Here is a 72,089-nt window from a genome sequence, read left to right as displayed (position 1 = left end):
CTCTAAACCAAAACCTGTAGGTTGTGGCTTAGTGTTTTTTTCAATTTAGAAAATTTAGTTTAGAAGGATATTTTGTAATATAATTTACTTTTTTTCTCTCACTATCCTATAGATGAGGGGGGCGTCTTTTAGACAGTGGTTGTATTCTACTGTCATTCAAACCTACTATTTCAGGTCATTCTCCTGCTTTGCTTCTTGTGTTGTGAAAAGGAGGAAGTTCTGACACAGAAATTTCTTCTTCATATAGTTGAGTAACTGTAAGATCCTGGGATGAGGTTTTCCAGTGCTTCAGTTACAGGCTTGTTAAAAATTTGGAGGTCAGAGTTTTCCAATCTTTTATAACTATTACTGTGCATGCACACACACCTGTAGATGCCTATGTTTACAGACACATAACACTTATGTATGAAATCCATTAACTTTGTAAAATAACGTTTTTCTGTGTGTAAACAGGGTTGTTAGCAATCGACCTTGATATATATACAAGCAGGGAAGCAAAGAGCATGAAGACACTGGTCCATATGTAAGTGTTTAATACTATATGCAATGTGGTAAGGCTTTTGAGAAGTCTAAAAGAAGCTGTGACACAGGATCAAAATTAGAGTAACAACTGCAGATGAGACAGGATACTGCAAGGTGTTACAAATGGCATTAATCAACTTTGTAGGGAAAGTTGAATTCAGTCCGCATTTTATGAAAGAAAAACAATCAATAAAAATGTTGGTTCACTTTGCCCTGGTTATTTAATTTAAAATATGTTATATTTAGCAAGCTGTTAAGAACTCCTAGACAAGATTGCAAAGCAATGTTTGGAATCACAGATGAGCTTCCTGACTGAAGCATCTGCTCCTGTGGTGAGAATGATCATGCAACTTTAGATATCTAAGACAATTCAGTTTTTCAGATAGTCTTCTACTGTCATTTGAAATATCCTAAGGTATCCAGCACAGGACTGGCTCAAAATAAGGTAGTTCTATATGGTTCCAGGCTTTTCTGGAGTAGCATGTGGAGGTCAAGAGAAATATCCTTGGGCGTCTTTGATGACACTGCACACCTATGTTTAAGGAAGCTCAACTTTGTCCTTAGAAGGCATTTATAACAGGTAGGGTACCTGTAGAGAACAATTCAATTCACCTAAAGATGTTTTTTTCAGTCTTTGAAAGAAATAAGATGAATGCCATCATGCATGCATTTTCCATTGAAATCCTTATGATCTCAGGATGAGTAGACTATGGTTTTCTATGGTATTGTTTGCTTTAAGTTTGAAAGTATATGGAGAAACAAAGATATCTATTATGGACTCTTTCATAAAAATATGTGTGAGTAACGTACATAAATTCTGTCAATTATGATGATAAACTAGGTTTTTCATTTTCCCTTTTATTTTTTACCCTTCTTTGAAAAATGAGACATTTCATCTCCAGTTTTGGCCTTATTTTCAATGACAGTCATCACAGAAGATACTGTGTTTGCTAAGATTTGGAAAGCACGTTGATTCTCAAATATTCCAGTAGACATTTGGTTGAATCAAATTTTCAATGTCCACAGAGGAGACGTTCAGATCTGAGCTTCCCATCTGAACTCTTTCATAATTAGTTATAGAAATAGTCATTCCTGTAGTGCAATTTGATGTTGTATTAAGACAGACATATGTAAAAGGACTGTAGAAGCCTCATTCAGATGTGAATGTGTGCATTAAGCACATCTAAACAAAGTTAGATTATATACTTGTTATGCCTTTAAAAATATCAGTATTTTTTCCAGTCTCTGAGCTACACTCAGGTTTGTTGTTTTCTGTGTTGTTCAGTTTTGTTAAAGAATTTCACAGCTGTTCAAACTTATACGATGTGGAATGTTTGTAAGATATCACAGTGCCAGTATTGGTGCTGCTATTATGACTATTTAATAGAAAACATGATTGTGACGATTTCCTTGTACATATATGAGTTAAGTTTGGCCTGTTAGGACACATATATCCTTTTGTTTTCCTTTTTTTTTTTTTTTTTTTTTTTTCTGGGGGAGGGGGACACTGGTCTCCTCATAAGAGCTTGTACTCACTGGATTTCTCTTTTTTGTCTGTGCGGTTTGCTTGAGGCAAATGGCTTGCTTTGTGACATTTCCTACATTATTCTCTCAATGTTCTTTTGCACAATATAATATAAACCTATTGTGAAGCTGTAGTTGTAGCTTTTCCTCATAATTTCCTTTTTAGTGCTTTATCTGAATGAATGCTTTTCATCCTTATCCCTGCTTGTGAACATCAAATTGTTGACAACAACACTATTCTTCCCTGGAAATGAAGGTAATTTGGTGTACTGGGTATTTCTATCTTCCTTTTAAATGTTTTCTGTCCTCTAACTATACTAAATCTTCTGTTCTCAAGTTCACTTGCTCTAGTCAATCCCTGAACTTCAATATGTAATGCCCTTTGGAAAACAAAACATAGTTTGATCAACATCTGTATCACTCATTCACTTGTTGCCTCAGCAGTTCTTTCTTTTCACAATATTTTTAATAGAGTCTATTTGATTTTGAAAAAAGTACTTTAGTAGTGCTCTCATTCTATATTCCCCTCTCATTTGTTTAATTGAACTTGTCATTAAAGATCCATGATCTAGCCATGACCCTTGCCTTTTTACCTGACATTTATATTAGAAAATGAACATTCTTCTATTTCTTCATTAAACTTGTGAAACTCAAGAACCCTTCCAAACTAGGATGCAAGTACATATGCCAGTAAGTCATCCCTGTATTTTGAAGCAAGATCTAGATGTATAGTACCCGGTTTTACACTCTGGCTTCTACAGAAAAGAAACTCAGGTATGCTGGCTGGGAAAGCCCCATGACATCTCCTAACAGGCCTCTCCTCTAGAGTGAAAGTCAGTAGAGTACACTTCAGAGGAGCCACTTGAACATTTTACATAGTCATGTAGTTGTGCCATTGTCCTAGTTTTAGCTGGGACAGAGGGTTTTTTTTAACAGCTAGAAAAGCTCTGTGTTTTGGTTTTACTCAGAGGCTCACTCTGAGAAGAACGCTGATAACAAGCTGCCAAGGACTTTTCAGTGTGCCGGAGTGCAGAAGCACGGCGGGATAAGGGGGGAGCATAGCTGGGACAAGGGGGACACGATTCCCCTTGTGATTTGTGTGGAACTTAAGACTGAGGGCCAAACTGGCCAATTAGTATTCCATATCATGCAGCGTCATGCCCAGTATAAAAGCGAGGATCAGACGGGAAGAAGGGCTTTTGTGCTTTGGCTTTTGCGCTTGCTATGTTTTTCGCTCTATTGCTTTTCTTTTTTTTTTCTTTCCTCTCTCTCTCCCAGTACTCCCACTCTCGGAGTACTATCTCTCCCTCTCTGCCCCTCTCTATTTCAGGGCCTCGCGTTCGTCCGGGATTGCAGTTTTGGGACGAGACGGGCTTCGCATACAAGGGGGTGGTGAGCACCTACATTGTATTAAATCATCTGTATTAAATCACTCTTATCTCAACCCACGGGTTTCACGTTTATCCTTTAATTCTCTCCCTCATTCCTGGGGGTGGGGGAGGGGGAGTGACCGGCTGTGTGTGGGGGGGGCGGTTCAACCTAACCCACGACAGCCATCTTCTAGATAGTACACGTAAGCACAGGAAAGCTTCTTGGTTCCAAATCTATGCAAAGAATATATTTATATTATTCTGTGCTAAAGTTGTACATAGGTTCATGTTTTCTGCTTGAAGATCCCCAGAAGATAAACGCTTTCTCAAGAAGTTTTCAAACACCATTTTCTCCAGAAAGTTTGAGCTTAGTAAGAATATCCAAAGTAAGTGAGATTTATTTTCACACTCAATTTCTCTTCTTGCCTGAAATGACTGCAGAGAGATGTGTATGCCTACGTATTTGGCTTGTAAACCTGTAAGACAAAAGATAATTGTAAAAGTCAAATTGCTTCTTTTTTTTTTTTTCAGTTAATAATATTTATTCAGTTACCTACATATAGGTACCAGATGCAATTGGATGCCCAGTGGTATCTGTGATGTTTGCAAAGAACTAATTTAACAGAGAATTTAAAAGGTAACAACACCCTACTACACACTCAGTTGGACTCAAAGACACTACACCATGCGTGATTTAGCACCCAGCATGTACTCCAAATGAGACTGAAATTCTAAATTAAGACATAGAAGTTCAGGTGTCTTCTTAAGTGTATATTCTCAATAAAGCCAGTAATTTAAAAGATCAACTGCTATAAGCCTTATTTACCAACCAAAACATTGATGTCTAGCAGTATTTGATTTTAAATGGAAACTTAGACAACCACGTTGTATGTAAAATTACCTTTATATAGGTATCCAGATGTATGAGATTGAACTGTCCACTGAATCTCACCTCACTTCATCAAAGAAGACAAAAACCCTAAATTTTTTCATATATCCATTTTTTTTTGTAAAAAAAAAATGTAGTATCACTGTAACTAAGAACTACTCTTACAGACTAGAGACATTTCCATGCCAAGTGCTTCTTTTTGAAGAATCAAGATGTATTGCCCTTTTTATAGGTGGGAAGGGGAAGCGTAGTGGTTTAACCCCTAAACACCATGCAGACACTCACTCACCCTAAATACAAAAACTAAATACAAAACTGCCAAAAAGTAAATAATCAATGTAATCTTTCATCTAATTCTTTTTTTTCCCCCTTGCTAGGCTTATATCTAAATTAAGAGACAAAATCACTGAGAAAACACTGCAGAATATAAGTAAATGGATAAATAAATATTAGCTCACCCAGTGTAAATGGCCATGTTTTTTAAACTTGGTGAGTTACTTTGGCAATCCTTCAGAAAATTGCAAAACTAAAGAACAGGAAGCTCCTGTTCCCCCCTGCTCCAGTGTGGGGTCCCTCCCATGGGACACAGTCCTTCACAAACTGCTCCAAAGCGGGTCCTTACCATGAGCTGCAGTTCTTGAAGAACTGCTGCAGCGTGGGTCCTTTCCAGGGGGTAGTTTCCTTTGGTAATTGACTGCTTCAGCATAAGTCCCCCACAGGGTCACAAGTCCTGCCAGAAAACCTGCTCCAGTGTGGGCTCTCCACAGGCTGCACCTGCCTACAGGGCATATGCAGGATTCCTTCATGGGCTGCAGTGTGGATATCTGCTCCACTGTGGTCCTCCATAGGCTACAGGCAGACAACCCATATCACCATGGCCTTCTCCATGAGCTGCAAGAGAACCTTTGCTTCAGCACCTAGAGTACGTCCTCCTCCTTCTTCACTGACTTTGGTGTCTGCATAGTTGTCTCTCTCACATTTTCTTACTCCTCTCTCTCTCAGCTGCCACACAGCCTTTTTTTCCCTTTAAAACGTATATTATCACAAGAGGTTCCATCAGCATCTCTCATGGGCGCAGATTGGGCCAGACACAGGTCCATCTTGGATATGGTTGAAACTGACTCTGTCCTACACGATGGCAGCTTCCGGTGTCTTCTCACAGAAGTCACCCTTGCAACAAAAATGCCAGATGAGAGAAAATTCTGCCTCTTTAGTCTGACAGTAAACATAGCCATCTGAAATGGGAACTCCTTAGTTCTGTTTCTAGAATTACAGGGTGTGGGGTTGAGGCTCTTTGGTTTGATATTCTTTGCTTATCCTGTAGTGTTTCTAACACAATGCAAAGATTTCAGAATTCAGGTTTCCATTAGATTTGATTCCTTCAGACTTGGGAACCAAATCCTTTATTAGAATTGGTATTTATTTTTTAAAGGTATCTTAGATATTTTTCAGTCTTCATTGCTATTTTCATTAGTGGTATTTATTCATATAATTAAGAAAAATAAATCAAATTACAGCATGTCTGTGTATAAAACAGGAAATCAATACAATCATAAAAGACACTAATTGTTTCATGGCTTATCGAGAAGATCAAATTTAACAAGATGAATAATTCAGAATTCAATTTACATATAAATTACACCTGCAAACAACCATAATAGCAATAACTATAATTAATTACATCAATCATGACAGACATAGATGTGTGTTTAAATAAAATAAAGACTACACCTTTAAAATACACCTGGATAATTTTACATGAAAGAACAAACAAGATAAATTACTTTAAAAAAAATGTAATGAAAAGAATGTTCATTTCTGTCTCACATATCGCTAAATATTGTTCAACCTGGTCTTATACAATTTGCTTGTGAAATATCAACAAAATAGATTGACTGTTTAAGATTTGATCTACTATTTGCTGTGACATCTAAGTATTTAACCTTCTGTATCTTTGTGCATACTTTAATTTGAAAATGCATATACCTGAGAATTCTTAGCAGTGTGCTATTTTTTTCTAAAAAATGCAGTATGGTTTCTCTTTGTGCCTTTGTGAATGTCTTTTTTTCCTTGAAATAATATAGTAATTATTCTAATAAATATATGTAAAATGTTATAGGTATATATAATCTGTATTATAATTGTGAATTATAAATAACTAAATTATTATAAAGTAGAATCACTAGCTGCTCTGATCATCTCACTCTAATATGCATTAGATATATAGTGGATTAGCTCTAATCACTTTTTGCAAGAAACTATGCATGCTACCTGTTCCGCAGGCCAGAGATTGTTCCCGAGCCTCCTCTTATTTAGCCATGGATACTTGCCAGGAGATGGCAAAGATCACTAAGCATGTATCTGTTTTTTTTCAAATTTCCGTAGCACCTCCAGGCTGCATCCTGACTGTCTGTTGGAATGAAACTTAGATGTGAAGTGTTTATCTCCTTGTTTCTGCTGTAATGACAGATTGGCGTACAGTCAGTAAGGGAAGTGTGATGCATTTGACGAAATCTCAGTGAACAATCGAAGAACTGGACTGTCAGGGCATCATGACTGCACTTACCTTGAGTTAAGATGCAACTTACAATTCCAAGCAGACTCTATATAGTCAGCCACACTGCATGCTACACAGGCATTACTGCAGAAACAAAACAAGGGCAACACAAAAGCACTGACAGTCTGATTAGACACAACTTCCATCTTAATATCAAACCTTGAAAATGTGAGCAGAACGTATGGTCAGTCACCTAAGAAGTTCATTTCAGTTAAGTTCACAACTATTGAAGAAACACAAACAGTAGTATTTTAATAGAAAAAGAGTAAAATGTGTTTCCTCTTTTCTATTCAAGGAGGGTCTGGATGACTCTCTTAGTCATATGATTTAGTTTTAGGCAGCCCTGAGAGGAGCAGGGAGTTGGACTCAATTATCCTTATAGTCCCTTCCAACTTGAGATATTCTATGATTCCGTGATTCTATTTCTTGATATTCTATAATGGCCTCAGAGCTGTTAGAACTGACGGTAAAAGTATTCTGAAGTGTTCTGTTCCAAAGTGATGGGATAATGTTCATTGACAGAATAAGTACATGTACTGTAATAGCGCATAATGACAGAGATACTTCCCACGAACTAGATGAAAATATTTACTTTTCTAGTGCATACCTTTGGGTTTCTTTGTTGTTTCAGAGGTGTTTTTTTTCATATTTGAATGACAGTGATTTCACATATTCCACTTTTCTGGATTTCAAATTGCGCTGCATAGGAATAGTTTTGGTTTAGAGCAGGCCCAGGTCCAGATTCACAAACAACTGTATTTAGTGTTTATAAAGTAGGTGTCAAAGTTCCAGTTATTGTCAGTGGAGATGGAGAACTTTTTATTGTTGACGTGAGCAGCCATAAAGGTGGCCTGGTTAGAGGGAAAAAATTACTGAACACAACAAAATGTCTGCTGAAAAATACTGACAGACAAATTGCCTGCCAGCCTGGGAGCTGTAAGCCTGGAAACTGGGGTTGGGAACCAGAAACATCCTTGAAAAGCACAGCTGGCATCTTTGAAGTACAGTTGGGTACCTAGAAAATGGAGACATCCTGAGATACTATCAATAACTGCAAAACCCAAGAAACTGTAATGGCAACTTGTCATCTGAAAAAGTGGAAACAAATTGGGAAAATAAAATTGGTCTGAAAGAATAGAAAATGTCATTATATGTCGGCTGTTACAGGTGAAAAAGAGAAATAAGCAGCATCTATTGGCTGTTCAAAGTGGTGATGCCCTAAGCCCTCTTATGTCTCTGTGGCACAAAAAGGACTTAATTCTTATCCAAAATGGAACCTCTCTCTCTGAGAATTTCCCATGCTACATATACTTTTTCCTTTCCTAAACAGGCTGAATTCTCTGCACAAACTCACCACCAGATCATGGGCTGTCACCAGGGACACCTGGATGACTTCAGATGATCCATGACATGGATCATCTTTGAAGTCAGACTGTGCCTGTTATTATGTTGGTCCCACTTCTGGAGTCAGTTTAGTTTGTCCTTCCAGATCAGCCCTGCAAGCAGAATTTCGGGAGTGGCAGGAAAGTATTGGGCTTCTCACAAAAATGCATACAACTGCATGCACTTTGCTGAGAGCTGTTCAGCAGGAAGATTAAGACACTTTACAGTGAGATAGACCAGTTCAAGTAGCTGCCCCTTTAGTCTCTTAGTCCTGATAAAAGCCAACTACTTCAGGATTTAGAAACCAGTCTTAGACATCTGGCTTTACAACAGCCAGAGCAAGAGCATACATGCTTAATCTCAGAGAGTGAGACCACTGAAAGATAAATATACTGAAAACTGATAATAAAGAAGGTGATTCTGAGCTCTCTGCCCCATCTCATGAGTCTGGTTCTGGCAACAGGCCTCCACTTTGTTACCCACTAGTCTACCATCCCTGCTTCATTACCTGAATCCGATCTAGATAGGACAACCTCCTTGCACTCTACCATTCAAACTTCCATGGCACAATTCCCAGCTCCTCCCAGAAACAAAGGCACTTCCCTGCCACCCCAGGTCATGATGACCACTATAAACAATACTGCACAACAACTAGTGCAGAGGTCCTTAAAATATGGCAAAAAAACATGTGTCTAGATTAGTGGCATGGTGCTATCCAACAGGAGCTGAAACCATTGTTCTTGATCCAAATGAGGCTAAACAAATATTTCTGAGAGGAGGAATAATTCTTCATAACCCTGATGCAGGACCTGGTCCCTAAACTTTCTCTCTATTATCTTTGGTGATATATGCGGTTAGACGAATTCCAGGATCATGAGGATATAACCCTCCCTCTACCTGAAATACTCCCAATAAGTTTTCTGAATGGACGATGAGACTGCTCATAGTGTCCTTAAGAGACAAGGTGCTATACTCCAGCATACAACAGTCTGTAAAATCATAGAATCATAGAATCATAGAATGGTTAGGGTTGGAAGGGACCTCAAAGATGAACTAGTTCCAACCCCCCTGCCATTGGCAGGGACACCCTCCACTGCACCAAGTTGCTCAAAGTCTCATCCAACCTGGCCTTGAACACCTCCAGGGATGGGGCATCTACAACTTCTCTGGGCAACCTGTTCCAGTGCCTCACCACCCTCTGAGTGAAAAATTTCTTCCTTATATCCAATCTAAATCTGCCCTCTTTCAGTTTAAAGCCATTGCCCCTTGTGCTATCACTACATGCCCTTGTAAAAAGTCCCTCTCTAGCTTTCCTGTAGGCCCCCCTTAAGTACTGGAAGGCTGCTAAAAGGTCTCCCAGTAGCCTTCTTTTCTCCAGACTGAACAATCTCAACTGTTTCAGCCCTCGGATCATCTTCATGGCCCTCCTCTGGACTCACTCCAGCAGCTCCATGTCCTTCTTGTGTTGGGGACTCCAGAGCTGAATGCAGTATTCCAGGTGGGGTCTCACAAGAGCAGAGTAGAGTGGCAGAATCACCTTCCTGGACCTGCTGGCCACGCTTCTTTTAATTGTAAAGGAAATCATAAGGGACATAATGTTCAAAACCTTGCCATTAAAATTAATCCATCTGATGCAAAAGAATCCTCTGACAAACAGAAGGAAGTTTTAGAATGGAGATATTCATGGGATCTCCTGCAAGGATTAGGGTTTACAATAGGTGAGTTACAGAAGATATGGAATTAGTTATGAGAGGTTGCACTGTCAGCCTGGACGTGGTGAGGGTGCCAAGAGGTATTGTCCTGTCTGCTTTTCCAATCCTATTACTAGAAAGCAAACAGAGGAACTTCCAGTAACCCCTTCCAAGTGGCCAAAATTTTTTAAATTAATATTAGTGAAAACCTTTGTATACTGCTACTAGTGAATCATAAATATTTCTGTCTCTTTTCTCACTACATGCTGCTGTCTCTTCCATTACAAATCGTATTTTGAATTACTCTCCCTACAACAAGGATCTAGTCTAATAGTTAGACTTTAAGGCATAACCTGGCAAGGTGGGAGACAGTGCATTCCCTCTGATACCTCACAGCAAATACTGGAGTTACACTAACCCTATAATAAGAAGAAGCTCCAACAAGCCTTAGGTACTTCAGGATTTTGGCAAGCACATATTCCAAGATTTGGTGTAATTGCTTGACCTTTAAGCGTGTTATCTGGGAATAGGAAATTGTTCATGAAGAAGCATTTTGTTTATTAATATGCAATGTTTCAGAATATCAGGCTATGGGTCCTGCAATACTGGGAGCCTCTTTTAGCTTATATATCAATGAGAACTGTGTCAAGCTTCTGATAAAGCCAAATTAACTCCTATACAATTTGTATTAAAGGAGTGGCAAGGTTCCCAAGCATGAGATTCACCTTGGGAAAAATCATTACTATCTACTTATTGTCATGGTTTAGCCCAGTCAGCTGCTAAGCTACCACGAGGCCACTCGCTCATTCCTTCCCCTCCATGGGGTGGAGAGGAGTAAAATTTAACAAAAGGTTTGACGGTCAAGACAAGAACAGGGAGCGATCACCCACCAACCATGGCCCCGGGCAAAACGGATTGGGCTTGGGGACAAAACAATTTAATTTCTTAACAGTTATTTGAGAAGATAACAAGAAATAAAGCCGGATTTTAAAAACACTTTTCTCCCCACTCCTCCCTTCTTCCTGGCTCTACCTCCTCCCCCCCGCAGTGCAGGAAGGTGGGGAAAGAGGGACGAGTTGCAGGTCAGTTCCTCACACATTGTTTCTGCCACTCATTTCTTAAAGGAGGAGGACTTCTCAAACTCTTTTCCCTTGCTCCAATGGATCTCCTCCTCACAGGAAACAGTCCACAGACTTCAACCTAAGTTCTTCCCGCATAATGCAAACCTTACCCATCAGATTGCTTCAGCATAGGCTTTTCCCACACAATCATGGCATCTGAGGGTGCAACCACCTGCTCAAGCAACACTGAATGCCTAGATTTAAGCAACTGAACTCCACTCTGTATTTTTCAAGAATTTGGATATTGCAAGGGTATATAGACTTCAGTAAATGATAAGTGTGTTTTAACACGCATTAAAATGTTTGCAGTCATGACGCCCACCTTGAACACTCTCTTAAAATTGAAAGTTCTTCAAGGTTTTGTATGCTGGGTTTTTTTTTTCTTCAGATCAAAAGAAAATAAATCAGAGCAAAATTAATAATTTAAAAATTGATTTATAAGTGTTTTCAACTGTCTCAGCCTGTCTTCATATGAGAAGTGCTCCAGCCCTCGAATCATCTTCATGGCCCTCCTCTGGACTCATTCCAGCAGCTCAATGTCCTTCTTGTGTTGGGGACTCCGGAGCTGAACACAGTATTCCATGTGGGGTTATTATTCCATGTTATTAAATCCAAAAAATGAATTTCACTTAATTGTTGTATTATTTTTTGTGGTTTTGGTTTCAAAACAAGTTAGTTAAATTTTAATCTTTTTGATCTTCTAAGAGCCTTTTTCAAAAATTTAAAAAAAATAGTTGTAACTGAATTCACTGCCTTTTTGCATAAATGCCATTATATTAATTTTCCACCCAAAAGTGATATCAGTTGTAGCAAAAATGTATTCTTAGTTCATGAAGATGCTGATTCAAACAGACCTCACGGTATCCTATTATGAATACACTTTTTTTATCTCTGTAAAATGCTATTTGGTTAGGAGTTGCTTGATTTCTTTGGTTTCCAATTAGCCTTTATTAATTATTTGTGTAAAGATAGATTTGGCATGTGCACTGTAAAACCTGGTGGCTTGCTTATGAAAGCATAGTTCAAGAGGAAAAAAAAAAAGTATTGATAATTTTAAAAGTATTGGAGGAGTTTGTTTGAACTGGCCAAACAGTATTGTTTGAAAAAATGACACGTGTGATAGCTATAATCACAGATTTAATGAAGAGTCCAGTGCTTAGAGCATGCACACACAATTTAAGAAAACCTGATTCAATTTATTCCGCTGCCTCAGGAGACTTAAGCCTGCAATTTGCTAGAGGATTTTCTTAAATACCAATCTGTGGAGTATCTGGGAAAGATAAAACAATTTTCAGTGCCTTTTCATTGCCTGTCTCGAGGCGTCCTTTGATATATAGAAGAATGGATTTGAACCTTAACCCTCTGTTTTCAGGTCTAAAACAGGTTTTTGCTACTAACTTTGTTATCTTCCCCAACACTCAGCACTTTATAAATTCTATGCAACGTTCAGCAACCAAAAAAGTAGACATTAAAACTTTCTAAATGGTTTCATTCAGAGTCAGAGGTTTTACTTGATTTTGCTCCCCATAAATATGGTTCTCACTTTGGGAGCGATGTGTAAACTTAGTCGTATATTTCTCTTAGCTTTGTTAATAATCTCCAACATGAAATATAAAATTCCGCTTGGTTTAAAATATTGTAACTTGGGTGTTACTGAAGCATGTAGGACAAGAAAAAGCAATATATATATTTTTGATTTAGATAAATTACTGGATTTTTAGTAAATGAATCTTAGTGTTATGTTAAAAATAATTTACTCACCTAAATCTCATTTGTTCATATGACAATTCTTGTTCTTTTATAAAGCTTCGTTTTGGTTTTGATAGCAGGGTTTAAAAGGATGGTGCAGCATTCCTAGCCCGCCACTCACTTCCCATCTGCTAGAGCCCTGAAGGGAGAGGTAAATTGGGGTATGTGTGGCCCATCGGACTGCAGAGAAATTAGCTGTGGGAAAGGGAAAAACATTTTAATGAGATGAACAGCTTGAAAATACAAACATTTTATTTCTTCTGTTTTCAGAACATTAATCCTCATCATAACTATGACAATAGTCTTATATAATCCTGATTTGAGTATTCTTTTGCTCAAGATACAAATACAATAATGGGCCTGTGAGACCCTCATGAAGTTCAACAAGGCCAAGTGCAAGGTCCTACATGGGTGGGTCGGGGTAATCCCAAGCACAAGTACAGGCTGGGCGGAGAATGGATTGAGAGCAGCCCTGCGGAAAAGGACTTGGGAGTGCTGGTGGATGAGAAGTTCAACATGAGCTGGCAACACGCGCTGGCAGCCCAGAAAGCCAACCGTATCCTGGGCTGCATCAAAAGAAGTGTGGCCAGCAGGTCGAGGGAGGTGATTCTGCCCCTCTACTCAGCTCTCATGAGACCCTGCCTGGAATATACTGCATTCAGCTCTGGAGTCCCCAACACAAGAACGACATGGAGCTGCTGGAGTGAGTCCAGAGGAGGGCCATGAAGATGATCTGAGGGCTGGAGCACCTCTCCTCTGAAGACTGAGAGAGTTGGGGCTGTGTAGCCTGGAGAAGAGAAGGCTCCGGGGTGATCTTATTGCAGCCTTCCGGTACTTCCAGGGGGCCTACAGGAAAGCTGGAGAGGTGTGGAGGAGTTCCTCTCCGAGACTGGTCATAACATTCTCTCGGGTATGGACAATCCCTGCTTGGGCCCCAGAGCACAAGGTTACCAACTAGATTACTTTTGTCCTTCAAGTTAACTCAATGGCCTTAAAAGGAAATGTAGACTGATAGCCTGCCAAGATGCACGCCTCCTGGATGCCTCTCCGATGACCGCAATGAGGAGACTGAAGGGATGAGCTTGTTACCTGTGTTCTGCTAGCGCTGCCCTATCACTATAGCCCACGAGAGTGTGTTTATGCTAAGCAAGCCAATTGTAGTATGTAGTCGTGTCACGCCACATTCCGCTATATAACCTGTGTGTTGTTTGTAATAAACGGAGCATGATCTTTTAACCATATTGGTGTATGTTCATGACTCTGGGCCGTCCACAGTAGGGCACTGCAACAAGTGGCGCCCGAACAGGGACCCTGAAATCGCTTAAATGCGGAAAAAGTCGCTTAAATGCGGAAAAATTGCTTAAATGCGGATAAACTCGCTTAAATGCGGAAGTCTCCATAGCTTCGTGAATACGGTATTGGGAGCCTGTGGACGTGCAGCAGGGAAGGGCACGGGACGAAAAGAATCGCCGGAGCCTGGAAAGTTTCGCAGCGGCCGAGCGAACCCCTGCAAGGTAAGACCGCGATGGAAACGGAGGCGGCAATCAAGCTGTTAACCAGTATACTCTCTAAGAGAGGAGAAACGGTTAACCCTAAGGAAATAGAAAGCCTCATTAAGTGGGCGAAAGCAAATGGACATTGTAAAACCTGTCCGCTACTCTTTAATGTTGACGAATGGCGTGAAGTGGGGGAACATCTCTGGGAGACCACCTTAGCGGGAGGAAAAGAGGAAAAAACAGCAAAAGAAGTGGGACAGACGTGGCGTGTCGTAATTAACACCTTACGGGAGATCAAAGCTGAGCGAAAAGTTGCTGCTGCGGCCATAGAAGCCCTGCAGCCGGATAACACCTCTGGCGAGCCGCACGAGCCGCCGCCGCCTCCCTCCCGTATTGCGCAGTTCTTTGGGGTCGGACATTTACACCCAACAAAAGGCATGCGAGCTCCCACCTGTTCTACTATCACTGAGGTGTGGAAACAAGCCGAGGGGCTGGGAGAAACTGTGTCAGAACAAAAAACTGAGTCTAAAGAGCCTACGGGGCCCCCAGCCTGCTCAGGGACAGCAGAGGAAGTGCCCGCCGCCCCTCCAGCGCCAACTGGGCACAAAGCGGAAGTGCCAGCCCAAGGGAACTCGGGGGGTGGTGACTGTACGGCTTCGTCATCGCTGTCGTCGGGCCAAGGAAGAGCCTCCTGCCACCCAAAACTTAACCCTGCTTTGCCCTCCTCTGGCGTGCCAGTTCTTTTGCAGCTGATGGTCCTCGGCGGGAGGGGTAGGCAGCAGTTACGGAGCGCAAGCGGCCGGAGCCGCGACAACGACAACAACGACAGCAACAGCAACAACAAGCGGGGCGGCCGGCACGGGGCGGCTGGGTCGTCGTCCCCACCCCGCTCCCCCGCTCCCCTGCCCGGCTGAGGCGAGGCAGGGCTGGACCCCGCCGCTGCCGCTTCCCCCCCCCCCCCCCCCCCCCCCCCGCTGCAGGCCGAGCCTGGAGAGCGGCCGCCTCGCCACTGCCCGTGGCCCAAGTTTACCACGAGACAGCACATTTTAACTTAGATCGTCTCGATCGATATCGCGGGAAATAACTAATCCTCCTTTGTTCCAGCAATTTGAACAGTTAATATCAGTATTGCAAAACCGTAAACATGCATATTCCATGGTACATCTGCGAGCGCACACCACGCTTCCAAGGCCTATAGCAGAAGGGAACAGGCGAGCTGAGCCTCTCACGAGTGCAGCTCTGGTACCAAACTCATTAATGCAGGCAAAATCTTGCATGACTGCTACCATCAGAATGCTAATGCTATTAGGTGACAATTTGGTTTAACACGACAACAAGCCTGCTCAATCGTACAATTGTGTACTAGCTGTTAAAATATGATCATGCCACCAATGAATGGTGTTAATCCTCGTGGTTTACGCTTGCAGGAACTTTGGCATACACTTCTTATCAGACGTATGTATTTTTGTCATCATGAGGTATTGAGCATGTTACTGGTATTCCGTACAATCCTACTGAGCAACCGATCATAGAACATGCACATGGTACTTTGAAGAATATGCCTTTAAAACAAAAAGGGGGAATGACAGGGAAATCTCCCAATGAAACAATAGCTAAAGTGTTACAGCTGTTAAATTTCTTAAATCGAGAGCTAAACATTTTGGGATGAATAAAATGTCACACATGTCAAAATCAGGCACAGGCAGGGTTACAGCAAGTGGCTTTCCAACAACTGACTGAATTGGCTATGAGAGCATTAAGACGTGTCCCTGATTTTTTGGGACAGGGGAGGCTTCCTTTGCTTCCATTCGGCAGGGAGCACAGGAACCTTATGAACATTTCCTTGATCGGCTGCAAGCAGCAGTTCAGAGACAAACAGAAAATCCAGCTGCTGCAGATGTCTTGCTATTCCAGTTAGTAATTGAAGATATCCTCTTAAGCACGTGCCAAGCCCATGTATACAGCAGTGTTGGTGACAATATTGGGGCAGCTGTAGCTATTGGCAGTGTTGTAACAGGATGTTTTGAATGGCTGAAAGGTCCTGAAGCGGAAGGTGACCATCTAAAGAGTGCTTTCCAGCATCTATGCTCTCCATCCTTTTCTACTTTTTTACAATTTCGTTTTATTTCGTTTTGCATCATGATGAACTGTCACCAGAGTTCTCTGCTCTGTAGTGACAGAGCATTCTGTGTATCACTGGTGGTTGGCAGCATCATGAGGCATTTCGCAGGTTTACGTTTTTGCATTTCACAGAGATCTTAAACTAAGACAATCACTTATCTTGAATAGCACACCCTACTCCTCGCAATCTATTTGCACATCCATTGTCCCATATTGACATGAATCAAATGAATACTTTTTGCACAGGCAAGCTCCTGATCCTATCAGAAATCGGGCAAAAACAATTGCAGATTTAATAAAGGGTGTCAGAATGTGGGCTCAAAAATTAGGCGATGAACAGCTCAAATTAGGACATATAATTCCCTCCACTACCCTATGGATTACTCCAATGTTTGCTAACCCAAAGAAATCAGGAAAATGGAGATTTACGTTAAAAGTTTTAAGAGTTATTAATGCAATCATTTCACCAATGGGTGCATTACAACCGGGTGTATCAAATCCTACTATGATTCCAGAATGTTAGCATTTGATGGTGATTGATTTAAAAGACTGGGTTTTTCTACCTTTTTACTCTTTTATTTATTTACACCCTAACGATTGTCCTAGATTTGCCTTTTCAGTTCCAGTACTTAACGATGAACAACCCACGCAACAATATCATTGGATTGTACTGCCTCAAGGAATGATGATTAGTCCTACAGTTTGTCAATTGCTGGTTGATGATACTTCCCATCAGGTCAGACAGTAGATCAAGCTCAGCAGATTGTACACGCCTGCCCTGACCGTCAGTGTATTGTGCCTTCAAATAATCCAGCAGGAGTAAATCCAAAAGGTTTATGTGTCAATGAATTATGGCAAACTGATATTACTTATATTCAATCGTTTCTTCGATCTAAATATGTACATATACCTGTTGATATATTTTCTGCCTTTGTTGTTGCTACTGCTCACACTGGAGAAAACCATGGGAGTACCAAAGAAAATTGGGACAGACAGTGATCCAGTATGGTGCCTTTTTACAGGATCAGGGAGTGACTCACACTACCAGTATCCCTCATTCACCTATGGGACAAGCTGTTATTGAACAAACTCATTTAACGTTAAAACAAATGCTTGATAAAAAAAAAAAAAGGGGGCAGTCTTCCGTATATTTCCCAGCAAGAATCCTTGGACAAAGCCACATATGTTTTAAATTTTCTTAATTTGTCTGCTTCTAGGCAACATACTACGGCTGTGGATCACAATTTTAAATCCAGTGCCATTTTTGCAGAAAAATCAACAGCATGTTATAAGAAACTGGACTCAACTCATGGGATGGCCCTGCGCCTCTGCTTACTTGGGGAAGAGGATATGTTTGTGTTCTTCCCACAGGTCCGTACTGGTTACCAGCAAGAAATGTAAAGCCAGCCAGGACTTTTGAAACTACAAATAGAGAAAGGAAGATCCAAGAATTAGCAGAGCAAGCAGAGATCACAGAAACACCGAATGAGGAGAATGGTTCAAATGGACAGACTCGTAATAGAAGATTTCATGTTAATATATCAACTGTTCTTATGTTTCTCATTGTTAGGTATAGTATGTGTGTGAAAGTTGCTTGTATATATGCTTTGTGTGTTTTCTCCGATTCGGAAGGTGTATGGATTCCACCCGTAGCTACTGGAAGGAAAAGAATTAACTGGTACCAAATTAATGACAAAGAATTACTGACTGGACCTAATTGTGAGCACGTAACTTTGAAAAGAGAAGCTAGGAGGATTGTTATTAAAAAACATGTTGTGATTTGCAAAAAACGCTGTTAGCCAGCAGAGCACATACTGGGCAGCCTTGTTGCACACACTGGCCACGCGTGCGGCAACGCCGTGTCAGTACCTTTGTCATAGACTCTGTTGAGGGTGAAAAGAGATGGCTCAGAGCGGAGCTGAGGGAGGCTGCAGAGCACACTGTGTGGATAAACAGGGGACGCCCTGAAGGTGCCGTGCCTGCCTCTCTTCTCTGCGATGACCCTGCTGATTGTTACCCTCCTGCTCAGCGGAATCTTGGGCATAGTCGAAATAGTAAGACTCCCAGAAAGGGAAACAATATGCTAGTAACTGCTTCTGCAAGGCTGTACCAAAACAAAACGCTAGTAACTGCTTCTGTAGGGCTATAGTAGAGCTTAGGGTATTCCTTCGCATATAAGGGGAGATCTATGTACTATAGGAACTTTAGGAATGTATTTACCTCATACCACCATGATCCTAAGTCATAGACACACCTGGAATAGGCAAAGCACGCACGCTTATGATAGCTAGTGCAATTCCAGAGCAGAATTTGGGAAACCAGCTAAAATCATTGCAGCTTCAATATTTGCACCAGGAGTTGAAGTGGCACAGACGTTAACTACACTGAATAAGTTGGGTCACTTGGGCTAACAAAACCAACGTCTCGCAATTCTGTTTATCTATGCAAAGTGCCTCTGACCCATTTCGCACGTGCCTTATTGGTGTGCCAATACTTTTGGCCAAATAATAGCACTAACATTACAGAGTTTCAAAGATTCGTCAATGCCTCTGCCCTCTCATACCAACAACCCAGTGGCATGAGACGGATCTGCAGTGGGTGGGATTGGCCTTTCGATGTGGGATCGGAAGTCCAAGCCGCCTTGATTAGATCACTCAATGTGACCATCCCTGCAGGACTGCAGGAACTTGATCTTTTAGGTAGCTTGTTACCAGGGACATGGAAAAATGTTTCTGGCTTATGGAACCAGTTGATGAGCCACGACGCGATATGTAAAATCATTCGCCCTCCTATGCAACTTCTAAATGGCTCTGGAGTGGTTTGGTTCCAAACGCTGAAGGAAGCCTATTAGACTAAATTAGGACGCAGTTTCTTCTTCCAAGATAAACCGCGTTTCAATGTGTCCGGCACATCAATGTGGGGAAATGTAAAAACTGGAGCGCTCATTGGGAAAGTATTTACACATGATACGCTCCTGCCCCCCGGAATTTTTCTGATCTGTGAAGATCGTGCCTGGCCCGGAATTCCACAAGGACCTATCGGTGGTCCTTGCTATTTGGGTCGCCTAACTCTCTTTGCCCCTAGCATTCATGATTTTTTAGTTGAACGAACAACCCGAACAAGTCGGGGTAAGAGGAGCCTAAAAGAATTTGACGGCACTTGTAATGACAACGTGCAGCTGCTGAATCCAGCTGAAATAGCAGCACTATCTGTCTTCCTTCTAGGAGCCTCTGACGGCAATGCTAATAGTCAGTTGGCTAAGCTTGCTTGTTGGGCATTGAAACAATTTAATCTTACCTCTGATATTCTCACCTCTCTATTGCTTGATGTAGATGATATCCAGCATGCTGTATTGCAAAATTGTACTGCTATTGATTTTTTATTGTTAGCTCAAGGCCATGGTTGTACTGACTTTGAAGGCATGTGCTGTATGGACCTACCTGACCACTCTCAAAGCATTCATAAGCAACTTGCAAACCTTCAAAGTAACATGCATCATATCACGACACGAGATGACCGGTTCTCAAACTGGTTTGGTAGTTGGAACATACCAGATTGGATAAAAGGATTAATCATACAAGGCATAACGATATTAGTTGCATTGCTGTTTATGATTCTCTTAGCAGGGTGTGTCCTGAAGTGCGCCTCTCGGGTCCTCCTTAAAGCAATGCCAGGACTATGGATTGTCCAAAAACAGAAAGGGGGAAGTGTGGAGGAGTTCCTCTCCGAGACTGGTCATAACATTCTCTCGGGTATGGACAATCCCTGCTTGGGCCCCAGAGCACAAGGTTACCAACTAGATTACTTTTGTCCTTCAAGTTAACTCAATGGCCTTAAAAGGAAATGTAGACTGATAGCCTGCCAAGATGCACGCCTCCTGGATGCCTCTCCGATGACCGCAATGAGGAGACTGAAGGGATGAGCTTGTTACCTGTGTTCTGCTAGCGCTGCCCTATCACTATAGCCCACGAGAGTGTGTTTATGCTAAGCAAGCCAATTGTAGTATGTAGTCGTGTCACGCCACATTCCGCTATATAACCTGTGTGTTGTTTGTAATAAACGGAGCATGATCTTTTAACCATATTGGTGTATGTTCATGACTCTGGGCCGTCCACAGTAGGGCACTGCAACAGAGAGGGACTTTTTGACAAGGGCATGTAGTGATAGCACAAGGGGCAATGGCTTTAAACTGAAAGAGGGCAGATTTAGATTGGATATAAGGAAGAAATTTTTCACTCAGAGGGTGGTGAGGCAGTAGAACAGGTTGCCCAGAGAAGTTGTAGATACCTCATCCCTGGAAGTATTTAAGGCCAGGCTGGATGAGCCTTTGGGCAACTTGGTGTAGTGGAGCCTGTCTCTGCCCATGGCAGGGGAGCTGGAACTAGATGTTCTTTGAGATCCCTTCCAACCCTAACCATTCTATGATTCTATGATTCTATGATAATTATTATTGCTATGATATGACACACTTTTTATCTCGAGCTCAGTGATAGCGTGAATGTGTAAAAATCCTGCCTACACATCAGCGTTCATTCATATTTTACAGATGAAAAGACTGAGGTGAAGCTGATTTAGTCCCTAAAATAGTGGCAAATATGTAGTAGGAATAAAATTTATGAATATATCTAGTCTTCCTTACTGGGATGTAGTACCATTCTTTGGAATTCAATAACTGGTATTCTAATCGTTCAGATTAGAGACCTGCTTGCTAGTAAGTAAGAACTTCATTATTTTGTTCAGGTATTTGTAAAACTGTTTTGACATACTTCTAGCACATCTGGTCAATAAAAATAGTTATGCATGCATAATTTTAAACAGTTAAACTTCTGGTACGGTTCTCCAGGAACAGTTTTGATTTTATTTTCTTGTTTTTTATTCACTAGAATTATCTGATTTTGATTATCCTTTCTTTATTGAAGAATAGAGTCATCATACTACAACTCGAGGTTATAGTTAGTGTGAGCTACACATCATTCCATTGTACAACCTCCCATTCTAACCAGAGAAGCTAGTATGATAAGGGCTCTTTTTTTTTTTTTTTTTAGATTTGATGTCATATAGTAGCTCCTCCAATTTTTCAGAAATTTTCATAAAACATAAACAATGTAGTTGAGATGCAATATGTTGTTTCTAACTACCTTAAAAGGCATATCAAGTATGAAGGTATATTTTTTAAGAACTTTTTATACTATAATACACTATACATACTAAATAAATAACAGTGGCACAGTACAAATGCTGACTTTTCCAATTCAAATTTAAAGAAATGCATTTCATTTACATAGTACATTAATACATAATAATTAATTCAGTAATATACCTTAACTCAGTACACTAATGTGCTCATATCTAGGAAAAAAATATTAAAATGCTTTTCTACCAATAAATAAACTACCATAAATAATCAGTTTGAGATTATAGTTGAAACGTAAGCCTGTAAACAGTTACCTTATCAGATTCTGCAATTCCTGTGTATCTATAGAAATCAGAGACTCTTGAAGAATTGCTCATTTGTCTTACAAAACTGTAACATCTCCAATGAATGCACATCCATTTTTACTCGGGTTTTGAGTGACTTATTTTTTATCTGAACTGACACAAGTGAATACATTTTCTAAAATCTCGTATATTCGTATTCAAATATTATCAGCCACTTTGGACTTCTCAGCATACCTGTAAAAGTTATTGCAGTTAATTGTACTTATATATTTTGTATCATTAAGTATTGCTTTGCTGTAATAGAAGAGCCAGGAGTAGACAAGACAGGTCAAGCGTGATAAGAGCCCAGCCCATTAGTTAAACAAAATAGATAAAAAAAGAATTCTCCTTTTATCAGCATTTGTTCAATAATATTTGAAATAATTTGATATGAAGAGAGCTATGAAAAAAGTTGTGCTACAAAAAAGTCTTGTATATGTATTTTTAAAAAATTCAATTAGATATCTCATGATCAGAGTCTGCCTTACTCTCTATGGATGTTCTGTATGCTTCTTCAAAACACAGGCTTGCTTGAGGTCATGTGTTCTTGTCAACACATGGTTGATAAAGCAGTAGAATGTTTTTTGAAAATACAAATGTAAACAGACCTTGCTCACAGCTGATTTATTGTATGCAGATACAAAGAAATAGTTTACTATAATCAGTCCTTACAGTTATTTTCTAGCTCCTTTCTCTTTCATACACTTCCTTTGCTTAACCCCTTTGCCTCAGTAATTATATTTTACAAAAATCCTTATGAACAAAATAAATTAAAAAAAAAAAAAATCAAACAAATAGACATACTTGTTGACAAAAAGGTTTTTGGGTTTCGTTGGAGTTTTTTCACTCTTCACTCACATGAAGAGAAGTTTGGTTGGCTGATATATTCTACCTATTGTACAAGATTGATTAAGTAAATACTCTATGGCTTTTGCCCATGAAGTAAAACTATTCACATTGCATGGAAAACCATATTTCACAATGAATTACAGAGGTTTGTTTCCAGCTATGTTCAGACATCACTGTTGCAAAATTTATGTCCTGATGTTGTAGAGTCTTTCAGACAGGTTAATGTAGAAACAGATTTTGCTTAAATTCCCATCTTTTAGAGTGAGGATTACGGGCAGAAGGAGGTGGACTGCTGAAAAACGTGTTTGGTTATTTAACAGTAAAAAGGCCTTTCTAAAGATTACTAAGAATATCCTAGAGTCCTATATTTCCTCCTTCAAAAAAAGAAACTGAAACTGCCCCCCACCCCCAGTTTGTCAGACCAAGTTTTTAGAATTCAGCAATACATTAATATAGAATTTTTAAAAAGCCCATCTTCATATAGAAGAAATCTAATAATCAAAGTATGCAGATACAATGATTAGAATAAAAAAATATTACATAGAAGAACAGTTAAAGGTGAATGCTTATCTGCTGTTCTTTTCATCTGCTGTGAAGCCCTTTAGATTATTGTGACGTAGTATCACAAAAATTTCTGAGTATTGTGACATAGTATCACAAAAATATCACAAACTGCTTCTTAGCATTTCTTTGTATACTAGTAGCTTCTTGCTGCACATAAGATTAGGGGTGTTTATGTACAATATTCACCTCATCCCTAAAGAAGGAACCTTTGGAGAGAGAGGTTATCTTTTTCTTTTCCCGTTCACTCCCTGTGATTCTCTCAAAAGCTTTTGAACTCTCAAGAAACTGCCATTCTCCTCCATAGCCTCTGAAAAGCATAATCTGGAAGAAGATTCTCAAACAATTTCTTACCTCCCATACAGGAATTTTGGTTCTAAAAGTGACAAAAATTGTATATATTTATCAGCCCTCTATATGTTGAGATGAGGGAGGTCATGAGGAGGAGGAAGAGTTTGAGTTATACCACATGCAAGAGTAAGGGTAAGGATAACAATTAATGTCATATTTTGTAATTATTGCCACTGTCTCTAACATTCACTGTGATGAGTGATATGAAAAGAGGCAGCTACATAACAGTAGCACAAGCAGACAACAGCAGTGTTCCTCCACCTCTTTTTTTGTCTCCCTTGTGGAAGTTAATGCAGCTGTGAATATTAACCTCACCTACATGTTGTGTACTTTATGGGATGACATCTTGTCTCACTCATGGCACTGCAAGTCTTGTCTAACCACAAAACCAAAACCCCAAAACACACTAATAGAGTTTTAAATATACGGAGGAGGAGGGAAAAAAGCAGTCTCTGTAGATCAAATGCCTGAGATTAAAAATACAGGTTTGTTTCATGAGTGAATACAATTTATTCCGCAAAGCAAAAAGAGAAGACAACATTTTTCAAAGATTTCACTATACTAAAAAAAACCCCAAAACATTAAAAAAAGTTACAAGATTAAATACTTTTGCATTATTTTTACTCTAAAAAGATGTCAGTTTGCTGCTCTGATTTGTGAAAAGTATAGCTCAGGAGAAAACAACAAGCAATTAGCAAGCAATCCTATTCACAGTTGTCAGCCAATGGGAGCCAATTAGGCTTATCACAAAAGTAGTGATTTCTGTAGACACCGTATTTAAACAATCTATTTTAGCATGCTATGCATCTGTAATACTAAGAGCTATTTTGAAAAATAACATCAAAGCACAAGACAAAATATTCACTGCTTTTCAAAGGAAATTTGGAAATGGTTGGTGTTTATGATCATTCTAACGTTACCTAAAAAAGATTTAAAAGAACATTTTGTAGGATAAGAGTTATGTAAAACTGAAATGGAGAAAGTTCTAAGCAGATGGTTTATATATTATGTATCTTCATTTGATTCTGTCCTTGATAAGAGTAGACCTAATTTAGTAGCTGTGCCATTTTCATAATAAAACTGAGATTGGCAATTAATTTAAAGGAAGCATTTCTAATTTTAAATGTTTATTGTTTTGAAAAATTTATATATTTTCACCAGTATCATGTAGCGTTTTATAGGGATTCTTTACCCATGCCTCAAAGAACTTACTGAGTCCATTAAAATGACACAGTTAAGGAGAAAAGGGAAACAAATGGAGGCCTGGAGAAATAAAGATGATGAAATGTTACACTACTCTATCAGAAGAATGTTCTGATACTTTTCTTTGGGGAATGACCTGTAAGAAAATGAGGAAGCAATAACAGAAGATCTGATTTTGAAGAAGGACACTACAGTTCAGACAAGTAATTCCATGTGAAGTAGAGAGGTAAAGAAACACATGAAGTTTGATAGAAACAATGGAAGGAGAAGACAAATAGACTAGAAGGATGGGGGAATATTCAAGTCACAAAGAGACATGTGGTGAAAGATCAGATACAAGGAGGGAATTAAGAATTACTTATTCCACTGAGAATAATGAAATTGTAATAGAATAGAAAAGACACTGAAAAAACTCAAAGAGAAGATGTAGAGAGAAGGGCCTGATAATAGAGGTAGGAAGAGAAGAATGCTGTGGTTGTAAATATCGCTGTCTTTCATATGGAGGGCAGACAAGAATTGTGAGGCTATAGGTGAAAAAGGTAGGCTTTGAAAAGCAGTGTTGGAATAGGAAATGTAGCAGAAAAGTGTGATGATGATCACTAAAAATCTGAGTACGAGAATATAAAAAATGTGACAAAGTTGTTTCTGCAGTTTTGATTTTTGGAAGCAAAATAAAATGTGTTCAACAAAACCAACAAAAATTCAGTGTGAAAACTGAGGGACATTTAATAAAAATATTCTATTACTTTGTTAACTTTGTGATCCTGGTTCTTTGGAGCACTCGTTCGTGTTCATTATCCTTTACCCATTCAGTTAGTTTCGGTAAAGTATACAGAAGAAATTTTCCTTTTTAGTGTTTAATATTACAGCCAAATTGAGCTAGAGAAAAAGTTCAGAATCTTTTTTTTTTCTTTTTTTTTCCTGAAAATTCCTTTTGCTTCCACAGTTATCAATCAGTTTGGCTTTCACATGTAGCAGCATCTGATAACGCAGACCAGCATAAGACACTGGTCGTATCTGAGCAGTGGACCGAAGACGTGGGGGATGTCTGTCAGCAGTTAGTGTGGTGCTGTTGGCTGTAGGTTGAACAGGGTCTATCATCTCACATTTGGCAACATCTTCATGGACTCAATCAAACTCAGTGTAAACAAGTGTAAAGGCCACCAGAGGAAGTTAGTAATCTGCATTTTAGGAAGAAAATTAAGCTCATTGGACCCCAAAAATCCTGTAAGAGAGAAATGTCTCTTTTAAAACTTGTGGTAAAAAGATACATAATTCTGAGCATCAGGGAAGAAAAAAGCCTGTTTGCCTTGTATGTTTGTCAGCTCCATGCTGAGACAATTAAAGCCTTCCAGAAGAAATGCTTCTCCTCAGTCAGCACCAAGCAGAGGCCAGGTGGGGAGGGCAGGGGAAAAGGAGAGTGGCACAAGACGGAATAAACATGAACAAAAAGAGAATGCTGAGGAAAGCAGGGTGCAAAGACAGCCAGGATTCATAAATGATAGAAAGCCTGAAAATAGCCCCCAGAAAAGCACCGATAGGCTGCTTGACTTAGAGCAACAAAGAGCACCTTTAACATATTATTCTTGAAAAAACTGAATGTCAGCCCTCTGAAGAAAAACAAACGCACAAATAATAAACTTCATTTTTATGTCACTTAAAATAAGATTTTTGTCTTGCTATTGTTACTTTTTTTAATTTTTTTTTTTTCCCCTAGAACATAAAGTCTGTAGTCTATAAACTTCAGTGCTTCCATTTTGGTGCTGTATTCAATTGATAACAGAACTATAGTGGTGGAAAAGAGCTCCAGGAAGACATATATTAGCTATGTATTACTTGAAAGTTTAATTGGTAGCCATAACTGATATTTAGAAGGGTATACAAAACAAGGATGTGTCAATATCTGCTTTTTACTTCACTGTCCACTAACAGTGAACACTAACAATTACATCATCTACCTGGACTTGTGCAAAACATTTGACACTGTCTCATATGACATCCTTGTCTCTAAATTAGACATATGGATTTGAAGGGTGGACCACTCGCTGGATAGGGAATTGACTGGATAGTCACACCCAAAGAGTTGAGGTCAACAGCTCGATGTCCGAGTGGAGACCAGTGATGAGCGGAATTCCTCAGGGGTTGGTATGGGGATAAGCACTGCTAACATCTTTTGTTGGTGACATGAACAGTAGGTCTGAGTGCACCCTCAGCAAATTTTCTGATGACACCAGACTATGCGGTATAGTTGTCAAGCTGGAGCAAAGGGATGCCATTATACAGAGGGACCTTGATAGCCTTGAGAGGTGGGCCTGTGCAAACCTCATGAAGCTCAACAAGGCCAAGTGCAAGTTCCTGTACATGGGTCGGGGCAATTACAAATACAAATACAGACTGGGTGGAGAATGGATTAAGAGCAGCCCTGCTGCTCCTAAGGACTTGAGAGTTTTGGTTGATGGGAAGCTCAACATGAGCCAGCAATGTGCGCTTGCAGCCCAGAAAGCCAACCATATCTTGGGCTGCATCCAAAGAAGCGTGGCTGAGGGAAGTGCTTCTGCCCATGTATTCTGCTCTTGCGAGACTTCACCTGGAGTGCTGCATTCAGCTCTGGCCCCCAACATAAGAAGGACATGGAGCTGTTGGAGCGAGTCCAGAGAAGGGCCACAAAAATGATCCGAGGGCTGGCGCACCTCTCCTATGAAGACAGGCTGAGAGAGTTGGGGTTGTTCACCCTGGAGAAGAGAAGGTGATGGGGTGATCTTACAGAAGTCTTCCAGTACTTAAAGGGAGCCTACAAGAAAGGTGGAGAGGGACTTTTTACAAGGGCATGTAGTGACAGGACAAGGTGTAATGGCTTGAAACTGAAAGAAGATAGACTTAGATGAGATCTAAGGAAGAAATTTTCCCCTCTGAGGGTGGTGAAACACTGGAACAGGTTGCCCAGAGAAGTTGTGGAGGCCCCATCCCTGGAAGTGTTCAAGGCCAGGTTGGATGAGACTTTGAGCAACCTGTTGTAGTGGAAGGTATCCCTGTCCATGGCAGGGGGGCTGGAAGTAGATGATCTTGAACGACCCTTCCAACTCAAACCATTCTATGATTCTATGATTCTATGAACAAGTCACTAGCAAAAACAGTTACCTGACTATATATATATGTCTGGTTTGACTAGTATATCTGTTGTTATGCTAAGGAACCCTTCAGTAAAATTCATACTGTTTTAAAGCAAGGAGTTTCTTCTTTTATTAGTGTTTACTGCAGCGATACAGTAGACATACCTTCCCCACTGATTAATAGTTCAGCTGATCAATCCAGGGAAAGTAAATAATTTTAAGAGACTAGTGATGAAAGCAGTAAAGAAAGGGAACTGTTTGTTTTTAGCGTTATCAGCTTGGTTCTCTTCCTATTGAAAAGCACAGAAATGTATTTAAATTATGTTAATCCAAACTTGCTTCCAAGAAGAAAAGAAAAAAATTAAAAAGAAATGCTTTCCTCTTTTGACTCATTGTCTTCTACTAGGCCAAGCCCATGTCTCATCTCGTTACCTGTTGAAAAGTTAAATTGCATGCAATTGGATTGCATGCCCAATTAGATAAGCAATTGTCAGTGGCAGCTGTGACAGTCTCAGCTTTTTGAAAATGAAGTGCTAAGAATCAATATAAGACTAAGATAAAATAGAACAAAAAATATTATTTACCTATATATTTCTCTTCCTTACAAGTTCATTCCTAGTTTATGCCCTTACAAAGTAGTAGTTTGAAATGGCATTAACAACATGGTGTGAGAAGATATTTTTAAAAATGACTCAAAACTACATCTAAGTTACAGACCATTTTCCTTGAGAACTCTCCTGATAAATGCATTTCAACCATGTGGAAAACAAATTCCTTTTCCTGCTGTGATTGCACATTTGTACTCTCGAGTGCAGGCACATGTATTTGCAATTTCTTCCTGACAGCTTGATTAACCTTGAAAAGTTACAAAATGAAAAAAAAAAAAAGAACTTTGATAGTTGACTTTCAAAATACACTTGGGAAAAAAACCAAAACCTAATAGTCTATAAATATCTGCTAATAGCTTTATTAGTTTTTGTATTCTTCCTGTTATTTAATGTACACAACTTCACTTTGTAAAAAGAATAATGCCAAAACAAGACAGTTAGATGTACATAGAGGTACATGAAATTTGTATATTTTTCATTTTACTGGGTGTAGGTGTCAAAGTGCTGGTGGGAGGGACTGCAGGGCTGGCTTCTGTCAGAAAAGGCCAGAGGGTCTCTGTGCCAGACACAGCCAGATTCAGCTGACTCCAACGGACCCACTGCAGGGCACAGCTGAGCCCCTCAGTCATCATGGTGGCACCTTAGGAAAAGCATTTTTAAGAAAGGGCAAAATACTGCCTGAGAGGCAAGAGCAAGAAAAGAAAACATGAGAAACAACCTTGCAGGCATCAAGGTGAAAGAAGAAGGATGGGGAGGAGGTACTCTAGGTGATGGAACAGAGATTCCCCTGCAGCCCATGGAGAAGAATATGGTGAAGCAGGCAGATATTGCTTGAAGGAACTGCTGCCCATGGAGAACCCATGTTGGAGCAGAGGCAAAGTGGGAGGAGGAAGGAGTACCAGAAAGGAACTGTTATGAACTGACCATAACTCTTCATTCCCCATTCTCTTGTATCTCAGCAGGGCAGGAAGGAAGTAGAGATGTCAGGAATGAAGGAGTGAAGTTGAGCCTAGGAAGAAGAGTTGAGGTAGGGGGAAAGAGTTTTAATTTGTCTTTGTTTCTCAGTACTAAAGTCTACTTTAAAATGAAATTAATTTTCTCCAAATTTTGGCCTGTGATGGTAATTGGTAAGTGATCTCTCACAAGTTTTTTTCATCTTACTGTCTCTTCCAGTCCTTTTGGGGAGGAGAATGAGAGATCATCTAGATTGGTGTCTGGCAGTTGGCCAAGGTCAACCTGCCACAGCTATGAACCAAGACATCTTTGGTATTGATGCATACTGTTCATCAGGAGAAAAATAGGTACGCTAAAAGTTTAAGTTATTTTTGATTCTTAACATTTATTCTTTCTGTGTTAAACTGAGATATAGTGATACAATGCATAGATAAACCAATAAAGTATGTCATTAACCACTTCAACCAGGAAGAGAAAAATGCGATATCTTAAATTGCTATATCTCTAGAAATTTTCACATTGATAATGTATAAATGGGCTGTATCATTATGCCAGGATTAAAAAGACCATATCAAAGCACAATGTAATGTAAATATAAAAGGAAGATGAGGAGGGAAAGATTAAACAACATCAAATAAACAAGATACTGTAGTGAAGAGTTCAAATCAATGTAAATAATAATAATATGTTCCTTCTGCAGTCAATTGGTGGATTAGCTTAACGAAATGCATGTGTATCAAATGGGAAAGACTATGTACACTGTTACGAAACTGGAGTTTAAATATATTTTTGAATGTAATCAGAATGAATGGGAGAAAGATGCAAAATCTCAATGTTCAGAGCAGAAGATGAAGACTTAATATATTCATTTTGACTTCCAGTAAAAAGTAAATAAATGCTTTACTGAAAAGTTACAGAATAATACTTGATAAAAATCCCTGGATAGGTGTCAGTTCTAGAATTTTCAGATTTTACCAGCTGCCGTCAAGTTTATTCCATGACCAAATTAATTTCTCTTCTCTGAACTGTAATGTTGTCCATGACTAGATTGTCCTATTTAAGATACCTAATAGAGAACTTTGATCTTTTTTTTTGCATATGAACAGCTTGAAAGTGTTGATATTTTTCTTACATTGGAAAAGTCACATGTAAAGTAGGATTTCGTTATAACCACTGGCATAAACCAAAGTAAATTAGGCCCTAATTAATGCAAATATCTCCCTTAGTTTCCTTTCCCACCCCAGTCTTCTATATATATATAAATTCTTTTCGTGTTTACACAGAAAATTAACTATACTATTGAATTACGCCTTTTCAGCTTTCTCCTTCGGAAAATGATGGCACTCCATCTAAACAAAAATCAGTCAGGCTTCTGTGTCCTATCTAGTCAAACTATTTTTAAGAGGAAACATTAAGAAAAGTGCTATATTACTACATTCAAGGATGTGGGATGAATTGTTACAGCAACAAGATCTACAGTTTTTGGTGTTGGCTTCAGCACAGTAGAAAGAATGACTTCAGCCCATCTGCTTCTTCACATGGTATGGCAGTTACATAGCTATTCACAGATACTGATGGTGTTATTACCCAACAAGCCCTTGTAACAGATGTTGACTACGTTTTCCTCAACTAAATAGTAGTCCAGGTATTTATGGACCAAATTTATTCTGTGAACCATTAACTCAGTGTTACCCAATGCACACTTGAGGAATGTAATTATGGTGCACTGTAATTATCTAAATAGAGATGCTTAAATGTATTTAAGCACTTTACTGTTGTTTATTTTCTAATCTCAATGAAATTAGCAATGGATAAAAGAATTAAGTGCCAAAAAGACAGCTTCTTTTGTAGTGCAATCTGTTTATTAGCATAGAAAAAGAATTATGAGAGAAAAATACCAATCATGCAATTGTTGTAACAAATGTATATGTGTCCATGGGGAAATCAAAAAAAACCAAACCACTAAACGAAACACAACTTCCCCTGTTTCAGTAGTTAGGACACAGATATACAAAAGAATATTACCTGAAATGCATGTGCATCAATAATTTTGTCATGCATGAAAATTTGTGAGTCTGAGGCTCTAGTGCAATTGACAAGAAATAGTTATCATCACCATATCAGTCATCTATTCCCTATGACATTGATTTCAAACTGAGGACAATAGGAAATAAAAGAGCTGAATGTTTCTTCTCATCACGAATTTTGAGTTGCAAATCTTTATGGGGGCACTTTGAAATCTGTGACATGAGCTAAGCAAGAATTTTATTCTAAGAACTTTAATATTAGTGAAGGATCAGGGCACTTTCTTTTAAAATAAAAAAATCAAAAACAAACAACAAACCACACTTTTTTTTTTCTCTATTAGCATTTAACTGATAAACATAATTGTCTATCATCCAATCTGATAGAAAATCCTTCTTCAAACCAAATATCTCTCAGTTTCTTTGGAACTCAGCTCTAATTTTAGAGTATGTTCTATCCCAAAATGGTATAGCTAGAAAGAACTCTTTGTTTATCTGACTATTTGCTACACCCTCCTTTATTTTTAAACTCTGTATGCATGTGTACTGATATTTTCTTATTTGTGAATTGCCTTCATTTTTGTCTAAATTGTTGGTGGGGGTGCGTTCTTTAGCCTTGATCCAGAAATACTGAAGTGTTTCTTGTACAACACATGCAATTACCCTCTTTTATAGTATATATGTAAAAGGCAAGGCACTGCTATGATGAAACTAGTGAGTTCTGTAGAGCATTAGATTTTTGTTTTGTTTTGGTTTAAAGTGAGCATAATGCCTATTGTTCTAATGTATTCGTGTGTACCATCTGAACTCTGTTGGAGATTAGAAAGAAATATGAGAGAGAAAAGTGCATGCTTACTTAGATTTGCCTTTGAAAGTTGTGTCTATTCACACTGTTCAGAACGGCTGCTAAGGAAAAAGTAAGAGGAATCAATAAAAATATTAATGAAGTAGACAGTGTGTCTTTGTGAAATCTGTGAAAATTATTTTTATTAACAGAAAGGTGTATCTTTGGTTTATGTACTATCAGGTTAGAATCAAACTATGGAAAAATACTTGGGAAAAAGGTTTTTCTAAGATTGTTTCTACAGACGCTCATTAAGTCAGTTTTAATAAAATCAATTTTATAGTCTAGAGTCAAGATTATAAACATATCCCTCTTAGTTTATCAATCTGTTTAGGAAAAGTTTGAGTTAGTTTTCTGAAGCGCTCCGTACAATAAAGATCCTACTAGTTTAAGATATTAGATGCATTTTTACAAAAAAAATCAAACAATGGAAATTGAATTATTGAAAATACAAGTTTCTGTTTAGTGAATATCTCAATTTCCAGAGCTTTATTGCAAGAAAAAAAAAAGTCATTTATTTAGTCAAGTCTGTTTACAGATTATGAATTATTTGATTCACATTTAGCTTGGTGTATAGCTAACAAATAGGCACATACAGATATGTAATTAATAATCTAACTTCTTCTCAGCTTTTGATTTCTGGCTTTTTTAGATTCCTAATTTTATCTTGATACATAGAGGAGATGAGGGTTTGACACTTCCTACAACTTCAGGCGGTTAATTGAGGCATCTAAAGGGAAAATCATAAAATCATATAATGGTTTGGGTTGGAAGGGACCTTTAAAGTTCATCTAGTTCCAACTCTCCTGCCATGGGCAAGGACATCTTCCACTAGATCAGGCTGCTCAAAGCCCCATCCAACCCAGCCTTGAACACCTCCAGCAATGCAACATCCGCAATTTCTCTGAGCAACCTGTTCATCTCTCACCATTCTTTGTAAAAAAAAAATTTCCTTTTATCTAATTTAAATCTATTCTCTTTCAGTTCAAAACCATTACTCTTTGTCCTGTCACTACAGACTCTGGTAAAAGTCTTTCTCTGTTTCTCTTATAAGGCCTCTTTAACTACTGAAAAGCCGCAACAAGGTCTCCCTGAGCCTTCTCTCTTGGACAATTCCCAACCCTCTCAGTCTTTCTTCACAGAAGAGGTGTTCCAGCCCTCTCATCATTTCCATGGCCCTCCTCTGGACCTGCTCTAACAAGTCCATGCCTTTCTTATGTTGGGGACCCCAGAGGTGGATGCAGTACTCCAGGTGGGGTCTCACAACTGCTGAGTAGATGAGGTCATTTCAAGTTCTGTGTGGATATAGGTACTTCTGCAAACCCAGTCCTTGATAGTATAACTTTCAGAAGTGACCAATAATGATCTAAAAACTTCACTTCTCTGAGTCCCTGGTTATTACTCACAGATGTTTCTGTCCCTGAATTCCATGGCCAGAAATTTTCTTGAAGATGAAGTAATGATCAGCTGTAGGCTACCCTGGCCTTAGATCATTTAAATGCAAGACTACATTACTATCATGTTCTTTATCTTTGAACAACAAGACTGTCATGCATCTCAATTTTTAAGAGTTTTAACACCTGACTTTGGATGAAGTGTGCTTACTTTCACACTAAGAGTTTCTACAGAGCTTCAGCCTCCATAAGAAATTTAAGTCTCATGTTTGCTGCATTGATTCTTTTCTGATGTTTTTTTAGTGTGATGGTTTTCATGAGTTGTTCCTGAACACACAGTCCTTCCCATCAGGAAGTACGGATTATATGCATGTGACTTAATAGTATGGATTTTCCCGCAACTGTTGGAATGGACAGTAGGCAGACACTGCAACACTCATCATACTTGTTACTTATCACAGGGACTGTCTTTTCTTTATCACTTGCTGCTACTTTCCAAATTAAAACACTAATAGTTTGCAGAAATTCTAAATGGAAATATAAGCAGAGAGAAACAGGAAATTTAAATGGAGTATTCTGTTCATCTAATTAGACTTCCCATTCTTTTACATCTCAGATGGTCCCTGAATCTTTCCTACTGAGTTCATTTGGAACAGATTATTCCCTAGATAAGTGAAGGCTACTGACACTATGGAATTATAATATTTGACAAACTAAGTACAAATTTCTGTTCTTTACTTCAGAAATCTTTAAAGTACAAAAATGATGAACCATTGCACTAGGTTCCTAGCATGCCAGTAAGTAAATAAGATTCTTTAAGGTAGATATTTTTGCATTAAACAAATCACCCTTTGTTGTTTTATCAATAATAAGAAATGTCTACTGATTAGTAGAAACCTCTTTTCCTGAATGTCATTGTCAAAGTGAAATCGCAGTAAGTCTTAGTGTTAGCAAGCATCTTCTATGCAAGAGGGTAAATGCTAAAAATTAACATATTTTATTAGCTGCCAGAAGTTTCCTGTTGATACTGATTATTTTAATTTTGTGTGGCTTTGCCAGATTAATTTGTTTCCAGTCACTGAAAACTTGTAAGCAAAAATCTTTGCTAACTGGCATTTTATGCAAATAATATACAATATATTAACCTAATATGGTACATTCATACATCTGATTTTCTCACTGTAGTCATTAGTCTTTTGAAGTGCCTTCAACTGTAACAGAAATCGATATTCAACTGGAAGAAACTCTGTTATATACGCAACTCAGTCCTGTAAAGTAATGCTGAACCTTCCACTTTCGATGAAGTTTCACTGAAACATCACAGAAGCAGAATTGGTGAAGTGCGAAGTGACATCTGGATATCTACTCCAACGGGCCTGCTCTGAGCAGGACCAACTAGAGTAGGTTCGTTCATGGCTGTGTCCAATCAGGTTTTCAATATTTCCCAGGATGGAGATTTCCCAGCCTCATTTGGCAACTTGCTCCAGTGTTTGATCACCATCACAATAAAAATAATAATAAAATTATGCTTAAACAGAGTTTATTGGTATTGCTTTTTTTTTTTTATCACTGGAAACAATTGAGGAGTCTGGCTCCATATTCTTATAAAGATATATCAATCCTGATATTTGGAGAAAATTCCTTCTGAGCCTTCTCTTGTCCAGGCTGAACAGCAGTAGCCATCCTCCTGGTGCAACAGGCCACATACTTCCAGTCTTCATCATCACAAGATTCTCTGTTTCCCCAGCTGATAAACACAGAGTCTGCCTACATCTTCTTCAACATAGTTGGAGGCTGAAGCTTCTGTATCTGAAGTGTCGATCTCTTTCTCATAATTTCTGATGCTACTCAGTCCATTGACCTTCTCCTTCATTTCCTTTATTTCACAACACAGATCCAACCAGTGCGCATCTCCTGAAGGCAAGGATACCACCTCCCCTGACCTCAGCAAAGGGGCTCCAGGCACTCCCTGAAGCCTCAGACATGGAGAGTTGCATCTTTTCTGAAGGAGTTCCATCTGAGTTCAGAATCTGACACACCAGGGCAGTTTCTGCACTGGTATCTTGAGACTGCTGTGGCAGATCACCACCATCGCTTGCTGGCTGCATGTGAAGCTGGTGCTTATTTATTCAGTTGTTGAGCTGGGAACATTTAGCTGAGCTCCAACAGAGAGTAGAGGAAATAGTAGTAGGCAAGGGCAACCCAGGATGAGTCCCCATGTAGGAATGAAGTATAGGAATATCTAAGCTCAAATGAAATTAAAATTAGCAACAGATGCAAAGGACAAGAAAAAGAACTTCTGTAGATAGATTGGCAACTGAGTGTCATTTAACTTGACTTTAAGAAGGCTTTTGATGAAGTCTCCCAAATTTGTAACCAAATTGGAGAGATATGATTTGGATTTGTGGCCTATAAAATGGGTGGACAGCTGGTTGGACATTAGACTCAATAAGTAGTTGTCTGTTCATACTCTAAATTGTAGCAGGTGTTGATCCTGAGGGATAAATACTGGTACTGTAACTTCTTTGTAAATGATCTGCACAGTGGGACACATCGTATCCAAAGAATGTGTGAGACTGTCAGCAGAGCAGGAGAATGGCTGATGTTACACAGTACAGTGGGGCCACAGTAGCCTCATGAAATGCAAAGATGACCAATGCAAAGTCTTGCACATGGGACAGAACCTAGTGTCAGTACAGCTAGGTGGGATTTTTGCAGAAAAGGACCACGGGCTGCTTTTGAACACGAATCAGCAGTGCCCTCTTGTGGTAACGGAAGCTAACCACATAACGGGTTGCATGAGCAAGAACATAACTTCGCACTCATGAGGGAAAAGTTGGAATACTTCCTCCAAATTTCAAATAAAAAGAGAGTGAAATAGCAAAAGTGATGTCAGCAGATTGAAGGAAATCCAATAGTGTATTACTCAGGTGTTTAGGGGGTGGAAAACAGATTGTATGAGAAGAGGCTAAGGGAAATCGGTTTATTTATCTCAGTGAGCAGAAGGCCCAGGGAGTGAATGAGGCGGTCTGTCTGCAATATTCCACAACTTAAAGAGGGATTCTAGAAAAGATGGAGCTATGCTTTTCTCAGAGGTTCACTACAAAGGAACAAAAGACAAAGTTCAGAAATTCAAACACTGGATATTTCTGTCAGACACAATGAAAACTTGCTGCAGGAGAGAGGTAAAGCATGTGACTTCGGAAGTTTATGGAATCTCCATCCTTGGAAATTTTCAGAACTTGACCAGACTGGGTTATGAACAGCCTGAGCTGACTTTGAAGTTGGCCCTACTTTGAGTAGACGATAGAACTAGATGACATCCAGAAATCTCTTCCAATCTATTATATGATTTTATGATTTACAGAAGTTTAAAACAAGCTAATATTCCAAATATTATTACTACTCATCTTTACTTGTAGTTTTTAAAAGGGCAACGTAAAGGAGGCTAAAGAGAGGGTGAAAATTTAAAGAGACTTCAGATGCTAATCCTTAGTCTTTGCTTCTTCTGTATTTCTTCAGTAATTCAAATGTTGGGAAAAAAAAAAATCCGAGTTAAATTTTATCAATTTAATAGGAATTAAATCATCAGACTATTACATGAAGTACTGTAAATCCCACAGTGCTGAACTGAGAATAATCTCCTTTTTTGTAGTGTTTTTAATCATGTTATATGACAAGATATAAATCATTTTATAGTTCACTTTCTGGATACTTCAGAATATTATACCTGAGTTACTTTAAGTTTGTTTTTTGTTTGAAGATTATTTTTAAGGAATAAACAAATAATGTGAAAGAAAATAGTCCATTCACAAGGCACATTTCTGGATATTCTATGTAAGACCAGCTATTAAACACTAATATTGGATAACTAATTGCAGAAAAGAATCTTTGTTCACTTGTTTTATGAAAAAAAAAATCCCCAGGGTAATGTGACTAGAAAGCTACACCTTATTCATGATTTCATGTCAAACTTTAGAAATAAATCCAGTCACCCAGATGTGCCAAATGCAACTAACTGTACTATCAATTAAGAGATAATGGAAAATGAAATAAAGATTTAGCTTACATTTTTCTGAACAAAATGGAAAGCACCAACATCATATTCCACTATAGCTTTTTCCACTACAAAAATCTCATCTGCCTTCCATTAAACATGTATCCAGAAAATCATTTCATCCCTGCTTGTGCCATGACTAGCTGTGGAACAAGTCTGAATACAAGGAACAAAATGATGCACAGCTGCTATAATGAATTTATTAAACCCTCTTTTCACTTTCTATTTCAGTCACGATTTTGCTGCTGCCAACACTTACCCTGATGTGATGTTTAGCAGTGACAATACCAATTGGCACATATGCACATATAAATGTGTGCTTGAGAGACAGACAGGAACTGAATACAGCAAGGAGATCGCATTTGTGTAAAGCCAGGTTTACTGGGACCTGTTTATGAGTGGAAAAGCCTAAAGACTGAAGTGTTGTGAAAAGGATCAGATAAGATTCCTGGGTTTATTAATTTCCAATGAAAAAATAGCTTTCATCTTAATTCACTTTATCTATTTCGATAAAGATTTCTTATTACTGTCTTATGTCCATCAAAGGCCCTGAGAATGAATTTATTTTTTTTAAACTATATCTATTCAAAGGGTCACCGATTTATAGCAAAGGAAATAACTGCAGACATCCTTCAATAGTTGATGCCTAGATATTTTTTCCCAACACTTTCCACTATTCTTTTCAGCAAGAAAGAAGGAATAAGAATATTTTTCTGTTCTGAAGAAAAGGCTATGCATACATGCTGTCTCTCAAAAGTAATGAGGCTGGCTACAACGTGCTTCACTTTGTACTATCTAGATTTTACCATAGCATTTGTTTATATGTAAGTTTTCACACTGCAGTAAAGCTATGAGAAATTAAGAGAGTGAAGAAAGAAATAGACACTTAAAAGAGAAGACAAAAGAGAAACCACGATAAATTTGTCAAATAAAGAAAAAGGAAAAAAAGAGGGGGAAAAAAGTATATTATGCGATCTTTCCCTTATACTGGATGATTGTATGAGGGTAAAAAATTAACAAGGCTTTAATGTATGTACTGCACTTTCAATGTTAGTCATATAGGCGCTTGCTAAGCAAATTCAACTCTGTTAGACAACTGTCAGCCAAAGGAAGGAAGGAAGAAAGGAAGGTGGATATCATGAGACTTAAGCCTCAAAGCTGCTTGTTAGAAGATAGATGTCTAATGTTGAAATGAAAGAGCAAAAATCAGTAGAGAGAAATCTGTTTAACAATAATCAACACTGTTGTATGTCTTCTAGTGTGCTAATATGCTTCTATGTTATTCTGCCCATATTTTCCTTTCATGTATGACAGAAGTTTTTAATCAAGAGGAACCTCTGAAAAGTTAAAGTGAATCTTGCTTATTGGTAAGAAGTTCAGCATTATGTACCTGGCATTTTTTCTTAATAATGTTTTTTTTCCATTCAGTATGTTCCAATGCACTTATTGGCAAATGTTTCATGTTTAATTCAGTCATTATGCTCCTAAATAATTAGTAAGTAAATAAAATGAGGAAGCTATTCTCATAAATTCTATCATATTTAAGTGTATGTATTTTTATTTATTTGTTTTTGCTGCATCATGGTAACCAACTCAGGCTCTGGTCTGTTTTGCTTAACTACTTCCCTGAGGGACATTGCAATTGTATTTCAAACATAAAATACTGAAAACACACTGTGGCTGAGAATTCACTTCTTACTGCTATCCCATTTCCACAGCAGCATCTTTCTCATTGTTACCAAATGTCACATAGCTACTCATAGTCAATGATTTATAAAAATGAGTAGAAAGGGAAAAACTACTTGCAGGGAACATGACAGATTATGCAAAGGAGTATCATACAGCAAAACTGAATTTGTTTGTTGGTATGTAGAGCTGACGATTAACAGCATTTTTTTTTAACATGAAGTATGCAAAAATAAGAAAACATTGAAAAAGTGTGTGTTAAGATACCAGACATATTTTCATCCAAGAAAATAAACTAGAGAGATTAATACTTATACGTTAAGGCATGATTCTTAGGAAGGCAAGAAGGGTGCTCAGCAACCTCACTACCATGGATTTTAGGAGAGCAGAGCAGACTTCGTCCTCTTCAGGGATCTCCTTGGTAGAGTACAATGGGATGAAGTCCTGGAGGGAAGAGGGGCAAAAGGAAGCTGGTTAATATTCAAGGATCACTTCCGCCAAGCTCAGGAGCGGTGCATCCCAACAAAGACGAAGTCAGGTAGGAACACCAGGAGGCCTGCATGGATGAACAAGGAGCTCCTGGACCAACCTGGACACAAAAAGATGGCCTACAGAGGGTGGAAGCAAGGACAGGTAGCCTGGGAAGAATACAGAGCAATTGTCCGAGCAACCAGAGATCAGGTTAGGAAAGCTAAAGCCCTGATAGAGTTAAATCTGGCCAGGGACATCAAGGGCAACAAGAAAAACTTCTACAGATATGTCAGTGATAAAAAGAGATCTAGGGAAAACGTAGGCCCTCTCCAGAAGGAAACTGGAGACCTGGCTACCCAGGATATGGAGAAGGCTGAGGTACTCAATGACTTCTTCGCCTCAGTCTTCACTGGGAAGAGCTCCAGCTGCACAACCCAAGTCACAGAATGCAAAGGCAGGGACTGGGAGAATGAAGAACTGCCTACTGTATGAGAACATCAGGTCCGAGACCATCTAAAGAACCTGAAGGTGCACAAGTGCATGAAACATGATGAGGTGCATCTGCAGGTGCTGAAAGAACTGGCGGATTTAGTTGCTAAGCCACTATCCATCATATTTGAGAAATTGTGGCAGTCTAGTCAAGTTCCCAATGACTGGAAAAGGGAAAACATAGCCCCTATCTTTAAAAAGGGGAAAAAAGAAGACCTAGGGAGCTACAGGACAGTCAGTCTCACCTCTGTGCCCCGCAAGATTATGGAGCAGATCCTCGTGGTGACTATGCTAAGGCACATAGAAAATAAGGAGGTGATTGGTGACAGCCAACATGGCTTCACTAAGGGCAAATCCTGCCTGACTAATTTGGTGGCCTTCTATGATGAGGTTACAGCATTGATGGATAGGGGAAAAGCAACTGACATCATCTACCTGGACTTATCCAAAGCATTTGATACTGTCCCACACGACATCCTTGTCTCTAAACTGGAAAGATATGGTTTTGATGGATAGATCACTCGGTGGATAAAGAATTGGCTGGATGGTCGCACTCAAAGAGCTGTGGTGAACAGTTCAATGTCCAAGTGGAGGTCAGTGACAAGTGGTGTTCCTCAGGGGTCTGTACTGGGGCTAGTGCTGTTTAAAATCTTTGTCCACGACATAGATAGTGAGATCGAGCGCACCCTCAGCAAGTTTGCTGACGACACCAAGCTCAGTGGTGTTGTGGACACGCTGGAGGAAAGGGATGCCATCCAGAGGGACCTTGACAGGCTGGAGAGATGGGCCCGTGAGAACCTCATGAAGTTGAACAAGGCCAAGTGCAAGGTCCTGCACGTGGCTCGGGGCAATCCCAAGCACAAGTACAGGCTGGGCAGACAATGGATTGAGAGCAGGCCTGAGGAAAAGGACTTGTGAGCGCTGGTGGATGAGAAGCTCAACATGAGCCGGAAATGTGCACTTGCAGCCCAGAAAGGCAACAGTATCCTGGGCTGCATCCAAAGAAGTGTGGCGAGCAGGTCGAGGGAGGTGATTCTGCCCATCTACTCTGCTCTCATGAGACCTCAACCGGAATACTGCATTCAGCTCTGGAGTCCCCAACACAAGAAGGACATGGAGCTACTGGAGCGAGTCCAGAGGAGGGCCACGAAGATGATCAGAGTGCTGAAGCACCTCTGCTATGAAGACAGGCTGAGAGAGTTGGGGCTGTTCAGCCTGGAGAAGAGAATGCTCCAGGGTGATCTTATAGCAGCCTTCCAGTCCTTAAACGGGGCCTACAGGAAAGCTGGAGAGGGATTTTTTGCAAGGGCATATAGTGATAAGACAGTGAGGCACTGGAACAGGTTGCCCAGAGAAGTTGTAGATGCCCCATCCCTCGAAGTGTTCAAGGCCAGGTTGGATGAGGCTTTCTGCAACCTGGTATAGTGGAGGGTGTCCCTCCCCATGGCAGGAGGGTTGGAACTAGATGATCTTTGAGGTCTCTTCCAACACTAACCATTCTATGATTCTATGATTATTTAGTAAATTTATCTTGAAAATAATTGGTCTGAGGAGGTGAAACTTGGAATCATAAAATGGTTTAGGTTGGAAGAGACCTCTGGAGGTCGGCTTGATCAAACATTCTCGTAAACCATGGCCAGCTTTGAAGTCAGATATACCAGCAAAGTCAGATAGGTCCCCTAGGGTCATCCTCAGTTTTACTTGTAAAATATCTTCAAGGGTGGAGACTTTATCAACCTCTTGGGGCAACCTATTCCCTCCTGTGAAAATTTTTCTGTATTGCAACTTTTGTCTATTGTCTCTTGTCGTATCAGTCCAAGGAAAGTTATGCTTTTTCTTCTCTATAGACTTCCATTAGGCAGCTGAAGAGAGCAAAAGATACCTCCTACTAGCTTCTTTTTTTTTTTTTTTGTTTTGTTAAGAATGAACAAACACAGATCTCTTAGCCTTTCCTTAACCATAACAGGCTCTAGTCCTGATCACCTTGGAAGTCCACCTCTGAATCTATTTCAGTATGCCAATATCTTTTTTGTACTTGGAAGCCCAAAACTGTCCTCAAGGTGAGGACTCAGAAATGCCAAATAGAGAGGAATGACCTATTCCCTTGACATTCTGGCTATACATTTACTAAAACAGTATGAGATGTGCTGCATACACATACTGTCGACTTCCAGTCAACTAGCTGTTAAACAAGATCCCTAGCTCCTTTTCTGCAAAACTGCTACCTAACTGTTAGTCCTCAGACTATACTGAAAACAGGTTCTTCTGCCATAGATACATGATTTCACATTTGCTTTTGTTGAATTTCATGAACGTTTTGTTAGCTACAGGACACTATATCAAAAGGATAAAAGTCATCTTCTTGTTAACGGAAGTCACAAGTCCCCTTGTGAGGTCTTTAGAGCTGCAAGCGGGGAGACAGAGAGGGGGAAAGTTGAGCTACAAATAGAGGAGGAGAAATGTAAGGATTGCACATAATGTCATTCAAAATCTCTCAGATGTTACCTTTCAGAAACAGATTTGAAAAATGCTTTGATGTTATGAGCTGTCCTCCCAGAACCTTGCATTTTGAGTGGGCCTATAAGGTTTCGTTGTGTGAAGTTAAAACTTTGTTAAGTAAAGCCATCTCCTATAACTGAAGCAAACATTTAATTCCATTATAAAGCAGCATAAATATTTGCTGAGCAAGTTCAAATGATGCTGAACTTTCCAATTATTGAAATGTGAAAAGGCAAGAATGTAGGTCATTAGAGTAATACTTGAAAGTACACTGCTTTATAGGGTCTTCACCTTAATTTTTATTATGCTTCAGTTTCGATCTTTTCTATCATGTACAACTCATATGAAAGACACTGTGAGTCTTACAGTCTCAATATAAGGTAAGAGTAATGAGAAAATACCACATCTAGACAATTAGGAGAGTTCTTAGAAAACTTAAAGGTCATTATAGCCATTTCTACTTTACAAGAACGTTTTATGTACAAGTCTTATTTCTGTTTGGAAAGGAAATTGAGAGGCAGATCTGGATATAAGACCTCTTACTCATAAAAAAAAAATTCAATTTAATATTTGTAATTAAATGTTCATCTATCTCATTATAGAGATAAGAAATTAATAATAATACCTAGACTTACATTTCTCTCACCTCTTGATAGATATATAGAACTAGGGGATTGGTTTGAACTGCTTTTATTGAAGTAATTCACAACTTTGACTTCACATTCTAGAAGTCTTCAGTGAAGTAGAATACTTTTTTAGATACCATCGGAACAATTTATTTTCATTCATATTACACAGTAAAAGTCCTTGTATTTAAAATAATGGGAATTAGGAGATGAATGTACCATTTCCTCTTTGTTTTTGACACCTTCTGGGACACCAAGCTTATAACTTCCTTAAGAACGAATTTTAGAGGTATATAATTATAATTCATCAGCTCATTGGAAAACCTTTAGTTATTTGAGTTTGCATTGTTTTAACGCAAAGCTTTTTTATTGTTGTTAACTATTTCAGAATTTAGAACTTGTTTTAAAAGCAATGACTTAATCTTGTGGAATACTTGATGGTAAAACTGAGGACTGAGTAAGTATATGCTACTCTACAACACACTGTCTAGCTCCAAGCCACACAGGTTTGAGCCAGCAGAATAACTGTGTGTGCACTAAATCATATTTCTCAACAACCTTCACAAATATTCACCAATTCCATCTCGTAACTCCCTTTCTTCCCCACTTCTGACAACAGACTCATACTGCCCCATCCATGAAACATAAGCATATCCACTATCCAGCAAACTTCAGTACTTTAGTAGAAGATAGTCAAAGACTTTAAACTAGAGTATCATTAGGATGAAACAGAAGAAACTGTTGTCATCAATAACGGAGAATTTATCAAGTGAAAATGTGAGATCATCTTAGAAATGTTACTAGGCTACAAGCTTCAGGGGAAAACAGAAAAGTATTTATTCCCTGCTAACCTGATGGAGAAAAGATTCCTTCATCACATCAGATCTGGTGAGCAACTTAACCCTGGTCACATAAGGAGTGATAAACACCCAGGAATTTTCTCGATTAAACTTTACAAGGGCCAACATCTCTTTCCTGTTAGGAAAAAATGCTCATATTCTTAAAAGACTGACTGTGATTTGGTCCATTTGTATACCAAATTACTTACAAAATGACAAACATTTTTATTATACAATGCATTAGAAAATGCATTGTATAATAAAAGTTGCCGAAGGAGCTGCGCCGGAGCAGGACCGACCCGCTGCAGAGCGGCAGATCTTGGCACACGCATGGGCTTTTCTCGAAAAGTCAGGAGACGCCGAGGGAGTGAAGTGACCGCCTCCCAGGAGCCAGCAGCTCTCGCAGGAGACGCTGACATGGCCTGGATGTTGCCAGAGCAACGGTGGTCCCTCCCACCCCTATAAAAAACCCGCCCAGGGAGCGCGAGCGACCAGGAGCGTGGAGACCAGGACGGGCAAACAGGGCGTGGCACATCAGCCAGGGCATGGCGCGGCAGTTTGCACGGCAGTTCGCGAGAGAAGGGCGCAGTCAGTCAGGCTGCTGCTCGAAAGGGAGGTTTAGTAGTCAGCTGTCACCTTCCCAGAAAAACTCAGCCATGGTGACTACCCGGCAGAAGGCGAAGACCTCCACACCTGGCAAGAGGGATATGGGAGCGCAGACAGAGCTCCCACGGAGGTACGTGACTGTCCAGGTCTCAGGCTGTAGGGAGTGCCTGAGCCTCTCTCTCCATGGTAAGTGGTGAGAACAGCTGTGTGAGGTGTGACCAGGTGGAAGATCTGCTTATCATGGTTGCAGAACTGTGGGAGGAAGTAGAAAGGCTGAGAAGTATCAAGGAGCCTGAGAAAGATCAGAAGTGTCGGACACTGCTCGACCTGAAGCAAGAACATAAACAGGAAGACCCAGAAAAGGCAACCCAAAGCAAAGGGCATTCTGACTCCTCACCCCACACAGCAGAGGACAGTAGGTCAAAGGCGAACCATGAATGGAAAGAAGTCCGTGCTTGGGGCAACAGGCGACCCCCCCGCTCCTTGCCTACCTCAGCTCCCCAGGTGCCCCTGCACAACAGGTATAGGCTCGGGAGGTGGAAGGCCCATTGATGGATGGTGAAGCTGAGGGACCCTCTGCACCGGAGGTATCACCAGGGTCAGAGAGGGCTACCTGTTGCATCAAGACTGCCTCCACAGGGAAGAAAAGAAGGGTAGTAGTTATAGGCGACTCCCATCTGAAGGGGACAGAAGGTCCAATATGCCGGGCCCACCCTGCTCTGAGGGAAGTCTGCTGTCTCCCTGGAGCCCGGGTTAAAGACATCACTAGGAAACTTCCTAGCCTGGTACAGCCCACAGACTACTATCCTTTACTACCCTTCCATGTGGGTGGAGACGAAACTGAAACACGGAGTCCACGGTCGATCAAGAGGGATTTCAGGACCCTGGGACAGCTGGTAAGAAGATCTAGGGCACAGGTAATCTTTTCATCCATCCTTCCAGTTGCGAGCAATGATACTGGAAGAAGTAAGTCCATTCAGCCAATTAATAAATGGCTCCGTGGCTGGTGTCATCGCCACAATTTTGGCTTTTTTGACAATAGCATGGGCCACATGGCACCAGGCCTACTGGCATCAGGTAGAACTTGCCTTTCTCAGAGGGGAACGAGGGTCTTAGCGCAAAAGCTAACAGTGCTCATTGACAGGGCTTTAAACTAGATTTGAAGGGGGAGGGGGGGAATATCAAGAATAATAAAGATATGCTGGAAGTACCTGTAGAACGGAAGAAGGGAACTCCAGCCGCTCCAGCCAGGAAGTCAGATTCATCTGGGGCTCAACTTAAATGCCTTTATGCCAATGCGTGCAGCATGGGGAATAAGCAAGAGGAGTTAGAAGTGTGTGCGTGCCTGTTGGGATATGATCTTATTGGCATCACGGAGACGTGGTGGGATGAATCCTATGACTGGAGTGTCAGAATAGAAGGGTATAGGCTCTTTAGGAAAGATAGGCAGGGGAGAAGAGGAGGAGTAGTTGCCCTCTATGTCAAGGACCAGCTAGAGTGCATGGAGCTGCACCTGGGGACAAATGAGGTCCCGACTGAGAGTTTATGGGTTAGGATTAAAGGGAGAACAGGGACAGGGGACGTAGTAGTAGGGGTCTGCTACAGACCACCTAACCAGGAGGAATGGGTGAATGAGGCCCTCTACAGACAGATAGGAGCTGCCTCACATTCACGAGCCCTGGTCCTCATGGGGGAATTCAACCATCCTGATATCTGTTGGAAGGACAACACAGCAGGGCATAGGCAATCCAGGAGGTTCCTGGAACGCATGGATGATAACTTCCTTCTCCAAGTGGTAGAGGAACCAACGAGGAGAGGTGCTAGCTGGACCTTATTCTCACCAACAATGAAGGGCTGGTGGGGAACGTGACGCTCAAGGACAGCCTTGGCTGCAGTGATCATGAAATGGTAGAATTCAAGATACTCAGAGAAGCAAGGAGGGTGCATAGCAGGCTCACTACCCTGGATTTCAGGAGAGCAGACTTTGGCCTCTTCAGGGATCTCCTTGCTAGAGTACAATAGGATGAGGCCCTGGAGGGAAGAGGGGCACAAGAAAGCTGGTTAATATTCAAGGATCACCTCCTCCAAACTCAGGAGCGGTGCATCCCAACAAAGAGAAAGTCAGGTAGGAGCACCAAGAGGCCTGCATGGATGAACAAAGAGCTCCTGGACCAACTTGGGCACAAAAAGAAAGCCTATAGGCGGTGGAAACAAGGACAGGTAGCCTGGGAAGAATACAGAGCAATTTCAATACTGTGAAAGTGTATTTTTTTAGTTAAAAAAAATCTCAATGTAGATGTGATTATTGCAAGAAGAATTTAGTTTTTGAACATACTGCAGGCGTATGTAATTAAAAAAAGGCATTTGTTTAAATTGTGCATTGGTGTGACTCATATGTAGCTTTTATGTATACATTATAACCTCTATATCTATATATAGATGACTTCTATCTTTATTTTTTATATATGTATATATAACCTCTGCATCTATAACATATATACACATTATAACCTCTAAATTCACAATGTTCCAGTGCTCTGTCACCCTCACAGTAAAAAACTTCAGGAAATACTTTTTTACTGTGAGGGTGACTGAGTATGTGAAGAAGTTGCCCAGGGAGGCTGTGAAGTCTCCATTCTTAGAAATATTCAAAACCCATCTGGACATGGTCCTGACTATGGCATCAGATCATTATTACCCAGCTGGACTGAGTTAAAGATAATGAATTCATTAACTAACTCAAGGTACTGATCCTGCCTACAAGAGGCAGGCCATTTCCTCCTGGCTGCGGAAGATGCAACAGTGTCCTTTGTGCTGCAGCCCAGGCTGGTGAGCAACAACTGGTGACCCCGACGTGATACATCCATGAGACCCTGGGAAGCCCCGACTCCCTCGCCAGAGCCGAGAGCCCGAGCTGGAAGCCTGAGCGAGAGTCCTTCGGAGAAGAAGGTAAAGCCGCAAGCCTCGATGTGGTATTCACGGGAGGGAAGCGTGCTGGAGTTGGATGAACGGACCGGGTCTCTGCTCACCTTAAAGCCTTCGTGAAAACAAAAAATTGTAAAACAAAAAGGGGGAATTATGGCATCAGATCATTATTACCCAGCTGGACTGAGTTAAAGATAATGAATTCATTAACTAACTCAAGATACCGATCCTGCCTACAAGAGGCAGGCCGTTTCCTCCTGGCTGTGGAAGATGCAACAGCATCCTTTGTGCTGCAGCCCAGGCTGGTGAGCAACACCTGACCAATGGGCTTTAGGTGGTCTTGCTTGAGCAGGTGGGGTTGGACCAGATGACCTCCAGAGGTCCCCTCCAACCTCAGTCTTTCTGTGATTTTGTAATCCATGGTGTAAATACAAAAATTTTACACAGCTGACATAGAAACAAGTAATTCTTTTCATGTTTGAATTCTTAATTCTGTAATCAGACTTTCATATAAATATTTGAGCCCTCTTTAATGAGAATATTAAAACAATTATTTTCTGAACTGAGGAGACTTGATGGGAAATTCTAACAGTTGAAGTCAATAGGAATTTCCGTTAACTTCAGTATTATCACTACTCCATTGAGTCTGTACTTACAGAAAGACTCCAGATATGATTAGGTCAAAATGTGGTTTTCTTATTCAACAAAAGGCATTTAGCCACTGGGAGAAATTTGAATCCTTGCAAGACACTTATTTATTTTTTAGAGTAGGAAAATATTCAGAATTTAGACTCAGACAGATATCTTTTCCAGCAAAAGTTCCTAGGAAGTCAAAAGAAAATATTTGTTTTCTTCCAAACTGTACTTAAGCTTTTCTTTCCCGTCTTTTTTCTCCCTTTCCCTGTGTGATCTGTTATTTCAGAACACCATCTGAAAGTTCCCTAGCAGTTTCACACAAATGCACACACAGAACACCACATTCCCTAGCAGCAGGCACCCAGACCTCTTGTCCTACTTACTGACTGGTCCAATGTGATGTTCACAAACAGAGGCTCAAAATGGGAAGGGCATTTGCATAGAAGGCAGTTAGAAACAGTATTTAGTAAGAATGTAGGACAGACTGTGGTGATCAAGCTAGCACTGTCTGACAGGTATAATGACCAGTTTCTGCTTATATGTGATCTGTCTCTCTTACCTCCCTTTTCCTAAGCTTGTTCTTTCCTGGTTGGTCTTGATCCCTCCAATATACCATAAAAAAAAAATTGTGTACAATCTCCAGACTCTCTACTCTATTTCAAAATCCTCTTTCCCATCCCATAGTAAGTCCTATATCCCCTAAGGCAGTAACTCCCCTAGTTTGCTTCAAATTACCTGCTAACAAAAACTTTGCATATAATACAGTGACTTGAAGCTGCACAACTATAAAGAGATGAAAGACGAAATTCAGTTGCTGTAATGGAAAAATGATGTTGTGACATTCATGCTTTTTGACAGTCCTTAAAAAATGAATTGACCTTAGAATGTGTATTTCAAAATTGCAAGACCCCGGTAAATTTTAGTTATTACTGCATAGATTAAGTATCACTTTTTAAGGACGATTACTACTTTTTCAGGAGCATATTTTAGTGAAGGAGGAGGCCTGTAACATCCATAAAGCAGGAATGCACTAATCAGGACATAATGCTGGCTTGCCCTGAGCCCAAACAGAAGCATACTAAAATAACGTTAGCAACATTATATAGTATATACATTTTGTAACAACAATATATGAGTCATTTGTAACACTGTGAAGTCAAAGTCAAGAACATTATGTAATCATTTTACTTAAGTTTGTGACCACCAAAATGACAAAGATATATGTAGCTCCCCATAGTAAGAGGAAACGATGTTGTTAAATATTGGAGGGAAAAAAGTTGTACTAAAAAAACCAAACCAACTACACCAAAACAAACCAAACAAAAAAGTCTTGAAATTCTTGTTAATATTTTTGTGACAAATTTGCTCTTAAAAAAGGGACTTTAATCATAATAACTAAATTTGGGTGTAAAGTGGTATTAAGATGGGGATGCAGTGAATTCTTAAAAATATCTGCATTAGTATAACATAATGTTTCTTTGTAGATTGTTAAAACAGTACACATAAAAATTCTGAGCTGAATACTTTTAAAAAAGCATTAATAAATATGTTTGTACTTTTTGTTTGTTCATTTTCTAAGTATTTCTTATTAAAACTGAATGAGAAGATTTCTAGTCATTGTTAGAAAGAGAAAATTGTAATCTATTGCCTTTGTTACAGCTGATTCTCAAGATCATTTTAGGAATGTAAGGATGTAGTCAATTACTGAGAATGTTGATTTTGCAGGTAACATTAACCTTTTATGACAAATAAAAAAAAAAATTCCTGTTAAAATAAATTACCTGGGCTCTCTTCCTCAAGTAAGTATAAACATTGAAAAATGCTTTATAAAAAAATGAGTCCTATTATCTTTCCATAATCTACAATAAAAAATATAAACCCAGACTATTAAAAATTAAAGAAGGTAGAATAATGACGGCAGAAAATTTAAAAGGGGAATGTGAGTCAAAATTAACTGTGAAAATTTATGATTTTATCAAAACTATGCCAGGCTTTGTCTTGACAATCTGTCTCAAAGCACTTTTTGCTGACTGGAAAACACTGTCCTAGGTATTTGTATGCACAGGAATTTATCAATTAAGAGGAAGAAAAAGAAGTACTTACTACATCCAGGACTTTATTTTATTGCTCATGTAGCATCACTAGGATTTACCAGAACAAATGATCAGCTGGAGAGCCGAGATGAAGCACACTTCCAGAAGTACTCATAATTAATAAGCGGTGTGTCACCAAGGCAAGTTACCGCACCCTGAATTTTGGCCCAAAGCTATAATTGAATCTACTTCTCATAAAAGAGGTCATCCAATAGCACATTTTTATGCAAGGCCTAGAGAAACTGAGATTGCTGCCATTTCTGAAGGCTATACGGTCTTAACTCTGATTAAAACTGACAACCGGCTTTCCCTCTCAGACATCTGCTGAGTTGACCTTACGGCAGCATTCCTGTACACTCATATATTTTCACTGATAATAAAGCTTTGCAGAGATTATTAGTGGTAATTATTGTCTGTAGCCTTTCATGCCAGAAATATAGCTAAGTACACTGTGTTCCTCAATGTTTAATATTGTTTCTGTGAAACATAAGGGATTCTGAGAAAAAAATGTGAACATTCTTTTTCCTTAGTGCCATTTCCATTTGTTCCTGACAAAGTACGTCTTCCGTTACAGAAAATCAGTATTAAACAGAAATAAAGATAATACTTTGTAATAACATTCCAAGAATACTGAAAGTGAACAAAGGTTTAGTATGCTGTAATTATAAATTATTTTGATTTTTAAAAAAGATCTGAAGCATCATTTTACATTTCTTCATCTTGTATACGGGGAAAACCAAACCAAAATAAAGCATGCTATCAGCCCGCTTAGCAACAGAGGGAAACAATTCACGAAGACATAATGAGATGAAACAGAAATCTCTCATGATTTACTTCGTAAGTACTTGCATTTTTAATGTCCATAAAGCTATGTTATAGCCCCGTGTAAAATCATATTAATAATAAAGTGCAGTTTTGTAAGAATGCGTATGTCACAGCCAAGTCCCCTAGTAGTTAATTTCAGTCTTTTGTACTTTTTCTTGTACTTGCAAATTTAAATGCCTTTTTTTTTCCAGCCATTCTTCTGCAGTTATTTTTCAGGTAGATCAATTGCAGAGAGCTTAAACTTGCATATACACATGCACATATAAACACAGCACAGCTGATATCCATCTGACTGGGCAAGGGCACAAACCTAGTAACACTGACAATTCTGGACATGACAATCCTATAGTCTGTGGCTATTACCTCTCTGCTTTTATACCATTTACGCACAATGAGTGTTATAAAATCTTCATAAACATTGTGGGAATAAAAATCTAGATTTGCAGCTTCAAAACCTTGAAAATAATTCAGGGTTATATTCTTGAATTACAAGGATTTCAGGGTTATATTCAATCATCCACCTTTCAGTCTCTTCTTACATTATCACACTAATATTTTCTCATATATTTCTGAACAGTTTTACCTTGACCAAACTAATAAATACTAGTTTCTACGTATCATTCATCAGCTTCTGTCTAGAAAGAATCAACATCCTTTTCCCCACTGAAAGCAAGTTGTGCTTCAAAAATAGCCGATACATTTTTACCCTGACTTATTGGCTAATAATTCCACCCCATTTATACATCTTTCTGTAATGTTTTACATACTCTAAACTGAAGTACATCAACTACTTTACAATTGTAATATAGATCTGCATATACATTTCTTCATTATCACAGAGATCTACATATGCAACGTGACATTAAATGAAATAATTTTTCATTAAAGGTCTGTATGGAGTACCTGACAAAAAACAGCACATTGCTTTTATTATTTATTATTATTATTATCAATATTATTAATCAGAAGAAGCTCCATCTACAGGATACTATTTTTCACATTGGATAATATCAAGAATGAGTGCGAACATTCCAGAAAGAGAACATCTTGGTAGGGAAATAATTCCGTCTATGGTTTTACCTCAAAAAGTGGATAAAATTTCTTTAAAGTAATTCCAACTTGCTATAGCAATTTAACCTGTTAAGCTTCTTTGGCTATGTCAAGCTGTGCAAAAGTGCAACTATGTGTCACCAGCATGAAATAATGTTTAAAGGCTTTTAACATATATTAGTTAAAGCATTTACAGTACAAACAGGGAAATATTTGCACCATTGTTCAAGATGATAAGAAGGGATCTTGTGGTATTGTTCAAGAAACAATAAAATTGAACAATACAAAGTGGTTTCTGGAATAGTCAGAGCATGAGAATCTAGAAGCGAAGATTCAGAAGTGAAGGTAAAAAATATCTAGAACAGCTCATAAAATGAGAAGAATTTCAATTGTCCCATTGTGAATGATAATGCCTAGAGATATGTTTGGTATTTTTTTCAGAACTAGGCCATTATGCTATTTTAAAATACGTTAATACCAAATTCTTCTGTCTTATGCTTGAAGAGACATAAAATCATTTCAGTATAAGTCCTTAGGGAAGGGTCCAGAGCATCGCTTTTGTTCTAGGTGACATACATAGAAAACAGGAGAACAGGAAACGTTAGGTGATTAGTTCTAACTGTACAGCCCTAGCTATGCAAACCATATACTCTTCTATGTACATAGAGAAGCAAACTTAACTCAATTGGAATTGCGGATGCAATTTCAGTACCTAACCTTCCACTATTTTAGGGTCCACATGAAAGATCCGTGAAGCACCTAATTTCTTCTGTCAAAGCAAATAAAGTTGTCAGAGGGAGGTCATCACCTCTTATCTATGCCATTTATCTATGTGCCTAAATTTAGTTGAACTGGATCTCAGCTTTCTGTTATAACTCAGATTAAGACAGGGCAGAAGTAGTCAGGTCAGATCAGCACAAAGAAAGTGGACATAAAAAGGAGAGAACTCATTGTAAGTTGAACTCTTGTTAGAATGCATTGGTCCACTTTTTTGAATATAAGTATATTTTCCCATAAGAAAAGGCTGTCTTTTACTTCCACTGATGCTACTCCAAGCACATAAAGTCACAGATTGAAATAAATGTTCTGACGTTGGTGTGTTCTCAGAGAAGCATACCATAAAGTCTTGCAGTTTCATCTGCAAAGAAATTAATTTATTTTTGTATATAGAATCATAAAATCATAGAATGGTTTGCACTGGGAGGGACCTTAAAGATCATCTAGTTTCAACACCCCTGCCATACACAGGGACACCTTCGACTAGATCAGGTTGCTCAAAGCCTCGTCCAACCTGACCATGAACAATTCCAGGGATGGGGCATCCACAACTTCTCTGGGCAGCCTGTTCCTGTGCCTTACCACCTCCATAGTGAAGAATATGGGACACCAGTGCTGAACGATAGTTTTCATTTAGGAAGTTTGAAAAACTTTTAAGTCATGAAGTACTTAAAACCTTGCAGGAATGTTTTTGTAAAGGAAAATTCCATAGAGGTTGCTCATGCATCCTCCGGAATCTCACATACGAGAGGACATGAGAACTTCTGAGAAATTTCGATATATGCTAAATATGTGAGAAAACAGAATTAACTGTAGGACTGAAGGATTTATTCATGTGCACACTTGCCTGTTCAAAACAAAGTTCCTGGTTATCCATAAAAACTGAATACTTCCAGGAGGAATTCCTCTCTACTAGCTTGCAACATTAACAAATCAGACACATTTGAGTTAGTTATTTCTATTTAGTGCACATGAAGAGAAACATGGCTGCCGGATGAGTGAATCCTGTCCTCCTGCTCTAGTTCTGGAGCAGATCACTGGACTGAGCAGTGCCTGTTTGGTTGTGAAGATGTCTTGAGACTAGCTTAGACAAATTCCATCTTTTGTGGTATCCTGCAGTTGCACTAAAATAATAGGAAAAATAAAGAAAACAACTCCTGAGTCCTTAAAATTGCTCAAGTTGATACTTCTGTTAATGATACTAATTGTTATACTATCATTGATAATGATTTCTCATCATTATTTATTGACGATGATAGCATCAATTTGTACACTTCAGAAAGACAAAGGTGTACATTTTTATTCCAAATATGAATCTCCAAAATTACAGTAACTTCTTGATAATCTGAGGGCCAATTGACCATTTTTCAGATGGGATTTATCAATGTCAGCGACTTGTGAATTCTTTATTACTCATTATTTCCATTTACTTCATGGTACTAGGCATGTTCTTTGGGTTTTTTGTTTATTTTCTTCTCTCAGCTGGTCAGCTTCCTCATTCTGCCAGATAACAAAGAGTTAACTGTAAAAAAAAATATAACAATTCAGACAATAAAAAAAGAAAGCATAAAAATTTTTGTCTGGTCATGTCCCAGTAGGATGAACAAAACTTATACCATGTACACAAGATGCACCTTCCAAGCTAGCCTGCAGACACGCTGTTGTGATCTGTACTAGCTACTCATAATGGCCATCATAAAGTAGGCACTGAAAGTATCAGGATAATGAATAATTCCACAAGAGTTTCATTTCAACTTTCCTTTACAATGTATGTGCCTCTGAAATAACTACAACTACTGCAGTTAGTACTGAGTTATCTTTTGTATGTGATAAGTCAGTTTCTCACCAGGAGATTTATCCAATAGTTACCAAAACAAACAAAATTCCTTCCACTGAAACTGATAGACATAGAACGAAGATTCATGGGTGTACTCCCACTCAGTACTTCAGGTGGTACCCATATATACAAAGACAACACTATAGAATCTTTTTAAGTGTAATGGACAGGAAAAGTTGGTATTTCTTAAAAAATTAGTGTTGGTTGGTTAGTTGTTTTTTTTAAAAGAATAGCTTCTAATCTTGAGAATGAAAAAACCCAACATTACTTCTGTGGCCCCATGTTTACTTCATGTCAACATGAAAAGATAATTGTTCAAAATAACAGAAAGTAAAGTTATAATTGCTCTGTACCCAGAAAGCAGTTTGCATCAATGACTTCTCGTCTGTCACAAAAAACTATGGAGAATACGTATAGAAAAAAATATTGTGAGATAGATCACATTCATATGTCATATCGAAGAGGGATTGTAAGTAATAATAAACAAAACCACCAGTAACGAGTACTCATGTAACAGTATTTGTCTATTGTGTGAATCCCTGATTTTTCTAACAGAGTGAATTCATTACAACAGAACATGTTTTATGAAGAGTAAACATTGTTTCTTTGTTTCCTGGTAATAACTTTCTTTTCTTTATGCTCTTCCCCCCTGCCCAGTAACATTTGTCAGATGCTAAAGCATTTCATTTGATGAATAAAGTATAAGGCAGCTTCAATGTTCAGCCATAATGGAGACAAATGACAGCTTCATTCCCAGCACAAGTGGATGGAAGTAATTACTGCTACTGTCACAGGCCTCGCACAGATCACTGCTTATAGAATAGCCCCATCCCTACTAAAAAAAAATGTGGTTATGAGAATGAAGGGGCTTTTTCCTTCTCTGGCTGCACAATATGATTAAAAGGTTTTGTGTTCTAGGTCCCTTTCTTCATAATATTATTAACATGGAAAAGAGTTAATGAACCATTACTAAATTAGATGTCCCATTTGTGCACCCTGTTAATGGGATAATAAACTAATAGAAAACTCTTTCCTAAAGCTTTGATAGTGTATAGTTTATTGTTGTCACTATATTTTAGGTTGCATTATGTACCAACCATGCTAAACGCAGATTATTAATTATAAGTAAAGTTGAATAATCCTGTTTTGACTCATTTGATATTACACTTTTTCTTTTTTAAAAAATGTAAATTAAATTCAGTCATAAGGCAGAAGAAAAGCTAGCAGCAGGTGATCAAGAATCTATAAGCTAACTTGCAGCTGACTTCTTAAGTCTAAAAATAGCACATCTCTTTCTCTACTGGAAGCATGAAATTAAGAAAGGAAGCAAGGAGGAAGCAAGACTGCTAGCCTCTGTTCTCCATTTGTGAATGCACTAATATGTACTTTGGAAGCAAAACTCATGAAACTCTTAATGTTAGTAATTGCCTTTTGTTCAGACGAATTGAAAGAAACAATAGATGTCCCCCAAACCAAAAGGGAAACATATAATTACTGAAAACAAGTATGTAAGTTAATTCAGTAATTAAAGCCATGTAGATTATTATTTTTTCCCCATTGGACATTGCTGAGTAGCAACGTATGAGTGTGTTTGTGCACATTGTGAGCGAAAATGATAATGAGAAACAGAACAAGACAGTCTGAACACAGCTGGGGGAAGGAGAAGATGCGCTGTCCTGAAAGGAACCCGGAGAGGAGGTTTTAGGTCAGCTTCTGCCCAAAAACCCCTTGAGGATATGAGAAAGGAACTTGTCTCCTATAATTTGTTTACTCCCATTCTAAGAGAAACAGCACTTTATTTATTTTTAGTGTATGAAAATGACCATGTCAAATAAATACATGACCCTATCATTAACTTCTTCTCCTAATTGTAACAGTCCAAAAAAAAAAAAAAACCAAAATCTGGCTATTTTCCAGGCCAAAAGTGGTAATACTTTCAGATTCTCAGGCAATTTTTACATCAGTAATTAGTTTATAAAACTAGTATGTTGAAAGAGATTGAAGAGTTTGATTCAGTAAGATACATAAATGCCTACCAGTTAAACTGAAACTTTTTGGTTCTGCCCTCTAAATACATAAAAAAATTATTATTATACAATTTATAAGTGAAATTAGATCTATCAGAAATGTATTCTCAGGAAGCCCATATGCTCAGCAGGAAGGCACCAGAAGGCAAGCAACAAAAATATTGAGGTATTGGGATTTGTCTTTTTTCCCCATTTCCTTTTTCACTTCATGCAGAAGGCAGTGATTCAAAGGCAAAGACAGCTGTTTCCCAGTATTTAGGGTACAGTTTGGAGTTTTCTTCTGAGACTAGGTGCCCAGAGGCATCTTTGAGAGAATTCAGCAAGCCTGTTGATATCAAAGTTGATCAATTTTCTATACTTGAGGACCTATTCTTTCTCCTGGACATCCGTTCATTGGACAGATCAATCTAACAGGATTACTACACAGTCAACTTTACTTTTTCTGAGGCAGTGGGGGGCTAGAATGCTCCAGAAGGTGGAAAAAATAAAAGGAATAAAAAAGTAAAAATCCAACAGCAAAGGTACTACTCACACATACTCAGCTGGATCTCTCAGAGCTTCTTTCTTCTGATCCAGCAACAGTACTACCACCTGACCTGGCAAGAACAGAGTAATTTGTAAGTATCTGGTTCACCTCCCCCAGGCCTCCAGCTGTGGGTTATTTGATGCTGACCAATCAGCTCCACATAGTTCTTACTGAAAGAAAATACCTTGTACTAGCTGTTAAATGAGGGGAAAAAAGCCACATTTTTTTTATAAAATATATTAATGAATGTGCTTATATGTATGTGTGTGTGAATACATGTATACATAAGTATGTATTATTGTGTATGCAATATTATAAACTTTATTTCATAATACACCAATACTTTCCAGCTTGTGTTACGTTCCATATTTCAGCTGGTAGGATGCACAACTGGGAAATACCCCAACTAAATAAACCAGAATATATATGATTTAGTTGTGGATAGAAGCTCTAAAATACATCTGAAATTTTGATTCAAGATTTCAGGACACAGCACTTTGAGATTCTCAATACTACTGTTTTAGTCTGTTTATCAAGAGACATTTCAAAAAGTGACCAACGTGATTTTTATTCTTTACAGTAATTGTTTCCCATTGGTTTAAAAATCCACAGGAAATTTCCGTGTATTAAATGTGAAGGGAAAAAATTACTGGTTTTATACTCATGAGAAAGTGGGTTTTTTTATCTCATTATTTCACACATTTTTGTGAAATAGAGTAACAAAAAAGCCCCATCATCTGTAACATGAAAAATACTTATCATTCTGTTTTGTGAGTATAAGTACATTTGGTTTTCATTTTTAACACAGTTTCACTTTAAGATGTCAAAATTCCCTTTTAAAAGATACCAAATTACTTGCTTTGGGCTTGTTAGAAAATTTGATCAAAAAAAAAAAATTGATTTCTGTAGAGATGGGATTTCTGTGTATTGTCTTAATACTTCAATGCACTCAGGTATTTAAGTAGTTTATTCAATACTTACCTAAATCACTGGAAATAAAATAGTGCTAATAATAAAAAGGAATAGTGTAGCTTAGATGACAAATGAGTACCATTTATTTCAGGCTATGGCTATGGATAATTTGTTCAGATGCGTCCTTGGTTGGGTGTGCTGGGTTTATGTGGTAGCGTTCTGGTAGTGGGGAGGGGCTGCAGAGATAGCTCCTGTAAGGAGCTGCCAGAAGCTTCCCAGGCTCCAAAAACTAGTGGCACCTGTCTCTGGCCAAGTCAGACCTGCCTCTCACCAGGGCTGAGACAATGAGATTATCTTCTGAGGTCCCTTCCATTCTCTAACATCCTGTGATTCTGTGTAACAAGCGCCTCTGCGAACGCCAGAGAGATAATAAAGGGACAAAGGAATCTGACCAATGTGGGACCTGCAGTGAAGAGAGAAGGGAGAAGGAGGGGGCTGCACCACCCACCCCAGCCCCCAAGTGGGTGGCTGCCAAGATTGGGCCACTGCTGCTTGACTGGAGATGGCTGCAGTGGCCCACGCTGGAGCAATCTGTTGGGTAAGGATTGCATCCTGCAGGAAGGACTCACGTTGGAGAAGTTTGTGGAGGACTTGTTTCCTGTGAGGGGCGACCCCATGCTGGAGCAGCAGAAGAGAGTGATGAGTCCTTCCCCTTGAGGAAGCAGTGGCAGAAACAACGTGTGACAAACTGACCTGCAACCCCCATTCCCTGTCCCCCTGCACTGCTCCGCTGGGGAAGGAGGCAGAGCCGGGAAGAAGGGAGGGTGGGAAGGTATTGTTAAGATCTGACTTTGTTTCTCGTTATCCTCTCTGAAGTAACTGTTAACAAATTAAATTGATTTGTCCCCAAGTTGAATCTTTTTTGCCCAGTGCTATGGTCAGTGGGTGATCCCTCCTTGTTCTTATCTCAACCCTCAGCCCTTTTGTTACATTTTTCTCTTTCCACCCCATGGCGTGTTGGGGTAGTGGGGTGGGAGAGGAGGGAGTGAGCAACCGCATGGCAGCTTAGCTGCCAGCTGGGCTAAACCACGGTAAGGAACACTGTCCAGACTGTTGGGTGGCTTATGAAAAATGAGCTGCCCGTCTCATTCCAGTTTGTGATGGAGAAGCGTGTATGATAAAAAACCTACCATCAAGAGTAACATAAACCAATCTGTGTAATCACAGCACAGAAACAAATTTCCACAGGATGAAAGCACAAATTGACTTCTCACCTCCTGCAGTGTTTCTTCAGATCATATTTTAAACTCATCGGAAGGAGGAAAGGCTGAAACTAGATCAGTCTCAGTTTCGTGTAACCTTTGTTAATGACTTTGATTATCAAGATCATCAATCAAGTTTTTTCCATCAGAATAAATTATGCAAAAATAATAATTGGGGAAAACTAGAAATGGAAATAAATGTTTTGTTTAATAGTCAGAGAAACTAATGAAAATATGGTGAATTTTCCACTATTATCTGTCATAATTCCTGTAGTCCATAATGTTGTCAATTTGCAACCTTGTCAGTTTGCAACGTTCTCAGCATTCCTCCATATCCCTGTGATTGGTCCTCCTTTTCATTTTCCTTGCAGGCTCTCCCTCAGCATAAAACCTTACTTCTCTGACATCCCTGAGCGCTACTGAGACAAGAAGCAGCACATCCTAGGCTGATTCTCAGCTCTGTGCCATCTGATTAACTCCCAATAGTCAAATGATGATTAACTGCTGCACTTACTAAGCAGGCTTTCCACAATCTTTGTCTTTTCTCTCTACCTAGATGTTAATCTTTAGTAAACTTGTGGGAAATTCCTGTCTTTGAAACCTCCTCTCCTTTCAGCTTTGACTGAAATCAGATAATGGGTTCAAGTGTTGTTTAGAGAGAAGTGGTAGTGCCATTCTGTAAGTCATCTTTCTTTGGAAAATGAGGCCAAAAAAATACAAAGGGGGATTTCTTTTTTTTTCCTAGACATTTTGCCTGGGGATTTTGCCTGAGGATAGAAGAGAAACTGATGGAAAGCTTCTGATTTAGGATTAAGGAGAGGACAGACAAAGGTGGCATTATAGTGGGTGTCTGCTACAGGCCACTCAACCAGGAACAAAAAGTGGATGAGGCCCTTTCCAGACAGATAGGAACAGCCTCACATTTGAAAGCCCTGGTCCTCACCAGGGCCTTCAACCATCCTGATATCTGTTGGAGGGACAACATAGTAAGGCATAAATAATCCTGGAGGTCCTGAAGTGCATTGGTGGTAAAGTCCTCCTACAAGTGACAGAGGAACCAATGAGGAGAGGTGCATTTCTGGACCTCATACCCAGTCATTCCAATGAGGGGCTCATCAGAAATGTGAAGATCAAAGGCAACCTTGGCTGCAGTGACCATGAGATGGTGGAGTTCAGGATCCCAATGAATAAGATGACAGGTAAAAATTACAAGAGACCTGGGTGGATGAACAAGAGCCTCCTGGCCAAACTCAATCACAAAAAGGAAGCATACAGAGGATGAAAGCAAAAATGGGTAACCTGGGAGGAATACAGAAACATCCCTAAGCATCCAGGGATGAAGTCAGGAAAGCTAAAGTCCTTGGAATTTACTCTGGCAAGAGATGTCAAAGACAAAACGAAGGGCTTCTACAAATGCAGAGGCAATGAAAGGAAGTCTAGGGAAAATGTGGGGCCATTGCTTCACAAGATGAGAGATTTGATTACACAGAACATGGAAAGGGTTGAGGTACTGAATGTCTTCTTTGCCTCAATCTTTACTAACAAGACATCACATATGGGAAAAGGGTGAGAGTGCTGGGACTGCAACTTGGAGAACAAGGCTCAGGGGACTGTAATTAAATTGTATAAATACATGAAGGGAGGCTGCAAAGAGGACAGAGCCAGGCACTTCCATTGGTGTCCAGTGACAGGACCAGAGGCAACGGACACAAACTGAAACAGGGGATGTTCCCACTGAATGTCAGGAAACACTTTTTTTTTGCTATGAAGGTGACTGAGCACTGGCATAGGTTGCCCAGGGAGGTTTCAGAGTCTCCGTTCTTGGAGATATTCAAAAAACGTCTAGACATTAATCTATACAATTAGTGGTCCTAACTGTGCAGCATGGTTGGACGAGATGATGTCCAGAAGTCCCTTCAACCTCAACCTTTCTGTGATTCTGTGATTTTAAAGAAAACTATTCATCCAGAATAGAAGGTGTCTTGAGACGGAAAAGGTTCACAAGGTTTGGGAATAGAATGTTTAGGATAGTTTTCTTGTCTGAGAAATTATTTCCAAGTACTCCAATCTGCAATAACAATATCTAAAATCTAAAGTAATTTCTTAAAAAAACATCAAGTCATCTTAAAGGTTGGCACACTTAACTGAAAAGTCACAGACATACCAGGGACAGTTCTAGAGCCTTTCCATACTGTGAAAACAGTGACAACCTTCAGGCAGTTAACACTTACTAGAATGATTTAAGATGTCAGCATTATGTAGCAAGCCACATATTAGAGTTCAATGATATTCACCAAATCTTCAAATATAACTTAAAAATTCCCGGTTAAAACTGAGAGTTTTAGAAATGCTACCACCTCTTCAAGCATCAAAACTATTTAAAAAGCCTTTGATATTATTTAAAAGTGGCTTAAATTTTCAAAATCATGCAATTTTCTGGTTGTTCTACTGAGATTTTTTTCTCATTATTTTTTCTCTTATTTCTCATTAATTTGCTTTATCTAAAAGCAATGATAAAGGAATGTGAAGCATCTAAAGTAGATAAAGGAAATATTACCAAGGGATTATATAACAATTTGCCAAACATTTTAATTCTATGAATATTCCAATTTTTTATTTGAGATAATAGTTATGCCACCGCTACATCATCCTTTTGGGGACTATATTGTCTATGTTTTCACCTATTTTTGTTTTTTTCTGTATAGCTCACTAGCCATAGTTGAGCACACAAATATTTTTGACCCTTGAGATATAGAAAATAATACGGAATTATTATAATGAAAAGTTTTATCAAAAAAAAGTTGAGAAATGCATTACTTGCGAGAAAGTGAGCTAGCAAAAAGTTAACACTTTTCTTTAGTGCAGCTTTGTCATGGTTTCATGTGGGGGGGAGGTCTGGATGGCAGAAGCTGCCCATCAGACCGGACTCCCATCCCCTTCGGGGCTTGAGCCAATTGGCGCCTCTGCAAATTGCCCTATTTACGTTGGGACAAAGGAACTGGAAAGGTGTGTGCCTTTGCCCAGGAGTGAGGAGAAGGGAGGGGGGCACTGCTCCCGCTCCCAGCGCCCCACCGGGCCGGTGGCCCACCGGGCCAGCGGCCCAGGCCGGGCCGGTGCACCCCCCCCCACCGAGGATGGCGGCAACGGAGCCGCTTGGGGAACTTGGGGAGAGCCCCGCTCCCAGGGCACCCACCAGGCCGAGTTCACCCAGAAAAGACTGAGATCTGAGAGAAACTTCCACACAGATCATTCAGGTCAGTGAAGATGGGACGGGACAACGTGTGCCGCAGCTGAGTTCCCCTTGCAAGCTGCCCCTTTGCAACCAGTCCTCGGTGGAGCAAGCAGAGACCCACTCACAGCCCGTGGAAGATCCATGTTGAGAAGAGATGCCAGAGCCTGAGCATGGTACGCATCTAGAGCCCATGGGATGACCCCCGCCGATGGGGAGGTGTTTCGTTAAAGGAGATGCCTGAGCCTGAGACTATTGTGAATTATGGGCACAGGTGGAGGTGCATTTACGCATTTGAAGTCTGTATGAAGATGCATTTAAGGTCAATATGACGACCCACGCCAGAGTGCATTTTAGGTCCGTATGATGACCCACGCTAGAGCGAGTGGCTACAACTCCCTAAGAATTCGAGACTGTGGTAAAGCCCGCACTTGGGGCAATCTGTTGGGGAAGGATTGCCTCCTGTGGGTAGGACTCACGCTTTCCCGTGAGTAGGGGATCCACTGGAGCAAGGGACAATGGTGTAAGGACTCCTTTTCCTTTAAGAGAAGTGGCAATAACAACATGGAATGAACTGACCTGCACTCCCCCATTCCCTGCCCCCCTGTGCCACTGGGGGGACGAGGTAGAGCCGGGAAGAAAAGGCAAAGGGGGGGGGAGTGGTGTTGATTTTAAGTTCTGGCCTTGTTTTCTTGTTATCCTCTCAAGTAACCGTTTTTGTTTGCTTTTGTCTTTTTAGGTAGCTGTTAATAAACTGTTTTGCTTTAAGAAAACAGCCTCTTTTGTCTGGGACCGTGGTTGGTTGGTGCTCCTCTGTTCCTGTCTCGACCCTCAGCTCTTTTATTATATTTTTCTCCTCTCCGTTTTACTGGAGTGGGAGAGCTGCGTGGAGTTTAGTTGCTCGATCGGCCTAATCCACGACAGGCTTGCATTCCAAAACAAGTAGCATACTTTGAGCTCTAACTTCCAATTTAACCAATAAGATTCCCTCCTGGTGGTATTTATTTCTATTTCTCCTAGACTAAGCATTTGCTTTATAAAATGGATTTAAAGGGAAAAAAAAAAGACAAAAGAATGCCAATGCATGAAAAAATAATATTTTATTAGAGAAAAAAAGTATTGATAGTGAAAAAAAAATGGAACTATGCTCTCATAAAGGAGATAAAAATGAAAGAAATATGTTTTTCTTCATATTAACAGCACTAAAATCTATGCCCTTTATAATAATTGAAATAGAAGTTCAGGTTCAAGGTGCAACGGCTAAGTTTAATTTTCTCTAATTTTAGGTGCATATAGATAATTGTAGTGGTTCAGCCCCACGGCAGCTCAGCCACTCGCTCGCTGCTCCCCTCCGTGCAGTGCAGAAGAGAAAAGTGGAACAAAGAGCTGAGGGTGAGACAGGAACAGGGAGAGGGATCACCCACCAACCGTGGTCCTGGGCAAAACAGACTGGGTGTGGGAACAGAAAAATTTAATTTATTAACAATTACTTGAGAGGATAACAAGAAAACAACAGATCTTAAAAACAACAACTCCCACCTCCACCACCCCTTTCCTTCTTTCCCAGCTCTAGTTCCTTCACTCCAGTGGCACAGGTGTATGGGGAATGGGGGCTGCAGGTCAGTTCGTAACACGTTTCTGCCACTCGTTTCTTAAAGGAGAAGGACTCCTGACACTCTTTTCCTCTGATCCAGTGGATCCCCTCCTCACGGGATAGTCCACAGACTGTCAGTGTGGGCTTCTCCACGGGCTGCAGGTGGGTATCTGCCCCACCGAGTCTCTCAGGACCCAGGAAGAGATAAAAGTAGATCCCAAACCCTCTTGAAGCTCATGAGACTCGAACATGTGTTCTAAATGACAGATAGAAACAACCCGTAAAGACCCTGCAATCTCCTATGTTTTCTCATCTCTAGTTGAGCTCTGTATCCACTAACTGAGGCAATATTTTTTTTCACCTGATTTTTGGGTCCCCATGACTCCTCTTCTCTGTTCTTGATTGCACAGCAGCCCAGTTTCACTGGGAAATAAACTAAACTCCTCACTCTCTTCTTCCCACATGTCCCAGAATGCACATGCAGTATGACATAAAGCTTTCTTTTTTCTGGAAGATATTACTGGTCATTGTATTTCAGTAACATTTAACACCTTGCCTTCAATATCTAGAGTAAGTTTAGAGTAACACAAAGGTTTAGAAAGTATTGGAGAGGAGGCAATATGATCTGTTGCGGATGTTAGGTGTCAGTAGAATAAGTCCGCTAGTCTACTTGCAGGTATCTAGAGTTTAAAAGTTTTAAAATCCAGTTATCCTCCCACAAATCCAAGCACTTATAACCTCCATGCCAAACAGCCTGAATCTGATTACACTCTCACCTGAGCTCTGAACCATGGATTTAGTAGGACAAGGAGAACTAAAGAAGCTCAGGTTTCCTTTCTAACTTCTCATTATTGCATGAAGAACTTCAGGCACAGGAGTCAATACCAGTCACATCATTATGATTGTGACATTGACATCAGATGGCCTGATAAGTACCCAAAGGTTCTTGTTCGTTGATTCTTGTGGTCAAAATACAACCTAAAGATAACGAGTTTTAGCAGAATTCAGACCTTTGTAAGAATGATCACATTTCCTGTAATATACAATTCACCTAGAAGATTATGATTATTTAAATAAACCATGTCAAGCATTTTATTTCATTATTATAATTCTCTATTACAGGGAAAATGTTTATTTAAAGCTGTTTTGACTCCGTATTTATCATCAAATAAGTATCTCCAATAATATGTAAATTACACTGCAAGCTCATACTTGGAAGACTTATGTGAATTTAGAAACATAGTAATTTATTTAAAGAATACTGCCATTTAACAGATTAATTGTGTGGTAAAATGTATCCATACTTGTGCCTTCTATTATACTTCATGGAAATGCACTTACAGCTCAAAAGACTGAAGGAAAGATGGTAAGAAAGAGCTGTCCTGCCAAATGAAGTTTTTTGTAAGAATTATGACTGAGTAAAGGCCTCAGCATGGTGATTGTTCACTTGTCACTTTCTGCAATGCTAAATTTTTCAGCAAGCTCTGTATGTACATATCTGTAAAAAAGACTTCAGCCTGTCCCTAGTCCCACTGATTTAAACAATCCTTATAAAAGGATTCTCAGATTCCATGAGTGTACCAGGTGGTTTGTTAGATCAAACAAGAACAACATATGTTTGAAATTTATTTTAATTTTAATAAATTACACAAACTATTCATAATCCTCAATATTTCTCTGCATGTGTACAGTATTCTAATCTTTAGCACTGTAGTAATAAGCCACATACTTGGTAAATACTTTATATAACCTTATGAAGCATTGTATACAGTTAAAAATCTGAATTTTCCTGGTAGTCATCCATAGTATGCTAAGACCAGACACAGTTTTATAGAAAGTACCTGGTTTTGGGAAAAAAATAAAAAAAATAATAATAATAATACTCCTAATTCTTCATTCCAAACATATTTTCTCAGTTTATTCTGGAGTTTCTTTAACTTTTATCTTTGATTTTGAGTATGCACATAAGCTTATGAGTCATTATTTTCTCCTTCCCTCTCATCACTATCAGAAAAATATATTGTGATGATTTGATGTGGGGGAGGGAGTTCTGGTGGCAGGAGAGGGGATTTGCTCCCTGTGCCACCAGATCGGACTCTCATCCCCTTCAGGGTTGAGCCAATCGGCACCTCTGAGAATTGCCCTATTTACGTTGGGACAAAGGAACCGGAAAGGTGTGCCTTTGCCCAGGAATGAGGAGAGGGGAGGAGGGCACTGCTCTCACTCCCTGGCCCTCGGCCGGGCAGCGGCCCGTGCTGGGCCGGTGCCATGTGCTCAAGATGGCGGCGATGGAGAAGCTTGGGGAACACGGGGAGTGCCCTGCTCCCGGGGTGCCCACCGGGCCGAGTTCACCCAGAAAGAACTAAGACCTGAGAGGAACGGTGTCATGGTTTGATGTGAGGGGGGGTGGGGGTTCTGGTGGCAGGAGAGGGGTTTTGCTCCCTGTGACCTCCCTGGTTTTGGAACCAGGTTAGACTTGGTTCTGGCCACCAGATCGGACTTCCATTCCCCTCAGGGTTGGGCCAATCAGCGCCTCTGCAAATTGGCCTATTTAAGTCAGGACAAAGGAACCGGAAAAGGTGCTTTGCCCAGGAGCGAGGAGAGAAAGGAGGAGGGCACTGCCCCTGCTCCCTGGCTCCCGGATGGGCAGCTGCCTGCATTGGGCCGGCGCCGCCCACTGAGGATGGTGGCAGCGGAGCTGGCTGGGGCGCTCAGGGAGCATCCCACTCCCAGGGTGCCCACTGGGCTGAGTTCACCCAGAGAGGACTGAGATCTGAAACAGCCACATTGACACCAGGTCAGTGAGGATGGAGTGGGAGGAGGTGTGCCGGAGTTGAGTTTCCCCTGCAGCTGGTGGTGAGATGGCAGGCGGCCCCCTGCAACCAGGACAGCCTCGGTGGAGTAGAGATCCACTCGCAGCCTGTGGAGAGGAGATGCCCGAGCCTGAGGACGGTCGTGTTGGGACGCACGACAAGGCAGAGAGGCATCTGGAGTCTGTGTGACGACCCACACCGGAGCGAGTGGCTACAACTCCCTAAGAATCCGAGACTGTGGTAAAGCCCACACTGGAGCAATCCGATGAGGAATGATTGCATCCTGCGGGTAGGACTCACACTGGAGAAGTTTGTGGATTTTTCCTTGTGAGTAGGAGATCCATTGGAGCAAGGGAAAAGGGTGTAAGGACTCCTCCTCCTTTAAGAAAGGAGCGGCAGTAACAACATGGATGAACTGACCTGCACTCCCCCATTCCCTGTCCCCCTGCGCTGCTGGGGGAAGGTAGAGCTGGGAACAAAAGGAAAAAGGGGGTGGGGAGGTGTTGTTTTTAAGATCTGGCCTTGTTGTCTCTTTATCCTCTCAAGTAACCGGTTTTGTTTCCCTTTGTCCTTTTTAAGCAACTGTTAATAAATTGCTTTGTTTTGAGAAAGCCGAGTTTGTTTTGCTCGGGACCATGGTTGGTGGGTGCTCCCTCTCTGTTCTTGTCTCGACCCTCAGTCCTTTTATTATATATTTCTCCTCTCCATTTCACTGGAGAAGGAGTGAGAGAGCAGTCCTGTAGAGTTTAGTTGCTGGATCGGCCTAAAACCACCACATATACGCTAAACAAACACTTCTGACCTTGATCTGCCTTTTTGGTCAATCTGTTGCTTGTTCAGCATTTCAGTTCAGCAGAATCTAAGCTTCCTCCCCCACCTTTGATTTATAGATAGCCTTTTAAATAGTCATAAATGAAAACACTGCTGTATTGCTTTTCTGACAGTATAGATGTTGAAGTTTTAGCTGAGAGTACAGGTTGTGGAATCTTATGGTATGTATCCTTCAGAATTAAATGTTTTCAGATTCTTTTTAGAATAATATCTGTAAGGTTTTGTGTTCTGATGTCAACTGAAGACAGCTTCATGTCTTCAATGGGAGCCTCATAAGAATTGTGACAAAAAAATAACATTGCAAGTACTCGGAAACCATGAATTTAAAAATTAAGAATTTCTGTAAAAAGTAAATTGGCTTATGCGTTCACAGACATTATAATGCAGCCTTTAATTACAACACTTTCCTATTCTTCCCAGAAGTAAATTCCATTGTTCTTACCCAAAATTCAAGAACTACTAAAACTTCAGAAGCAAAGCTATCACTAAAAGTATGTATTTATTTTTTAGAAATAGCAAACCCACATACTTTCTTTAGCTTCATTCTCTAAAATAAGTGATTTTTTTTCAGATTATTTCCAAACTTCATGGTGTAGACCTAACACATTATATGTAAAACCTTAAACTCAATGTTAAATATTAGTAAGGTAATAAGTAAGAAGAAATAGGGCTTTGTAAACGTGTAAAAAATATAACAAAAATTAATCATAATCATCAGAGAAAAGTCTTGATGTGTATGAACCTTCATCTATTAATAGTAATGATTAAAAGAAAGATACACCTTCTTATGTTTACTTCTGGGATTTTACATTTGATTCTAAGGAACGTTTAGAAATATTAGTGTACATGTCTTACTGAAGCTACAGACTTTCTAAACAGAGGATGGAATTCATTGTCTAAGAAGCAGGAAAGGTACATTAAACAAAGTCTTCCATAGTACATCTGTCCACTCATCCCTGATCAGGGCTGGCATGAACAAGAAACTTACTGCGTAATTTTCATATAAATTAAAGTATTTTAAAAAGGAATGTCTCTTGAATATATTCCTTGCTCTCAAGAAGAATAAATTCTTTCGTATCAGAGCCAGACAAACCTATGTCTGACAGTGAAAAAATTGCAAACCAACTTGGACACAGTAAAACACCCAAAGAGAACAGCTATATGTCTCTCCAGAAGATAAATCACACGTTACGTTTTCCTCTCAGGAAACGTGTATAGTGACAAAGGTGTGAAAACTGAGTTCCGTTAGGAGTGTGCTTTCAAACACTTATGCCAACAAAACTTACTTGATTCTTAGTCAGTATATATCTTTATTTCTCCTAAGTCAGTAGCCAAATTTTATCTGGAATTTAATACCATAAAGAAAGTATGATTAATCTCAGAATAGTCTCAGAATAAGTTTCAAGAATATATAATCAAAAGTGTAAAATGCGTTTATTCTATTTTGTAGTCATGTCAATGCAGTGCCCTTCACATAATTTGTAAGTTTTTTAATTTTGCTTTTGACAAGTATTAGAAGACTTTATGGGTTTCCTTTAGAACTACAATCCATGAAGCAAAACTGTACTTTAGAGAACTTATGACATATATCATGTGGTGGCAGGTCCTGAAGCAGTTTTTCTTGAAAAGCAGTAAGGCTTATAGGAACGCTTATAAGCTAATTATGCAAAAATCAGAATTTCACGGAAACAATTTTAGAATTCTAAGAAAACTAATTAGATTTCTGTATATATCAGTTAATACTGACTAAAAGGTATTGTTCTGAGTTTAAAGGCATTGCTTGATAAGATAGGAGAGGAGAGCAGTATTGAAAATTGAATTCCATGAGTATACACACTGCTTCATTTTAGTTTTCTAAAACTTCTTCCGCTTTTGGCTCACTCTACTTAGTTGTCTCCAAGAAAATGTCAAGTTTGTATGATTCCGGGATGCTTATTCCAGGAACTGTTCCCAGAAGACATGTTTTCACTTTCTTTCTACAGTCCTCCAGCACTATTCCAGCAGACTTTGCACCCTCCTGCCCTCATGACACATCCAAGACACGAACCACATACCCTCAATGTCATTTCATAAAAACAGCACTCAGTTGGGCTGTGACAGCTTCACATTATTTAAATACTCCCAAATGAACAACTCGCAAAAGTAGTTGCTGAGACATAGAGAGTCAGGAGCTCAGTATGGGACCCAGGAACAAGTGCTGTGTGATAGTCCACTCTAGGAAACGTGTCCACATGAGCAATAGGAACACGTTTCAGTCTCCACAAGTTAACAAGCATATCAGGAACTGTCTGAACCTAATGTATTTAGCAACACCTGTGGCATATGAAGCAGATTCTCAATCCAAAGCTGAGTGTTGTTACATACATGATGATCATTTTAATGTAGAGGCCAGGCCAGTCCTTTCCACATACCAGCATGATTTATCAGAATAAGAATGACTGTGTGGACAAGGATTTGGTTCCCTTTATTGCACATTTCTAATTACTTCCTTGAGCTATTGTCCATTCTGTAAATAAAAAAAAATTGAAAGATTACCTAAATCGTAGCAGGGAATTACTGAACCCTATTATCAAAGCCGTGCCAGAGCCATGTTTAATTTACCGCTAGAACTGCAAAGTGGGTTCCTGTTTTTGAGAGGAGTCATAGTTTAGATCATTGCTTTAGGGGATTATCAGTCATTGTGGGCAGACATATAATTCCTAATTGCAATCTGGAAAGTAATAAAATATAAATAAATTATGGTTCATCTTATAAAACTCTTACATTACAGGCTAATTTAATTCAGCACAACTTTCCCCAAGTCACATTTTTATTTAGTTTTATTACCAAAAGACAAGAGCTGAAAAACAATTGCCCCATTTCTCTTTATTGGCTTAAAAACTAGGTTATAACTGCACATATATGTAACAGGGATGGGATGTACATGCATATTTGTTTAGCATTTATTTTCTTTGAATGTATTACTGCAGCAAAATATTTGTGAGAACATCTTAATCATTTCTGATGTACAAAAATATTATCATAACTATTACAAATAAAATTCACAGAAAATTGACAATTTAAGTAATTATTTTACTCTTGTCATGGTTTGATGTGGAGGGGGGTGGTTCTGGTGGCAGGAGAGGGGTTTTGCTCCCTGCAACCTCCCCGGTTTGGAACCAGGTTAGGCTTAGTTCTGGCCACCAGATCAGACTGCCATCCCCCTCGGGGTTGAGCCAATAGGGCGCCTCTGCGAATTGCCCTATTTAAGTCAGGACAAAGGAACCGGAAAAGGGGCTTCGCCCAGGATCGAGCAGAGAAGGGAGGAGGGCACTGCCCCCACTCCCTGGCTCCCGGCCGGGCAGCTGCCTGCATCGGGCCGGCGCCGCCCACGGAGAATGGCGGTGGCGGAGCCAGCTGGGGAACTCGGGGGCACTCCACTCCCGGGGTGCCCACTGGGCTGAGTTCACCTGGAGAGGACTGAGATCTGAGAGAAACAGCTGCATCGACAGCAGGTCAGTGAGGATGGAGCAGGAGGAGGTGTGCCGGAGCCGAGTTTCCCCTGCGGCTGATGGTGAGATAGCAGGCGGCCCCCCTGCAACCAGGACGGCCTCGGTGGAGCAGAGACACACTCGCAGCCCGTGGGGAGAAGATGCCTGAGCCTGAGGATGGTCATGTTGGGGTGCACGACAAGGCAGAGA

The 72,089-nt window shown here is 39.7% G+C and overlaps 1 protein-coding gene across 1 annotated transcript; it reads left to right on the top strand.

The window, feature by feature from the left end:
• Positions 1-19,337: 19,337 nt before the first annotated feature.
• LOC147529429 (uncharacterized) lies at positions 19,338-38,226 on the top strand. Its single transcript, XM_086616034.1, has 2 exons — positions 19,338-20,050; positions 38,088-38,226. Exons 1-2 carry the CDS (start codon positions 19,338-19,340, stop codon positions 38,224-38,226), a joined length of 852 nt encoding a protein of 283 aa, XP_086472160.1.
• Positions 38,227-72,089: the final 33,863 nt, after the last annotated feature.

Source organism: Tauraco erythrolophus, chromosome 1 (genome assembly GCF_009769465.1).
Source record: "Tauraco erythrolophus isolate bTauEry1 chromosome 1, bTauEry1.pri, whole genome shotgun sequence".
NCBI lineage: Eukaryota > Metazoa > Chordata > Aves > Musophagiformes > Musophagidae > Tauraco > Tauraco erythrolophus.
The sequence above is the reverse complement of the archived record's forward strand: the minus strand, read 5'-3'. Positions and strand labels throughout refer to the sequence as shown.

Coding starts and splice junctions, on each gene's coding strand:
- LOC147529429 (XM_086616034.1), top strand. CDS start 19,338: ATGTGGGGAAATGTAAAAACTGGAGCGCTCATTGGGAAAGTATTTACA. Junction 20,051..38,087: donor TTTATGATTCTCTTAGCAGG/GTGTGTCCTGAA, acceptor TTTCTATTTCAG/TCACGATTTTGCTGCTGCCA.